Consider the following 72,089-nt stretch of genomic DNA (forward strand, 5'->3'; position numbering starts at 1 on the left):
TTTTAAAAATGTTTTCAAAAATCATATATTATATAGTTTTCAAAATGTTTTAAAATTATTATATAATTTTAAAAATGTTTTTAAAAATCATATATTATATATATTTCAAAAATGTTTTTTAAAACCATACTATATATATTTTAATTTTATTTTAAAATTATATAATATATATGTTTTTTTTAAATGTTTTTAAACTATATATTATACATTTTCAAAAATATTTCCAAAAGCTATATATTTTTAAAAAAAATTCAAAAAACCATATTATATATATTTTGTAAAAAACATTTTCTAAAGGAACGTAAAAAAAATCAAATATATAAAAAAAATAAAAATTCGAACGAAAAATGAGTGTCTACAGTTGCCCCTCTTTGTCCTTTTTCGTGGAACGAAAAATAGGACAAAGATAAAAAGACACAAATTTTCGCTCGGTAGAGTTGAAGAACGACTCCCTATCGAATTGAGTTGCGGATGGCTCCTCCGTCGCGAAGTCGAGTCCATCTTGAAATGATATGGAATTGAAGTCGTAGTCCGGAATCAGGATGTGGCTTTCAATTGCAGTCCATCTCGATCTTCATTTTAGTTCAAAGAATTCGACTGGAAAGTAGTTCTTTGACTCCACCATGTTGTTGATAGGCCCTCGAGATGAGTGAAATCAAACTCGAAGGGTCTTCGTTGACATATAGCTTTTCTTGACTTAAGCTATGCTGCCGGGAAACGGTTCCTGTTACTGAGGCACGGTTAACCCGGGTCTTCTTCTCGACTTGAAAACCTTGATTGCAACCGGACAGTAGTGTGATGTGTCATCGAGCTGAATGGAGTCTACCTCAAAAAATTTATTGACAGATAGCCCTTCTTGCTTTGAGCTATATTGTAAATTTGGCTTGCCTCTAAGCTGAATGCAATCAAACTCGGAGGTCTTCGGTTGACAGATAACCCTTCTCGACTTAAGCTATACTGCAAATGATGTGCCTTGGAGCTGAGCGTAGTCGAACTTGAAGGTCTTTGGTGACAGATAACCCTTCTTGACTGAAGCTATGTTACAAATGATGCCTTGGAGCTGAGCGTAGTCGAACTCGAAGATCTTTGGTTGGCAGATAACCCTTCTCGACTTAAGTTATGCTGCAAATGATATGCCTTGGAGCTGAGCGTAGTCGAACTTGAAGGTCTTTTGGTGACAGATAACCCTTCTAGCCTTGAGTTATGTTGTAGATGATGTGTCCTCGAAGCTGAGTGTAATCAAACTCGAGGGTCTTTGGTTGGAAGATAACCCTTCTCGACTTAAGTTATGCTGCAAATGATATGCCTTGGAGCTGAGCGTAGTCGAACTCGAAGGTCTTTTGGTGACAGATAACCCTTCTAGCCTTGAGTTATGTTGTAGATGATGTGTCCTCGAAGCTGAATGTAATCGAACTTGAGGGTCTTTGGCAGATAGCCCTTATCGACTTAAACTATGCTATAAATGATGTGCCTTGGAGCTGAGCGTAGTCGAACTCGAAGGTCTTTGGTTGGCAGATAACCCTTCTCGACTTAAGTTATGCTGCAAATGATATGCCTTGGAACTGAGCATAGTCGAACTCGAAGGTCTTTTGGTGACAAATAACCCTTCTAGATCCTCGAAGCTGAGTGTAATCAAACTCGAGGGTCTTTGGCAGATAGTCCTTCTCGACTTAAGCTATGCTGCAAATGATGTGCCTTGGAGCTGAGCGTAGTCGAACTCGAAGGTCTTTAGTTGGCAGATAACCCTTCTCGACTTAAGTTATGCTGCAAATGATGTGCTCTCGAAGCTGAGTGTAATCGAACTTAAGGGTCTTTGGCAAATAGCCCTTCTTGACTTAAGCTATGCTGCAAATGATGTGCCTTGGAGCTGAGCGTAGTCAAACTCAAAGGTCTTTGGTTGGCAGATAACCCTTCTTGACTTAATTTATGCTGCAAATAATATGCCTTGGAGCTGAGCGTGGTCGAACTCGAAGGTCTTTTGATGACAGATAACCCTTCTAGCCTTTAGTTATGCTATAAATGATGTGCCCTCGAAGCTGAGTGTAATGGAACTCGAGGGTCTTTGGCAGATAGCCCTTCTCGACTTAAGCTATACTGCAAATAGTTTGTATAAAAAATGGCTTCGCTTCATGGGTCTAAGCCGATCATAGTTCTTCAGGTGGTTCCTCTGAGCGGGTCTGAACCAAGTAATATGATTTTTGGGATGACTCCTCTTCACGAGAAGGTCCACTGATAAATTCTTTACGCCGGATATCTTCCATCGTGGAATTGAAATCTGGCTTGAAAGTGTTAACAGGAAACCTGCTACTCGTTATTGAGTTTAGCCGAAATGAATTGTTCTAAATAAGTTCTCGAACTCATCTGAAGTTGATTGTCAATCATGCAATCTGTCGAGTTGGTTGAGGTGTAGCTTCTCGCTGCTGAGTTAAGCAACCATCGATCTTTAAAGGTGCTTTTGAATAGAGTAACCTTCGTCTTGAAGTAGAAACCTGACTCTAAAAACTATAAAAAATCATGTATGTTAAAATGATGAATGTGATACACCTAAGTATGTCTAAGATGCATGCAACATGAATGACTTATGTGTTATTTCTTGGATGGAGTCTCGTGCTTTGTCTACCAATCTGGTCCATGGAATCGATCGTGCCCCATCCTTTTTTCAAGCTTGGGTTTTACAGACCCCTTCATATCTGAGACTGTTCTGTTCGAAAATGTTTTTCCCCTTTTTCTTGTTTTAAGAGGGAAAATGATAAAAATGTTGTAAAATATTGTTCGTAATTGAATCAAATTGTAAATGTGAGTTCAAAGAATATAAAAGGAATCAAGAGCTCTTTTAATGCTTTCAGAGTTACAGCTCTTTGACAAATGTTCAAATGGATGAGTTGGCTTTAGGTTGGCCTCTTTTCTAACGTTTTGGTAACCCAAAATGTCATTTGGTTTTTGAAATATCGCAACATGCTTTGGCATTTCAATTAGGTACGAACAAAGTGACGCAACTAACATGATCAATTACAAGACCTTTTATTTCAGTCCTCTGAAATCTTCCATTTGTTCAAGCTTTGTAGGCTCCTCTAATAAAGGCAGTGCAGAAAATATCGGTCTAAAAATGAAATTCTTGAGTGCTCGTGTGTAGTTGACTATAACAGGTGTTCCTTAACTCCCTTAGTCCATCATTACCGAAAATTTCTCGCTTAGATAAATTTGATTTAATTTGCTGTTATCTGGCTAGCTGAATCCATAAAGCCGGGGAGTTTAACCAATTGCTTTAGAGGGATAACTTAACATTATAATCAGTTTTATCAAGTTCACTGAAGGGTTCTTCTCATCACAAAGTCTTTGACCGGACAATAGCAGTGGAGCAAACACCGAGTTTCCAAGTGTCCGAGCAATGTCATGGTTTGAACACAATCTATTCATAAAGCCAGGGCTTTCGAGTTTTCTCTATAACCAATTACCTTAGCGGAATAGCTCAGTTTTTACGAATTTAATTTCTTAAGATTGTCAAGAAGAACCTGTTATAGCCTAGGTGTTGATAAAAGTCAAGGAATCTCATCTTTAGAGTTCAATTTCCAAGCAACTGGCCTAAACTAGATTTGCTTACTCGACTATTCCATCTGTGAAGATAATGATCATCATTGAACGCCTTAAACAAAAAATATAGTAATTATCATATGCAAATGATGCATCATGTTGTCCGCAACTTATGAAAGGAAAAAGGTTATATTTGTTAATTGCAAGAACATGGTACGGTGTTTGAGGGTATATTACGGGTAAGGTCAAAGTCCTTGTTACTTTGTCAAAGATCTGTAACTTTGAACCATTTACAGAGTTTCTTAACTCAGTTGATATTCAAAGAATTGCAAGTTTGCAAATGTGATTCATTGCTCGTCATCATTTAACATAAATGTTCTTACAAAAACTTGAAAAAGTGGAAAAAAACAAACTCAAACAGAATGCCTCAAATGATGAAATTATCTTCCTCACTTGGATGCCCCCAAGTTGTTGAAGTCGATCCAGTTCTGGTTACGCATCTTCTGTACGACTCTTTTGAATGCGTAACAGTTCTCAATAGTGTGCCCTAGAACACTGTCGTGATATTCACAATGAGCACTCTCATCATACCACTTGGGGTATGGGGGCTTCATGGGTTCGGTGTCAAGTAGTTGTTTGATAGAGTTCCTTGTATGTCATCAGAATAGGGTCGAAATGTTCCCTTTCCTTCCTGGGTTCTCTAGAATCTTGTTTAGAAGTACCTGACGGCACAACTGCAGTTGATTTTGGTTTAGAGATTGTAACACCTTTACTGACATGGTTGATGTTGTTAATCTCTCTATCCCGCTATCGCATAGGAGGTTTTCTACTGGCATCCCCATCCTTAATCTTGCCTTACTTTATGGCCGACTTGATCATTTCTCCGGCCATAACCAAGTCTGAAAAGCTCCCTGATGTGATCGCAACCAGGTGTCCGAAGTATGGAGCCTTCAGGGTCTGTACGAAAAGCTTTCGGGTTTCCTTTTCATCTAAAGGTGGATGAACTTGCACAGCTAAGTCCCTCCATTTTTGTGCGTACTGCATGAAAATCTCGTTATGCTTCTTTTCCATGCTTTGTAGTAAGACTCGATCTGGTCTTATGTCATTGACATGCTTGTATTGTTCCAAAAATAACTTAGCCAGTCCTTCCAGGTCTTGATATTTGACCAGCTTAGCTGGTTGTACCACCGGATGGCTGAGCCCGACAAACTCTCCTGAAAGCAGTGAATCAGGAGTTGATCGTTTCCTCCATATCCTGCCATCTTTGGTAGAACATGGTGATGTGAGCGGATGGAAAACTGTTCCCGTCAAACTTCTCAAATTCTGGGGACTTAAATTTCGGAGGAAGAATTAAGTCTGGGACTAGACTGAGTTCCGCAACATCAATTATAGGGTAGTCATGGTCTCCTTAACTACCTTCATTTGATCCTCTAATTTCTTGATTTTCTCCTCCATCTTCCTTGATTTGTCCTCTTCGTCTGAATCCGATATATAGTAATAACCTAGATTGTTCTCAGGGTTAAATACAGAGCCGAGGGCTTCTCTTTTGTAGTAGATGGGTCCCCTCGGAGTTCCGGTAAGATTTCAGGTGAGACAATTACTTGTGGGGTAGGTGATATAGTTACCCCTTCCGGTGAACTTGCCCCGGCGCACTAGTCTATTGTAAGCCAACTAACTTGGCAACGATCTGATCAACCAAAGACTCTTGGTTTTTCATGATTGCATTTAGAGTACTCATACTATTATGGTTTATCTTGTCTTCAAGTTCTTTCTGTAATTTTTCCATGTTCTCCTCAATTTTCTCCATTCTTGCTTCCATTTTCTTCTTTTTCAAGCGGGTGTTATGCGGATGGGGTGTGTCAAATGCTTGAGGTGGTGTATCCAGTATGTGTTCCTTTTGATGAGACATGCATATGTTAGTTAATGCGAATGCAAAGAAAATTAACAAAATGCAAAATATGTCTAGATGCATAATGCATGCAATGTTTGAGACATTAATCCAAAAAACGTGTATGTTATTTAGAAATAATCCTTATTGGGGACAAAAGTGTTTTATCTTTTAAGAGACAAAAATATTCTGACTGCTTCTGACATGTTGACTAGTCTTCCGCATTCGTCTGTCACCGGTTGAATAACCTGTCAAACTGTTCTGGCTTCTCTAGATGAACCGTGCAAATGTTGAGTTGTTTTTTGTACTGACTCAAGAAGTCTTGAATGAATGTATCTCTGACATTTATCTTTTGTTGAACTTGTTCCCAACGAATATGTCATTAGATCCCTCAATTGATAAGAACTATGTGAAGTTCATTTGTCTGTTTCTTGAATTCGTCAGCAATTGCCTCCAATTTCAGCTATCGTTTTGCAATTGTTGTCTTTGAAGGGACTCCCAAGATCAGTAACCTTCATCTTGCCCCTGCAACCTCTGCCAGTCAGTTCTTCAAAGATAGACTTTTATTGTGCTTGATGTAGACCCGATTCATTCTGAGTCCTTTACAATGCAGCAGAGTGATATACTCTTCAATTGTGGGCACCACGTCTTCTGGATTGAATGTGACAGATAGTCGCCTTGTAGACTGTCCTCTGTATTTTCATCTCTTGTATTACAACCCCTTTGTCCATTAATGCAGATTATTTATTTTTAACAAACACGTTTTTGATGGATCAATACCTCTTTTAAATGATGCGAATGATGAAAACAAAATGAAAGAGAACAAAAAATAAAAAGAGTTAGTGAGGAAAATAATAAAAAATAATAATAATAAAAATGAAAAATCCTACCCCACATGATATCTACCTCACATGCTAATTTCAAACAAATCCTAACATCATATTTGTCTAGCTCGCATGCTTTGAACAGAAAATAAAGCAGGAAACGAAACAACCTAGGGTTTGGAATGAGGTTTTGGGGTGGGCTCTAATTCCTTATACTCTCCCCGTTTAGGTTCTAAAAAAGGTACTCGGTTCTCCTTGTCGGTGCCCCCATGGGCTTGCCAGACCCTTAGTCCTAAGCCTATTACAAGCTTATGTGGACTAAGTTAAACTTGAGAGGAAACATTCCCTTATGCCCATACGGAGAATAAATTCACACGAAGACATAAGGTATATGAATCCCGAAGGTTACTTGCTAGGCCCATACGAAGAATAAATTCCCACGAAGGCGTCGCTTTCGCCCCCACTTAAAATGGTTCGGAGCTCGGGTATAGAGATAGAGTTGACAATTTTGAAAAATCTGAAATCATTAAAAAACGTCAGTACAACTATTTAATTGAAAAATAATCAAAGGTAAATAATTAGAATCGAATAAATAAATTTAAATTTATAACTTTCGCTAAAAAAGACAACCGAAAATTAATTTCGGCCTGACTCACTTACCTATCCTCAGTGGAGTCACCAAGCTGTCGGAACCGTCTTTCGATTGGGCCCCGAAATTGGGCTTCGACTTGGATTAAATGCTTTAGAGTCACCACCGACCATTTTAAAACGAATTTAGGTGGGTCGGACACCATCTTACCTGATCTGCATTGTACCAGAAACGTGTTGGGTTCGGGAGTCGGTTACGGTCAATGAAGGATTAGCACCCTTGAACCGCCTTTTCGGTACCAATTAATTTATCGGTTTTCTTTAATTACAAAAATTAGAATTTAAATTAAAATTTAAAATATTCAATCCGAATTACTTACCCTTTGATTAGTTGGAATTACGACTGAAACAAAATATGTTAGATAAAAAAACAAAATAAATACGAAAAAAATGTTAATATGATAATAATAAAAATAAAGAAAATAGATGAATAACGACATATATAAAAAAAGAGATAATAAAAAATAAAATAATAAAATATTAAAAATAATACAAACAAACGAAGTAAAGTAAAAAAATAACAAAAGGTTAAGATTTTTAGAAAAGAAAATATTAAAAGTAAAATGAAAATAAGTAAACAAATAAATAAGAATAGAACTTAGGATCAAATTGGAATAAATTGGACTTAATGGATTAGAAATAAACGGACTGTAAAAGAATAAGTAAAAAGTTAAGAGGCCAATTCACAAAGATATGAAAATATAAGCGGGGATTAAATTGACTAAATTCGAAATTCAGAGGCTAATTTACAACTGGTGACTGAGTTGTAAAGCGATCCAAACCTATGGGGACTGCGGAGAGGATTTAAATATCTTCTAATTGCAAAATAATCCCCCGTATATAAAAGGTCCAAAAGACCCATTTTTAGCTCATTCTCAACATTTCCTCAGAAACTCATCTCTCTCAAACGAGAGAACACTCTCGCCCAGCCCTCCTCGGCTAATGGCCGGTCGAGCCCCAACCACCGATCACCGCCGCTCCAACGACCGAAAAAATCCAAACCTCTCCAAAATAACCTCTTCTACCTCCTCAACACTAAGCCGTAAACAAAATCCCACAGGAAGGCACCCAAAAACGTAGATCTACGTTTTATTTTCAGTTTTTTTACCTCACCGACGATGACTCTTCGGCTCTCGGTGTATTTGGCTTCGAATGGTTTGTGGTTCACTGTCGTCATTTTGTTGTTGTTGTTTGTGATGTTGGCTTGAGGGTTTTTTCGTTGATGTTTTTGTGTGTATTCTCTCTCTGTGTTGTGATTCGATCTCTCGCTGATGATGGGTTTATTGTTTACTGTTGGTCATGTGTTTCGTTGAGGCCTTTGTTGTTTGCCGTTGTAGTATTTTTTGTGGCTCTCGATCTTGTTGTGTACTGTTGATCTGTTCGATGGTTCTCTCCGTATACTGTTGTTGGCTCGGCTCCCCCCTTGGCAGTGGCTTGGTGGGGGTCTTTATACTCCTACCGGTGGTCTGTCGGTTCCGAAATAAGGGTGTTCGTGGCCGTTGTGACCGGTCACCCCGGGATAGGTCAGTCCCAGGGATCTCGATCGGAAATCTCGCGTCGTTTGACTATTGGTGTGACTTCTGGAATATTCATTGATTTGATCTCGACCATTGGATTGGGTCAAATCCAATGGTCCAGATCTGGCTGCGCCTTTGATGAAACATTTAGAGCTTCAGAACCCTAGCTATCACGCGATTTGAGTCGTTTATCACTGCTTGATCTAACGGCTGTAAGCATGCGGTGCTGAGACTAAGTTAAGAAACCCTATCTTGGAATCTGGGATGGGTCAGGTCTGTTTGACTGGATTTGGACAGAAGGCTCATTATTGGACCTGAAATGAAATGAAAAAAATAAATGAATATACAATAAAAAATAATTAAAAATAAAATAAAAAAATGTTATTTTAAAAATATATACTATATATGTTTTAAAAAATTTAAAATCATATAATATACTTTCAAATAATATTTTAAAATTATATATTATATATTTTTTAAAAATGTTTTCAAATATCATATATTATATATTTTCAAAATTTTTTAAAACTATTATATAATTTTCAAAATGTTTTTTAAAAATCATATTTTATATATATTTCAAAAATGTTTTTTAAAACCATACTATATATATTTCAAAAAATTTTAAAAACTATATAATATATGTTTTTTTTAAATGTTTTTTTAAATTATATATTATACATTTTTAAAAATATTTCCAAAAGCTATATATTTTTAAAAATATTTTCAAAAAACTATATTATATATATTTTGTAAAAAAATATTTTCTAAAGGAACGGAAAAAAAATCAAATATATAAAAAAACTAAAAAATCGAACGAAAAATGAGTGTCTACACCTATAACAAATTGACACGTAACACTTAAAAAATATATTTTTAATTTTTTAGATAAATTACATAATTCATCATTCAACTACCTTATCACTCTTATTTTACTTAAAGTTTAATTTTTTTAGTCACTAAAGTGCAGTGCACCATGAAATCCATATATTTTTTAGTCACTCTTGTGTTTTCCCTTCAGCTGTCCACTAGCACCTAACCCCTTCAATTCAAAATCCCAATCTTACTCTCAAAAGAACCCAAAGTTCCGCCATCGCTCTACGTTCTCAGTCTTTTTGTTCAGTTCTTTAAATCCTTGCCATAGTATCTTTGACTCCCTCCATTTTCTCATAATCAAAACCCAACAGTCTTCACAAAAATCTCGCTTAATATAGTACTTTTGATTGTTTCTTGTTGCCTTAGCTCTGTTTTCAGTTTCAATGGCGGATATGAAGGAAGTTGATGACGCAGAAGAGATCATGGTTAACGGAATCATTGGAAGGTTAATCTCGGTTATAATCGTTTTTATTATTATTATTTATGTGTTTGAAACTGCTTGATTGATTTATTATTATTATTATTATTATTATTATTATTTTGATATTTTTTCAGTGCTCAGAATTGGAGATTTGCAGCAAAGCAGTTTTTGAAAAACTATCCTGAGGATGTTACTGTTCATTGTGAGTTCTTCGATACTCCGTTTCATTTTTTAGGTTTAACATGTGAATGATGTGATTATGTTAAAATCGTTTAATTATTATTTTTTATCTGTTTAACGATTCTTCTCCAATACAACTCACTCCAATGCAAATTGGAATTAATTTAACCTGAACTTAAACTTTAGATCTATCAGTAGTTATACGAAGATAAGTCTAACTGATGGCTGATCCACAATGTTCAAATTTTGATTGTTTATTCATTAAGTAGTGTTATTTTCATATTTAATATTTTACTGGATGATAGAGAAGTGAACGCAAGACCATTACCATTCACTAAATGAATGTTTTTGATAATCATATTGTTAATGGGTTTCACGATGAAATAATTACTGAATGATTAATGACTTAATTTGCAATGCAGGCAGTGAGCGCAATTCTTCAACATTAACATTTGATGGTGTCGATGTAATGGGTGACAGATTAGCATAGGAGGTATCTGTGATATGAAATCTTTTACTGTTGCGTAAAACAATTGCGTATATGTTAGCACTTGCATTTTACATTACAGGTTGGTAATATTTTTCCTTATGTGGCTTTGCATTATTCAGGTTCCATTGTTTGGTGGATCCTATGCACTTGAAAAACTTGCTGCTCGAATATCATGGTTGTTTGGCAGAACTGGAAAACATTTGTTTCTGAAGGATGGAAAGAATGGAAAACCACCGCTTCTTCTCCGGATGGTCAGTGATTGCAAAGATCTTAAATTTATGTGAGTTTTTGTAAGGTTCCTTTGTTAATTTAAAGCATGTGAGAGCGGATGCTAAATTACAGGCTTATAGTTGTATTTTGTTTTTGAATTGCAGCTCTGCTTTGCTGTCCTTCAGGCGTCGTGTTGCATATGCAAATGTAGGTTTCGACCGTATCCTTTTATCATATCAGTTGATTCTTCAAGGAATATTCCGTAAAGAACCCAATGTTCGATCATCGCTCTACTTTCCCTGCAAGATTTTTTGTTCATATCGATATGAATGCATTTTTCGAAAGTTTAGTTTGCGTACTGCTTGTGCTTAATAGTTCCGGAAACCATTATCGATGAGGTGAAAGGGAGAGGGATAACGAGAACGGGGACAATTGATGGGAACATAACCTGATCTATAGACTATGCTTTATTTGCATTAACATCTTAAACACAAATCTTCCATCATTGTTGGTTGCAATTTTAGATTTGTATGAAATTTATTTTGAATCAGAAGATTATCGTATGCCTTAATATTCTTGTATTTAATCTTGACAGATGGTCATAGAAGATTGGAGCAGCCTTCAATGGAATACCATCTGTGTTTTGCCAGTTCTCAGATGCATGCTGCTTCTCATGGTTGTATTTGCTTTTTGGAACACTAGAAAAACCATTAACCATTATAGTCAGACATGTTAAATACCTTATTAGAGGCATAACACATTTTATTTGAAATGTTTATCCATGGATGAACTAGAGTGATTTATTAGAAACCGTGGAGGGAATTGGAAATGTTTTTTGGGTTGATTTTGTAATTGTAGAAATGACATTTTTAATTATAGTGTTGAATTTTATAAATTTGAGTTATTAATAAAATATTAATAAAATAAATTTGAGTTATTAATAGATGTCATGTCATAATATTACTGATAAAATAAATTTGAATTTTTAAAATAAGAGTAACTCTATAATTTAATAATTAAATTAAAAATATGGTTAATTACGTCATTCATACAAATATATTAAAATAAAAAGTAATTTAAACTTTGAGTTATTAAAATATTAATAAAATAAATTTAAGTTATTAATAAAATAAATTTGAGTTATTAATAGATGTCATGTCATAAAAAAATAATAAAATAAATTTGAGTTATTAAAATAAGAGTAATTCTATAGTTTAATAATTAAATTAAAAAAATTTAAATTTTAATGACTAAAATAAGAGTTAAAAGATAATTAAGGGATGAATAATCACGTAAGTTAAGGAACTTAAACCGTATTAATCGGTTACATAAAAGATCAAACATAATAAATTTTTTAAATTGGTTAATAAAATGAATCACGCAAAACAAAATATACTATTTGTATAGGTTACCAAAATTAAAAGAGAAAATCGCCTCAGTGACCAAAAATGCCTTATAATATACGATTTTAACCAACTTTTTCCGGATTTGTCAAAATGACCAACAAAATCGCAATGCGATCGCTAATTCGCAACGCGATCTCCATTATTGCAAATTCGCGTTGCATTTCGCGATAGTTGGAAATCGCGTTGCGATGGTCTACAGTGTCGTTGCGATTTTTCCAATTCGCAATGCGAATAAGTAAATCGCAACGCGAATTGGAAAAATCGCAATGCGATACTGACTATCGCAATGCGATACTTACTATCGCAATGCGATAATACAAAATCGCAACGAGATACTGACTTTCGCAATGCGATTCTGACTTTCGCAACGCGATTTACATAGCGCCATTCGTATTAACGCGTATTTTTTTTTCAAATTCCAAACACGAATTTTTTCTTAATAAATCGGAAACTGAACCGTCCACAGTAATCGCAACTCATAACCTCAAACCCAAAATCACAACACTCAGTCCCATCTCCATCTCTCACTCTCTACGGCGAAATCTGTCCCCATCTCCGAAGATTTCTGTCCCCATCGCCGGCGAAATCCCTCACAACCATTCACAGTCAAAAATCCCTCACAATCATTCAGAAATGGAAAATCAACCTCCGAGGGTTAGTTTTTTTTATTTTTATTTTGAAATTTTTGCATTATTTTAGGTTTTTCATATTGAGATTGATGATAAGTTTACTGGTAATTTTAATAATAGATTAACCATTTCACTTAGATTTCTTATTAAATTCATTCGATTGCTGCCAATACTGCTAAACTGTTTAGCCTGTGAAGTTAGTATTTGTCTTTGTTTTGTCTTTTGGTTGAAGTAATGCAGAAGAAGAATAGTTTCGAGAATGAAAATCGCAACGCGGAAATAACTATCGCAACGAGAGAATCGCAACGCGAAATAAAAAACGTAACGCGAAACAAAAATCGCATTGCGATTTTCATTTCGCGTTGCGATTTTTATTTCGCGTTGCGATTTTCATTTCGCGTTGCGATTCTCTCGTCGCGATAGTCATTTCGCGTTGCGATTCTCTTGTTGCGATAGTCATTTTCGCGTTGCGATTCTCATTATCTCGTTGTGATTTTCATTTCAACCAAAAGACAAAACAGTGTTGCAAATTTTAGTTTCAAGAATAAACTACTATTTATGTTTATTGTTTTTGGTATATCTTGACAGTGTAGTTTTTGGTATATCTAACTTGGTATGTTTATTGTTTTTTTGTAGAAATTTTTTTCGGCTTCATTGACATTAAGGAATAAAGTTAGCCTAGCCACTACAATTGCTTCGAAGCTTTCACCTGCACAAAGAAAATTGTTTGGAGAAACCTGCTTCGGGCCATGGCTGAGAGTACAGCATCCGGGTGGAGATGCTAGTTTGACCCATTTGTGGCTTCAGACCATGACTAGCGATCTACCCGACAGTATACAACGTGGTGAGGAAGAGATATGGTTTCATTTTCCACCGGTGTATACTTGTTTTGGGCGGAAGGAGTTCTGCTTAATCACTGGTCTACGATTCGGACACGATGATGTAGGCCGGTACACTCGTCATATCACCCACCCATCATGGTTATCTAGGGTTTTTCCTGATGAGTCAATAGAGAAGCCGAATTTACACGTCGACGACATGAAGAAATTGTTTAATAAGAAAGATGGTTTTACTCGGATGAATGACGTCGATGTTGTCCCGAGTATGCCGGCTTTTTAGGCAGAGAGGCCAGACAACCTATTCCTCAGGAGCTAATATTATTGGTAGAGGACCTAAATGCATGGAATCTGTTTCCGTTGGGTTCGTATATATGGAAAGCTACCTGGACTAAGTTGTCGTCTGCCTTTGATGACCGCAAAAGTTTGCGGGGCGATGGGTCGAAATACACTTTGTCAGGCTTTGTTTGGGCCTTTAAGGTAAGAATTTCTATATAATGTTTTCAAAATTATAATTAATTATTTAACAATTACTAATGTTTGTTATTATACTGTTTGTAGATTTGGATATTCGAGGCCTTTCCCGCCATGAAGACATATGCAATAAAAACTTCAAATGATATTCCCAGGGCTATTTTCCTGGAAGAGGAAACGTCTGTTGGATTGGGAAGACTTAATACCATATGCGACAATAAATAATGTAAGTTAACACAAATACTATCATATATAAACAAGTTATTAATAGTAGACGTTTAACTTTGTTTGAGTTTTTATATTTTTAGGAGGCCAACATTCCATTAATGAGACTGACACCCACGGAGGCTGAGCTTGCCACTGATTGGTGGCAAGCTAGTCAGCGTTTTCTTGATGGCACGAATGATGAGCAACCTCCACTTCCTCCACTTCGAGAGCCATCACCTCACCCAGAGCCATCACCTGATCGACCCGACTATACACCTCTACAACGAGAGCCATCACCTATCCCGTCACATCATCGAGCCTCTTCTCCACCATCACCTCATGATAGGCGATCGGCAAAGATGCCACGACTTCTATCTCCCTATTCTCCACCTCCACGGGATGAGTCAAGGGAGTTACGTGATGAGGTCAATGCCTTGCGTGAGGAGATCGGTACTCTACTCGATAACGATGGTGCATGGCGTGTGGAGGTGTCTACTTTACGTGGTGAGGTTGCCGCTCTACGTGAGATGGTAGTATCGTTGCAGAATGAGGTTCATACTATACGCAACGAGGTAAGTTTAAGATTTTCCATATTTAACTTGATGATAAATTTACTCGTAATTTCACTTAAATTAACCATTTCACTTAGATTGCTTAGTAAATTTATTCGGTTGCTGCCAAAACTGCTAAACTTTTTACTTTAACACTGTGAAGTTAGTATTTGTCTTTGTTTTGTCTTTTGGTTGAAAGTTTGAAATATATTTATCTTTGTTTTCACTGTTTAAATATCATGTCTATTTATTTACTGATATTTGTATTTAATTATTTAGCGGACGATAAGGTGGATGCTTTACGTCGGGTTTTTCTTGTACGACAGAGTTCACGCATCAGACGACGTGCACGTGCTATTAAGTCTCCGCATACCCCAATAGTACGAAGACACCGCAAGAAGAAGCCCGACTCGCCTGTCATCCCTCAAGAGTCCACTCCTATCGTTGAAGAGGCCCCTATCATTCCTCGAGAGTCCCCTCTCACCGTTCAAGAGGCCACTGTCATCGTTGAAGAGGTCCCTCCCACCATTCAAGAGCCCGATTCACATGGCGTCATATGTAGGATTCTTGAGAAACCCTCTGACGTGCCGGACATGATGGATTCAAGTTGGCTCTCGTATGAGTTACCGGCCAGTACCATACCGGTATCTGAAGACGAGAGGAAACAACTACCAGACACAATTCTGGATAACACCCTTTGGGCTAAGACCGTAGTTGATTTTTATCTACATGAGCGAAGCCAGGGGTGTTTCACTGACATATGCAAGCTCAATGATGATATCTATTTGTTGCTTGATCGGTCTTGGTGGGCGTATTATTAGGGGTCGAAGACAATGGCTATTTCGATGGAGGGGTAAGTCTTATATTTTTCTTATATTTTAATTTGATTATTTTTTTGTAAATTTATATAAGTTACTAATATATGTCTTTTTTTTAAAACAGCATATCGATGCGTGGGTGTCACGTCTTCTAATAATTAGGAAACTTAAGGAAAATAAAAGAAATACACGATATACAATTATGCCGACGTCTTTTAACGCCGTTCACTTGAAGAATCAACGAGATGAATCATTTGCGTTGGGCAATGGACAAGCTAAACTTTATCCTGCATGGTGGGAGGTCGATAAGGTTAGTGTTTATTTTAGATTGAGTTTAAAGGTAATTATAAATAAGTGCGCAAATGAATGAATTATTACTTATGATTGCAGGTGTTTATCCCTGTTTTGGAACGTAACCATTGGCTTCTCGTCGAGCTTCAGATCCCATCCCTTAAGGCAATAGTATATGACAGCATGATAAATTACATATCATTGGCTGATTTAAGAGATATTATTAAGGGATGGAGCTCTTATTTGGCAAAATTTTTGGATGCGATAAATTATTGGACTCGTTCTGGAAACAAGAAGCCAAAGAAGCTCAATATTACAGTTAGCAGAGACGAGACTGCACCACAACAAACGAAAGGACCCAGAGGGGATTGTGGTCCTCTCGTATGCTTGGCGTTGGACCGTTTGATCACAGGAAGTATAAAGTATCTACCTCCCACCGATATAGATAGAGCTGCAGTAGGCTTGTGGTTTCGGCATTATATGGCTAGATCGATATATACGAGACGCTGCCTACCTGCATCCGCATTATAAAAATGTCCATAAACAATTGGTATGTTTATAGGCTTGTGGTTTGAAAATGTTTGGTTAAGTACCTAGAATTCAATAATTTGCTGTTTGTAGGTTTTAGATGTGTAGAAAGTGTTGTTTGAGCAAATGTTTGGTTTATGCAGGTTAATCTCAGAAGTGAGCTGCGTGAAAATGATGTATGGCTGCAAAAGTTGATTCAATAGTAGAAGTGTTATTTTCTCTAATAATTATTGCTTATTTTTTGATTGTTTAATTGATTTGTAAAAGGTGATTTGTAAAAGTTGATTTGTTTAATTGATGTTAACATAATTCTTATTTGTGCTTGTTTAATTGATTGAAATGTAATGGTTGATTTTGTTGATTTCAATCTGCATTATGTTGAAGGCAAAAAGTACTATCGCAATGCGAAATGAAAATCGCAACGAGAGAATCGCAACGCGAAATGAAAATCGCGTTGCGATTCTCTCGTTGCGTTTTTCATTTCACATTACGAAATTAGCGTTGCGATTTTCATTTCGCATTGCGATTCTCTCGTTGCGATTTTCATTTCGCATTGCGATAGTAATTTCCGCGTTGCGATAAACATTAAGATGATTGCCTATTAAGTGATAACAACTGAACAGATCATAGCAATTTTCAAACTCAAGTTACTAATACATGCCTAACTGAAAATGTTAAAAGTTCACACATAAAATCTACATAATACAACGTTTGCATTTAAAAATCACCTAAGTTAACACTCCCAAAAGGTGAAGCCAGTTGTGATTGGGATTTTAAAGATGATTGCGATTTTGATTGCCTTTTTCTTGACACCATATGAGCTTTGGATTTTGATGATGATCCATATTTTGGTAGAGGAAAATATATGATTGTGATGGCACTGGTGATCCACATGTCAACCTTGTATGACCACTTTCCTTGCACCGACTACATGTCGATCTCTTCTTCTCTTCACCCTTAGACGGTATACGATCGTGACTTTTTGGTCGGCCAGGTAGCCTTCTGTCCATGGCTGGTGGCAAAACTGTTTGTAAGTCATCTGGTATGTCCCACTCAGAAGGATGTGAAATAGGGTAGACAATCTCGGCATAAGTCTGTCGATATACTTCTGTAGTGTAGCAATCCATAGCGTATGTGCTTGAATCATCTTGGTTTAGATGAAAAGCAACTTTTATAACATGGCCACACGGATAACCAGATGTTTGCCATTTCATACAACTACACGTCCTTGCATTTAGATCGACAAGCCCATTTAAGTTATTATCCAGTACTTCAAACAAAGTGTTTAAACATGGTTCAACTCTCCATGACGTTGACTTCACAACACGTTTCATTATCTTTTTTTCAGTCCATGGTGTAACACGATGTTCTAATGTTCCTGTAAATTTAAATAAATAATACTTAGTAAAATATATGATAAGTTACGAATTCAAAGAAATAATACCAACATGGTTTCTTTTCTTGTAGTACCACTGTTGAATAGAGGCTCGAAAAAACTCCATTAACATAGTAATGGGTAATTTCCGGGAATGACGACTTAGAGCGTTAATTGATTCTGCACTATTAGACGTCATGAAACCTTATCTTGCTCCAAGTTGATGTACTCTTGACCATCTTTCAAACCCGACATCTTCTAGTGTTTGAGCACATTGAGGCAAAACACGTCTTAAACAGTTTATATGTTTTATTGAAATCCACTTCCCGATAAGCCTTTACAGCCTTCCAGTATGTCCATTTGTGCTTTTTTATACCAGCAGACCTTGATTTTAGATTTCTATACAAATGAACACCACAAAGTCCATGAAAAGCATCTGGGAAACACCTTCTAACAGCGTTGTCAATTGAGTTTGCCCTATCGGATATGATTGTCAGATTGCTAATAGGACCTATGCAATCCCTAAGATGCCCCATAAACTATGTCCATGAATCAGAGGTTTCAGATTTGCCAACCCCGTAAGCTATTGGCAATATCCCATTGTTAGCATCCATGTCTACTGCTAATAAGTTTACTCCAAGGTATCGACCTTTCAAATGTGCTCCGTCAACTATAATAACTGGGCGCATGCAAGTAATAAACGAACGAATCTACAAAATAATATACACAAGAAATATAATCATTTAAATGTGAAATGCATGTAACTAACAGAAATGAGTCAACAGAATTATATTGATTTACTAACCGCAGCACCAATGGCGATAAACAACAACTCAAAGCGTCCATCTCTATCTGTTTTGATATGAGTTACCGACCCAGGATTTTTCAGCTTTAAATTGTGACAATAAGCCGACAGTTGGGCAAACGATGCTTCTGGCGACCCCCTCAACAATTCCAAGGCATAACATTTGGCTCTCCAAGCTTGAGAATATGATATACTAATCTTGAACTGAGCATTCATGTCAGTCATAATTTCATGTCCCCGATATACCCTGCCATTCAAAAACATTAACTCAGCCAGAAAACCACCCAACACCTTTTGTTTGCCTGTCTATGGTGAGGAAAAACTTGGGTTCTTGAACATGTATGTTTATCAATAAAAGTCCTAACTTGAAACATTGCGCAATCTTTTATCCTCTTTGCAATCATACGCCACGTACAGTTTTTGTCAATCGTACACCTTGTTTCGAAACGATCTTTGCTTGATTTGTTAACTTTTAGTTGATAGCCATCTTCCACACATTTCGTATACAAAGCTATCTTCAAGTCTTCCTTTGTATCAAAACAATCATCTTTCTTGATACGAATAACTTTTGTGTAACAATCAACTGCTTTCTTTGCCAACTCTTCTTCCGGTAGCTGAAGTAATTCTGGCATATTCCAGTTATACTCCCGTGGCATTTTCTTTTCTTCGGGGACTTTTTCTTCTTCTTTTTCTTCTTCAGGATTATATGAATTACAGAATGGATGTTCAACATGTTCATTCACAGTCGTAACTTCCTCCTCATTATCATCAACAACATCTTCCTCGGCAACGGGTGTTTCATCATCAAAATTCGGGTATTGACCAATATCAAAATCATTACACGCAGGGTCTGTTTCTTCTTCTGAAACATCATCAAAATCCGTGTATTGACCAATATCAAAGTCCGGGTATTGACCAAGATCAAATTTCGAATACTGACTAGTACTCACAATTTTTTCTCTTGGCTCATCATCGTCTAATTGGTCAATAAGAAAACCAGAATTTGGTGCTGAAAGTTGATTTGGATTTGGATTAGAGAAAGGCTGTGGGTTTTGAGACCCACTTAGTTGATTACTACCCGCTACTGACCCAACAATACTACTTCTAGGTTCAACAACATACAATGTAATATCATCACTTGAAACATTAATGTAAGCAATGAATCGTTCAACATCTTCATTGTCGGTTAACAAATAAACTTTACCATTTCTCTGATAAGATAGCCTAAATCCACTTAGGGGCTCTAAATTCAATTTCTTTGAAACACGTAACATTAGGGTTTCATAAGTTAACTTCTTTAATGACAATTTTAGTTGAAGATTCATGGGTAAAGGCATATATTGTAAAACACCATGAACATTCTCCCATGACCCTCCAAAACACAAATCTATCCAAACATGATCAACATTAGATGATTTCATGGTTGTAACTAAACAAATGAGATGCGAAACTAAGACCTGTTGCCGGATGGGGAAGGATGTCGTTGGATATAGGAACGGATGTCGCCGGAGAGAGTGATAGATGGAGATGGAATGAGTTGCGATTTAGGGATTTAGGTTATGAGTTGTTGCTGCTGCGTAGATATATACACAAAAAATTTGTCTTGCGAAACTAAAACCTGTTGCGAACTTTGAAACTCGCATTGCGATTCTGTATTATCTCGTTGCGAAAGTCAGAATCGCGTTGCGAAAGGCAATCATTTGACCATCGCAATGCGAAATGCAAATCGCAACGATAGAATCGCAATGCGAAATGAAAAAGGCAACGAGGATTAACATGCATAAACTTTTAACAATTATTGAATTCTAGGTACTTAACCAAACATTTTCAAACCAAAAGGAGTATATATGTTAACAAAACTTGCATTTGACTTACCAATTAACAATGTACACTTTCATAACGCGGATGCAGGTAGGTAGCGTCTCGAATATATTGCTCTAGCCATATAATGCCGAAACCACAAGCCTACTGCAGCTCTATCTCTATCGGTGGGAGGTAAAAACTCTGTGCTTCCCGTCGTCAAACGCGCCAAGCAAAGGCATACGAGAGGACCACAATCCCCTCTGGCTCTCGGTGATTGCTTTGGCGCGGTCTCGTCTCTGACAACTGTGACATTGAACTTCTTTGGCTTCTTGTGTCCAGAATGACTCCAATACTTAATCCCATCCAAGAATTTAGCCAAATGAGAGCTCCATCCCTTGAAAATATCTCTCAAATCAGAAAGTGATATGTAATTGATCATGCTGTCATACACTATTATCTTCAGGGATGGGAGCTGAAGTTGGACGAGAAGCCAGTGACGATGTTCCAAAACAGGGATAAACACCTGCGATCATAAGTAATAATTCATTTATTTGCGCACTTATTTATGAACACCTTTAAAAAATTTAAAAAATTTAAAAAATAAACACTAACCTTATCGACCTCCCACCATGCAGGATAAAGTTTAGCTTGTCCATTGCCCAACAAAAATGATTCATCTCGTTGATTCTTCAAGTGAACTGCGTGAAAAGCCGTCGGCATTATTGTATATAGCGAATTTTTTTTATTTTTCCTAAGCTTCCTTATTATTAGTAGACGTGACACCCACACATCGATATGCTGTTTTACAAAAAAATACATATATTAGTGAATTACATTAATTTTTAAACAAATTAATCAAAATCATATATAAGACAAATATAAGACTTACCTCCCCATCCAAATAGCCACTGTCTTAAACCCCTAATAGCACACCCCACCAAGACCGATCAAGCAACAAAAACATTTCATCGTTGAGTTTGCTGATGTCAGTGTAACACCCTTGGCTCCGCTCATGTAGATAAAAATCAACTGCGGTCTTAGCCCAAAGGGTATTATCCACAATTGTTTCCGGTAGTTGTCTCCTCTCCACTTCAGATACCGGAAGGGTACTAGCCGGTAACTCATACGAGAGCCAACTCTCATCCATCATGTCCGGAACCGGTGGGGGTTTCTCAATACTTCGATATATTACCCCATGTGAATCGGGCTCTGGAATGGTGGGAGGGACCTCTTCAACGATGACAATGGCCTCTTGAACGGTGGGGGGAATCTTGAGAGAGAATAGGGGCCTCTTGAACGATTGGAGGTGACTCTTGAGGGATGACCGGTGAGTCGGGCTTCTTCTTGTGGAGTCTTCGCATAATTGGGGTGAACGGAGACGTAATATCACGTCCACGCCGTCTGATGCGTGAACTCCGTCGTGCAAGGAAAACCCGATGTAAAGCATCCACCTTATCGGGCCGCTAAAAAAAATTAATACATAAATCAGTAAATAAACAGACATGATATTAAACAAAGACAAATATGTTTCAAACTAGCATTGTATTCACCCAAGTCATTATTCTATCATAGTTCACAAAATGCTCAGATAACATTCCAGAAGTAAGCACTTATATAAACATTTAAAAGGACAACATATATAAATATTCCAGAAGAAGAATAGTTTACTTTCGCAACACGAAACTTAAAATCGCAACGCGAAAATGACTATCGCAACGCGGAAATGGCTATCGCAATGCGAAATGAAAATCGCAACGACAAAATCGCAACGCGAAATGAAATCGCAACGACAAAATCGCAACCGAAACAAAATCGCACGATTTTCATTTCGCGTTGCGATTTTGTCGTTGCGATTTCATTTCGCATTGTGATTTTGTCGTTGCGATTTTTATTTCGCATTGCGATAGCCATTTCCGCGTTACGATAGTCATTTTCGTGTTGCGAAAGTAAACTATTCTTCTTCTGCAAATTGAAACTTGAATGGATTGCATTACTTCAACCAAAAGACAAAAACAAAAACAAAAACAAATACTAACAAAAACAGTTTAGCAGTATTGGCAGCAACCGAATGAATTACGAGTATGAAAAATCTTAAACTTACCTCGTTGCGTAGAGTATGAACCTCATTCTGCAACGATGCTACCATCTCACGTAGAGCGGCTACCTCACCGCGTAATGTAGACACCTCAACACGCCATTCACCATCGTCTTTGCGTAAAGTACCGACCTCCTCACGCAAGGCATTGACCTCATCACGTAACTCCCCTAACTCATCCCGTTGAGGTGGAGGTAGAGAACAGAGAGATAAACGTCGTGGCATCTTTGCCGGTCGCCTATCTTGCGGTGATGGTGGAGAAGAGGCTCGATGATGTGACTGAATAGGTGATGGCTGTCGTTGTGGAGGTGTATAGCCGGGTCGATCAGATGATGGCTCTGGGTGAGGTGATAGCTCTAGGCGAGGTGATGGCTCCCGAAGTGGAGGCTGCTCATCAACCGTTCCATCAAAAAAACGCTTACTAGCTTGCCACCAATCAGTGGCAAGCTCAGCTTCCGTGGGTGTCAGCCTCTGTAGAGAGTGTTGGCCTCCTAACAATATAAAAGCTCAAACAAAGTTAAACGTGTACTAGTAATAACTTGTTTATAAACATATGGTAGTATTTATGTTAACTTACATTATTTATTGTCGTATACCATAGTTTGCAAGGTCCGTTTCCTCTTCCAGGAAATAGCCCTGGGAATATCATTTGAAGTTTTTATTGCATATGTCTTCATGGCGGGAAAGGCCTCAAATATCCAAATCTACAAAAAATATAATAACAAACATTATTAATTGTTAAATAATTACTTATAATTTTGGAAACATCATATAAAAAATCTTACCTTAAAGGCCCAAATAAAGCCTGTCAAAGTGTATTTGGAACCATCGCCATGCAAACTTTTTCGATCATCCAAGGCAGACGATAACTTATTCCATGTAGCTTTCCATAAATACGAGCCCCACGGAAAGAGGTTCCACGCATTTAGGTCTTCTACCAATTTGATTAGATCATTTGGAATAGGTTGTCTGGCCTCTCTGTAAAAAGCCGGCATGAAAAAAGAATTAGAAGGCATACTCGGACAACGTCGACGTCATCCATCCGAGTAAAACCGTCTTTATTATTCAACAATCTTGTCAGGTCTTCTACGTGTAGACTCGGCCTCTCCAACTCAGAAAAAACCCGGGATAGCCATGATGGGCGGGTAATGTGTCTAGTGTACCGACCTACATCATCGTGTCCGAAGCGTAGACCGGTGATTAAGCAAAACTCCTCCCGCCCAAAACACGTATACGCCGGTGGAAAATCAAACCATATCTCTTCATCACGACGTTGTATAGTCTCTGGTAGATCGCTAGTCATGGTTTGAAGAAACAGGTTTGTCAACATCGCATCTCCACCGGGATGTTGTACTTTCAGCCATGGCCCGAAGCATGTATCCTCAAACATTTTTCTTTGTGCAGGTGAAAGCTTCGACGCAATTGTTTTGGCCAGGTTGACTTTATTTCTCAAGGTCAATTGAGCCGAATAAAAGTTCTACAAAAACAATAAACATACTAAATTAGATATACCAAAAACTACACTGTGAAGATATACCAAAAACAATAATAAACATAAAGAGTAGTAGTTTATTCTTCAAACTTAAATTTGCAACACTGTGAATTTCGTATTTGTCTTTGTTTTTTGGTTGAAGTAATGCAATTCATTCAAGTTTCAATTTGCAGAAGAAGAATAGTTTCTGAAAATGAAAATCGCAACACGAAAATGACTATCGCAACGCGAAACTAAAATCGCGTTGCGATTTGCATTTCGCGTTGCGATTCTCGGTTGATTTAATAAGCAATCTAAGTGAAATGGTTAATCTATTATTGAAATTACCAGTAAACTTATCATCAATTTCAATATGAAAAACCTAATAATAATGCAAAAATTTCAAAAAGAAAATAATTAAAAAAACTAACCCTCGTTGGTTGATTTGATTGATTTTCCATTTCTGATTGTGAGGGTGGCTCTGAGAGATGGAGATAGACGGATTTCGCCGGAGATGGGGACGGATTTCGTCGGAGATGGGTGAGAGAGTGAGAGATGGAGATGGGACTGAGTTGTGATTTTATGTTTTAGGTTATGAGTTGCGATTACGGGATATACTGTGGACGGTTCAGTGTTCCAATATATTAATATTCGTGTTTGGAATTTAAAAATAAAATACTTGGCCAGGATACTAATGGCGCTTTGAAAATCGCATTGCGATTATGTATTATCGCGTTGCGAAAGTCAGAATCGCGTTGCGAAAGTCCGTATCGCGTTACGAAAGTAAGTATCTCGTTGCGATTTTGTATTATCGCATTGCGATAGTCAGTATCGCATTGCGATTTTCCCAATTCGCGTTGCGATTTACTTATTCGCATTGCGAATTGGGAAAATCGCAACGACACTGTAGACCATCGCAACGCGATTTTCAACTATCGCATTGCGAAAATGCAACACGAATTTGCGATAATGGAGATCGCGTTGCGAATTAGCGATCGCCTTGCGATTTTGTTGTTCATTTTGGTAAATCCGGAAAAAATTGGTTAAAATCGTATATTATATGAGATTTTTGGTCACTGAGGTTATTTTCTCAAATTAAAATACATTGGCTTGCCCACATAGTTTTTATTAAAAAATATTAAGTATTTGAAGAGAATACTGCTTCAGTGATTCTTTTTACACTATATGGGGATTCTATCATAGTCTCAAAAGGAATTCTGTTAAGCTCTTCTTGTATTTTTCATCTCACAGGTTCTCAAAGATGGAATCTTTGAGGCACATTAGCATCGGGCTGTGCACTCCTACTTTAACTACATTGCTCAACCCTCGAAAACCCTCCAAACTCCACCACCCTTCAACCACCGTCGTCTGCTCCGCCAGTAAATGGGCCGAGCGCCTCCTTGCCGACTTCCAATTTCTCCCTGCCACCGACAATTCTTCCTCTTCTTCCTCCTCAACAGCCACTGTTTCTCCCCCTTTCCCTCCCCTTCTCTCCCCGTCCCCTCCCGAACGCCACGTTTCCGTTCCCCTCGATTTCTACAAAGTCAGTTAGACACTTACTCGCAGTTCGCTTTAAATTTTGTTGATTTTGGGAATTACAGTTATCTAAAAACTATAATTTTCAAATGAAGGTTTTAGGAGCCGAGACTCATTTTCTAGGAGATGGAATTAAAAGAGCCTATGAAGCAAGGGTTTCCAAACCGGCTCAATATGGTTTCAGTCAAGACACCTTAATTAGCCGAAGACAGATTCTTCATGCCGCCTGTGAAACCCTATCTAATCCAGGTTATAGACGAAATTACAACCAAGGTCTTGTCGACGATGAGCGCGACACTATCATCACTCAAGTTCCCTGGGAAAAGGTGATTGCATTTTATCATTTTCTTTATTTAACAATTAGTGTTTGGTTATTGAGAAAATGTGAGGAAATAGGTTCCTGGAGCATTGTGCGTGTTGCAAGAGGCAGGGGAGACTGATGTGGTGCTTCAAATTGGGGAGACTTTGCTGAGAGAGAGGCTGCCCAAGGCATTTAAACAGGATGTCGTTCTGGCAATGGCCCTTGCTTATGTGGACTTGTCAAGGGATGCTATGGCTCTGAATCCACCAGATTTTATTGGTGGTTGTGAGGTGCTTGAGAGGGCTTTGAAGCTGTTGCAGGTCCTTGTGCATACCTTTCCACTTCCATTTCTAAATTATGTTCCACTTTTGATAAAATAGTCTTTGATTGTTTAGTTGTCTGGATTAATTGTCAATTTGTGGATTTACTATTTCTAAAGTGAGTCAAAAGTCTGCCTACTGCTAAATAATGAGTAAAAGATAGAAATATATAGATTTTTTTTCTAGTACTAATATTTTAATGAGGTAACTCATGCTTATTGGAATAAGAGTGGAATGATTCCACATACAGACAGAGGTTAGTGAAATGGAATGGTTATGCATTGATAACCAGTTCTTTTCTTACACTTGGATGATACTTGATAAATCCTTTGTAATGATAATATAGGAGGAAGGGGCCAGCAGTCTTGCTCCAGATTTGCAATCGCAAATTGATGAGACGTTAGAGGAAATTGCCCCACTTTGTGTTCTGGAACTTCTAGCCTTACCCCTTGATGATGAGCATCGGACAAAGAGAGAGGAGGGTCTTCATGGTGTACGCAACATATTATGGGCTGTTGGTGGAGGAGGAGCTGCTGCAATTGCAGGAGGTTTTACCCGTGAAGATTTTATGAATGAGGCCTTCTTTGGCATGACAGCAGCTGAACAGGTATTGTACATTTGTTATCATTCATTTTGCCCTATAGGCTTTCTGATTGGTTTCTTAGTTTCTCTTTAGTTTTAATTCCTTTCATATCGACAGGTTGATCTATTTGCAGCCACTCCAAGCAATATTCCTGCAGAAAGTTTTGAAGTTTATGGAGAAGCACTTGCACTTGTTGCTCAAGCATTTCTAAACAAGAAACCTCATCTCATTAGGGATGCTGATAACCTCTTCCAGCAGCTCCAGCAGACTAAGGTAACGACTCTAGAGAACAGTGTCTCTCCCTATACTCCCATTGGAAACCGCGAGATAGACTTTGCTTTGGAGAGGGGTCTCTGTTCATTACTTGTGGGGGAGCTTGATGAGTGCCGCTTGTGGTTGGGCTTAGACAATGATAGCTCCCCTTATAGAAATCCATCTATTGTAGATTTCGTCTTGGAAAATTCAAAGGATGATGATGACAGAGATCTTCCTGGGCTTTGCAAACTGTTGGAGGCATGGTTAATGGAGGTGGTTTTTCCCAGATTTAGAGACACCAGAGGCATACAATTGAAGCTCGGAGATTATTATGATGATCCTACTGTCCTGAGATATTTAGAAAGGATTGAGGGAGCTGGTGGTTCACCCTTAGCTGCAGCCGCAGCTATTGTTAGGATAGGCGCTGAGGCTACTGCAGTTCTTGATCATGTAAAGGCTAGTGCAATTCAGGCATTGCTGAAGGTGTTTCCTCTTCATCGCTCAGAAGAGAGTGTAAGACATCAATTAGATGGTGAGATGAATTTTTTTCCCATTGAAAATGAAGAGATTCTGAGAAAACCTGATCAAAAGGATGCGGCCATGCTAGCTGAGGTTCCTGGGATAAGTAGTTTGGAAGAAATGTATGAAGAAGAAACAATAACTGACAAAATTAAAAGGGCTAGTATCAAGATCATCTCTGCTGGTGTGGTAATTGGAGTTATGACGTTGGTTGGCTTAAAGTTTTACCTGGCAGATCTAGTTCATCAGTGAATGGTAAAGAAATCAGTCCAGCAGCAACTGATGTCATCAATGCAGGTATGACTTGATAATACATACGGCAAATAGTCAACCTAATGTAGCATTATTTCCAATGCTTGAAGTTTTTTCTAGAGTAGCTTAGGACTTTGTTGTTGTTAACTATGGATCCTTTAGTTTTAAACATGTTGTCTGCATGGCTACTGCTGCGCCTGTTTTCTATTTTACTGTTAAAAGTTGGTAGGTTACAGAGGATTGTTTTCCCCTCTAAACAAGTAAGTCATGGCAGAGTTTGTCAAATCCTCCAAAGTTGTCCTGTTGTCCATGTTCATTGGTGCCCAAAACTGATTTCAACTTTGCAGGGTTAATAGATAAAAATCTTTGCAAGAATTACCTAGAATGGATGCAAGAATTGCAGAAGGCATTGTTCGCAAGTGGCAAAACATTAAATCCGAGGCGTTTGGACCTGATCACCTTCTTGATAAATTGCCAGAGGTAATATGCTGTTGTTCTCTTTTTCTTTTCTGGTAGATCCGCAAGCATAAATCTTGAAAACTGCCCTACAAGTGGGACTTTCTTCATTTTGGGATAGCTGGTTATGTAAAGTTTTATGAGTGTTAATTTGTGTGATTCAGCCAAACGTAGTAGATAACTTTCGAGGACTTTTCAAGGCTTCATTAGGACTGCGTGCCTTCAAGTTTTTCCTAACACTGAGAAAACTGCCAGGTTCTGGATGGTCAAATGTTGAAGACATGGACAGATCGTGCAGCTGAAATTGCTCAACTGGGTTGGATATATGAATATAGTCTACTGAACATGTCCGTTGACAGTGTCACTCTTTCACTGGATGGGCTGCGAGCTGTGGTTGAAGCAACTCTGGAAGAGTCCACCTTATTGACTGATGTTCATCATCCGGAGCACAATGCCTCTAACCTACGATCCTACACCACGAGATATGAGATGTCTTGCTCCAAGTCAGGCTGGAAAATCACTGAAGGATCTGTCTACAAATCTTAGCTAATAATATAAAGCTCTTGTCGTGTAAGAAGTCCAACTTAAAAGAGTTGAGTCAAACCTCTCGTCGGTTTTTTGTTTAATTATTCAGGTTCGGTGAGCCATATCTTTCTCTGATTGGACATAAAAAATGGTGTAGGTTGGGAAATGGAAACCATGCTATTTGGAAAGATATTCCTTCATTCCATTATTATGTGCTTCTTACACAAAATTCAATGAGCAAAGAAAGAATCAAATTGAATCTGCGGCTAAAGTCTAATTAAACTTTATACACCTTTTGAATTTACAATATGGACTGGGGAGTTGGAAATGAGAATATTTCAGTCTAGATGAATTCACTCTATCTTCAACAACTTCTAAAAGAGGGAAGGAAGGCTGAGCCTCCAGCTGTGAGATCTTCGGGATAAAAAACGGGGCAACATGCAGAACGCGACTCCCTCATTGGGGGCTCGACTTGGTTCCACAAATCCTAGCACCTCAGCAACAAGAGCAGCACTCTCCTTCACATGGACAATGTCCTTGGGGTCTTTCCATACAAGGTGAGCCAACTGCACGCTCCTCTGCTTTGTGTTCAAATCAATTCCCCACTTCTTATAGACTTCCTCTCTCTGCTTTCTTGACCACTTATACCGTATTTGCTTGCTCAACGTCAACCTCTCTCGAGTCAGTTCCTTCTCACTGTCACCGGGAAGAGAGAAGACAATATCTCTAGCCGCAATTTGCATTGCGTTGAAGATGAATCGAATAAAAGTAATTCGTTTATGTTCAATTGGGTCCTGAAGTTATTTAATTCCAAGCGTATATGCCTATGCCTATGCCTGAATGTCCAATTATTCAGTATGGTGTTTAATTATGGAAATCTTAACTTTACCTGGAAGCTATATCTGACAACGTGTTCTTTAGAAGCGTGAATCGTCTGAGCTCCATCTCCAAATACAAGGAATCGGAAGGATCGCCTTTGAAAAGCTGGATGAAATAGCTTCTGTGGATTAATGATACACGGCATGCATCCCAAAGTTCAACTATCTTTCTCTGTTTCTCCTCGAATTCTGAGTCAGTCTTTATTATCTCATCGATAAACAATCCATGGAAAAGGAAATATGTTAGTTGCCAGTTATCATTAGCTCATTCTGACCCCAGTGAAGAGGATAGCAATCTTAGGAATAACCTTATCTACCAAGCAGGAAGAGTTATCAAAATTTTTATTCCAAAGTAATGCACTCATTCCTACAGAATATGAAACTATAAAATCTAATAAGAATGGTAGATTACATTTAAGAAACGATAAAACTAAAAAGAGGAAGGAGGTTGGTTCAGCTTCTTACCATCTTGTTCTCAATTTGCTTTTCTGACTGCTGTGTCATTTCACTGCCGCATGCCGCTAAATCAGTAGAGTTGGAAATTCTTCTCAAAGGATCCTCGCTAATTGACTTCCACTGTGGTGGAAGAAAATTAGTTGCACTCAAAGTGTTTTCCACATCTAAATCTTTAAGACTTAATGTATCCACGGAGCCGCTACTAACAGAAGAAGCCCGAGAATGTCTTCTGGATATATTTTCGCTTCTGTTGTCATATTTAACTTCAGAAAGCTTTTGGACAAAGTCATTTTCAACCCCACTGGAAGGGGGTCTGCTTTTTTATGTGCTGCCTTCTCAAAAGAAGGTGAAGATGGCGCAGTTCTGATAACCGCCCTGCAGCTTTTACTTCTGCTCAAGCTCCTAATAGGGCTACATATATCTGAGAAGCTAGGTGACTGATCTAGATGTTGAATACTGACAAGAAACTTGACTGTCCTTTGCAGTTCCTGAATTTTTTGTTTCAAATCCTTGTAAGTTTGATCACTATAAACATAACTTGGCTGCAAATCTTCCTTTTCTTGTGATGTTACGACACTATCATTCGTGGTAGTAATCATGTCTAATTTTCCTTGTTTTTTCTCAGTATCAGTGGAGAAGTCATCACCTTCGTCAGCTCCTGTTTCCTTGGGAAGAACCTCTGTCAGGGTCAGTTTTTCTTCCTGTTCATTCATTGTGTTTTTTGAGTCTTCAATTTCAACGCATTGAACTTCCTTGCTGCTATCTTTAAATTCTTGACCCATTTGTTCAGAAAACTCCCAACCTTTGCTTGGATCAGGTCCAATAAACTTCGGGGTCAAGCCATCGAGTAGAAAATCCTCTTCAGGATCCTCTGGAAGCCCAGGATATCCTTTGCTTGGATCAGGTCCAATAAACTTCGGGGTCATGCCATCGAGTAGAAAATTCTCTTCAGGATCTTCTGCAAGCGCAGGATATCCGTTGTTGTCACTAGGCACACTAGTTGCAACTGTATCCTTATGTTTGTTGGAATCAGCCATATAGGGAACCTTGGCCACTTCTGATGAATTTGATGATTGTTTTAACATTTGAACCTCTTTAACTGACAGTAGCAAATTCTCAACTCGCGACTGAGCCAGATCACGTTGCCAAGTCAATTCTTCTATCTCTTTGGCCATCTGTAGATACTCAAATTAGAAAGAATAAAAAAAATCCAGGTTAACGAGAGTAAGCCATTTAAGCAAAGGCAAGTGTGAAACAACTTTCTGAAGTTCATCTAATCACCTGGCCAATAAGTTGCTCTTCTCTCTCAGTACAGTAGCAGTATCGCCTTTAACTGAAGATGATCCCAAGTTCCTCATTTCTTTCTCCAGTCTAGCCAATTCTCTTTGTAGTTGTTTTACCAATGCCTTATCTGACATGACTAAATTCACCTGTGCATTAGTTCTTACCTGCTTGGCACAGTTCGCAAACACGAGTGTGTTTTTTGATTGCTCAACATGAACACGTTCAGGACTCATAGTACAAATGATGGCTGTTCTGGCATTTCCTCCTAAAGCATTCTGGAGTATGCGTGTCAACTTAGAGTCTCTATAAGGTATGTGACCAGTTCTTCCCTTGCTGCAAAGTGTCATGTCAATTAATTGGTCCGAAAATTTCATGCTCAAAAATGCTCAAAAATGAATTAAAGACCCACATATGTCCTACAAAATTTGTTCTCTTGAAAAATGAAGAGAATAGTTCAACCTTAATTTGCGAATCACGGTTCCAAGAGTTAGTAAACTCCGGTTTATATGGCAGCCTTCTTTCAATCTTGCACCAGCAGTTAAGGTCTGAGAAGCTCGCTCACTTCCTGCTAGATCAACAAAATTCTGTACAAGACTAACAAGTCAATTTTCCTGGTTAAGGTTTTCGTTACTAACTAATTCAGTCTTGAATAATGTTCTCCATGAATTCAAAATTCCAATGTAATATAACTGCATTCCCTTTCGGTAAGTTAATAGTATCATACCACGGAAGCTTCAAGGATGCTTGAATTTCTAGCTCCAGCATATTCACGAGCACAGCTTTCAATTGTCTGCAAGATTGCATCATTGAACATAGAAAAAAGACTAGGCCAAACTCTGATAAAGAAAAGTTCACTGAGTAATCATGCCTACCAGCCGCAAAATCTGATGTGATCTCGAGCTGGTTTCATTCAAAGATGTCTCTCCTATTTGCCTTTGAGCTGAAAATCCATACCAAACATAGATAATGTCATTTAGTGAAAAGAAGAAGAAGAAAACTTATACAAATGCAAGTCCATGAGCGTTTGAGAAATATTTCACCTTCACAGATTGAAAGGAGCTCGTGAAGATGTTCCCTGTTTCTTAGAGTCACCTCAGTAAGTTTCTCCACAACCGTTCCCCTCTGTCGAATGAAAACAATATCGTACATACAAAAAGATGAGCTGAAAGCATAAAGAAAGGAGAAATCGTTACCTCTGGATCATCTAGCACTCTTAGTGGGTAACTATCAGGGCTAAGGAGATCTCTCACGGCTTCATTGTATATTTCCATGGCACAGAATTTCACCAAAAACTCTCTTTCTTCGTTCTAACATATTGATCAAAACAAAATGTAATCTATATATCGATAGATAGATTCCAAATATAATATATATGAGAAGGAGTAATACGCAGTCTATCATTACATTCTCTATGTAGTCGTATATATCCGATACTGCATATTCAGTGATACCCCTCATTGTATATGTTTTTCCACTGCTTGTTTGCCCGTAAGCAAATATGCTCGCTGAAGAAAAGGAAAAGGAAAAAGAAAAAACACGAGTAGAAACATTTTCACCCGATTGTATAGTTATACATAGAATGGACAAGGAACAGAGATACTTACAATTGATACCATCGAGTACTGATAGGGCAATATGTTTGGCTCCTTCCTCGTACACTAGAGCTGTATCGCAGTCACTGTCGAATACTCTGTCTATTTTTGACAAAATTGACAAACAAAAAAATGGAAACACAATGGTTAGAAGACGGTCTCCATTCTCAATGGGAAATGAAAAATACAGGTAAATGATTATGGAAATGCTTGCCATATGTGTAGGCGGCAGGGAACATGGCGCGTTCGGGCAAATTATGCTTGAAAACAATGGTGTCATTGTTAATGCATTCCCAATCACATACACGATTCCTCGATTTATCATTCAATGGTCTTAATCTAATCGAAACAAAAATTTTCTCTCCTTGCTCATGGAATTGCAACTCTTCGCTCATTGTCATTTATCCTCTTTTTTTCCTCTGTTTCTCTTCACAATTTTCACCTTTTTTATTTCAAGGTAAAGGGTTGGAATCAGGCAATCGTCTAACCTTGGGGCTTCAAACCAAGCAAATTTCGAAGATCTTCCCTTTGTTATCAAACGGGGATCAATAAAGCAAACCGAAAACGTCGGGAAAGCAGCTAGACAAGATGCATCAGATTCGGTGATCGGGGAAAACGAAAACAAATGCAAAGCCTGTAACTGAAAACAGATATCTTTTTATCCTCCGCCTCCGTCTATCAGACTCCACACTGAATTTTGGGAAGAGAAAGATAGAGGAATGCAAAATGTGAAATTAATTCATACAGTTTCTCTCTCTGACTTGGAATGGTACCCGCCTTTCAAACATAACCGCCACCAAGCAACTAAATATTGTATGTCCATGGTGGACTTACTATTTTTGTCTTTTACCTTTAATTTACCGCCAAATGCATTCATTTTACATTGAAGGCTAGAGTAATGATTTGGTGCGAAACGGTATAAAATCGATTTCTTAGTTGTTAGGCAGAATGATTTATTACATTTCATTTCTTAATTATTTCAGGGCATAAACATGTTTTTTTTTTTGTTTCCCACCTGATCCAAGGCAACTAATACGGATCGACTCGCATCGCATACGTAATTTTAGTGAATGAGTCTTCTAGTAGGGTTTTTTTGCATATATAATGATACGAACTCGAGACCTTCAGTCATATCGAACTACTTATTACTTGAACCAACTTTTATTAGTAGGGCTTAAACATATATTTAATACTCCAATTAAACATTATTTAAGCTGGTACCTAAGTAAATTTTTTCTCCTAAATTGATATATGAACTAAGTATTTCTCTCAAGTTGGTACTTAAAGATTTTTTTCCTGAAGTTAATATTTGATTTTTAATTTCATTTAATGTTTTGAATTTTTTAATAAACTTTTATAAATTTTAATTTTTTAAAAAGATATATACAATAATATTATTATTAATATATGATATAATCTTATGTTGTTACGTTATTAAAATTTAATTCATTTTATAAAAATAATGTGTGAAATTAAAGTTGAGGTTTCAATTTGAAAACAAAATTTTTTAAATACTAATTTGAAAGGATGTAATTAACTCAAATATCAATTTAAAAGTAAAAATTTAGATTTTTATTTGAAAAAAACTACCAAATATATTTTAAAAAAAAATATATTTAAAATATACTCTTTAACTTTCTTGTTTATTGTCACCATTTGACCCGTGATAACAATATTCTAATAGTACTAAAATTCATACATCAATAAATTGAAAAGTCATCATGCTAGCTCAATTTTTTTATTAATTTACAAGGTAATATCTTTAAAAAATAACTTTCAATTTGTTGACATTAAACATTCATATCCTTGACATATATGATGTTTAAACTTACATCCTTAGGAAATAACAATAATTCTTTTATATTAGATTAGAAGTCATTTAATTCGTGCATGTTTCAATATTATTTGTTAAGAATTAACGAGTAGGTTTAATAATAATTATAGAATAAAAGAAGATGCTGGCACACTCAACGGTATTTGACGAGCACGGTAAACGATGAGCACTATAAAATTAAATTATAAAATCGTTAAATCATAAAGTACTCAAAGAATAATAATTTAATTAAAAATTGAAATATAATTTAATTATAAGAAAATAATTCTAAAAAATAACTTTTTATAAATTTATTTTAATCAAATTAATTCAAATATAAATTTGAGAAATTTATAAACCTTAGCTTATTTCAATATCTTTTAAGCTGCCACCGCCATCACTGTCACTGCTGCCGTCGTCGTCTCTAGTGCAATCAATCCCTAAAGTAAGTTTTATTAATGATCCTTAACTTGAATTCTTCAATTAATGTACTTAGAAACCTCTAATAATTGAATTAATTATCATATTTACTAAATTACAACTCAAATTAGAACAATCAAACCCTAATTATTACGTTTGAGTCGTATTTGGTAAATCCAATATTGATTTTTCGATTGTTGTTCTGTCATCCATACCGGTATACTAGTTCGTTCATATCAATATGCGGGTATGTTAGTATCGTTACCCTATGCGTACCGGTACAATATATGTACATTGTTCTAATATTGAATACTCGTACCGATACTCCATATAGGAGTATCGGTACAAGTGGCTATTTCGTGCTTTGTGCTATGTTATTTCAATTATAATGTCATTTACCATCTTATTAATGTTCCTTTTGCTTATGTTTTTGAAAATATAGATTTTTTCGAGATGGCTGCTAATTAAGATACCAAAATTCAAGTTACACAATTGGAAAGTGAATTCGATTGTAACACCCATAATGAAGAAGAACAAATTGATGATCATATTGATGATGACAAACATATAGCTAATGAGAAGACAATTAACAACTTTATTGATGAAAATATGGGATAAGATTGAGAAGGAATTAAAAGATTACGATGAGAATGATATGAATATGTTGAAGTGGAAGACTTTAGATGATTGCGTTGAATTTTATCATACCTATGCCAAGGTAAAAGGTTTTGGAGTTCGAGTCGCTCAGACAGTGAAAAGTCGAAATGGTGGTCACATAATTGCAAAGAAAATGGTTTACCGTAAGGAGTGATGTAGAGATGATAGGTGGAATAACAATCCAAATAGAAAACGTCAACAACGACCGGTCATTCGAGTTGGATGTGAAGCATTTATTAGATTCAAATTTGACGAACGATATCAATATTGGAAAGTTGATAAATTCCATGCAGAACATAACCACAAAATGGTTCAACCAACACAAGTTGCTTACATCATGTATGTTTTGCATCCAAAACTAAATGTTTAACATATATATATATATATATATATATATATATATATATAAAATGTTATTTAATGATTTATTTTGTAGGCCATTCGAAAAATTAGTATGTTAGACCAAGTTAAGATTAAGAACATGCACAACTCTAGAATTGGTCGAAATAAGAAGATGCGAAATTTTGTGACTGAAGCTGACTCAATTGAGAATGTTGGATTTCTTCTGAAGGATTTGTACAACTATCTATATAGAATCAAATGAGAAGAAGTGCAAGATGGTGATGCTGAAACGATGATGACGTATTTAAATAGGAAGCAAAAATCTGACCCTTTCTTTTTGTGAGCCACACGAGGTATGAATTCGGAAACTTAGAGAAGTTATTTGGGCTGATGGTATATCACGCGTAGATTATAAAGAATTCAGGCATGTTCTTGCATTTGATACGACTTATAAGTGCAACTCAAGCAACAAGCCGTTCGTTGTTTTGGTTGATGTTAATCATCATCAAAACACAGTGTCATTTGGATGTGCATTGGTTGTGAATGAGAAAGAGGATACTTATGTGTGGGTTTTACAACAATTGATTAAAGCTGGAGATGGCCACAAACCTCTTACTGTTATTACTGATAGAGATAAGAACATGACAAATGCAATTGCTGAAGTACTACCCGGGCTAAAACATAGATTGTGTTTATGACATATCATGAGGAATATACAGTATAGTGTTAATCAAAATTTTCTCGACAGGTTTTTGAGATACGCTGACATGTGTAGAACTAAATCCAATTTTTAAAGGGCTTAAAAAGAATTAGTAGAGAAACAAAAGGTTGAACGAAGGAGATGGGTTCGAAAATTGTATGAAGATAAAGAGAAATGGGCAGAAGCATATTTGCAAGGATAATTTTATACATGTAACATTAATTGTATTTAATATTATATTTATTTATTGTATTTAAGAAAATTATTATATATGTATAATTTGGTGTGCAGTAATGAGGACTACACAACGGTGCGAGTTAATGAATAGAACATTGAAAACTTGGTTGTACAGAAAGGTAATGTTGTATCGATTTGTTGAGAATTATCATTGACAACTATCTATATAGAATCAAATGAGAAGAAGTGCAAGATGGTGATGTTGAAACGATGATGACGTATTTAAATAGGAAGCAAAAATCTGACCCTTTCTTTTTGTGAGCCACACGAGGTATGAATTCGGAAACTTAGAGAAGTTATTTTGGGCTGATGGTATATCACGCGTAGATTATAAAGAATTCAGGCATGTTCTTGCATTTGATACGACTTATAAGTGCAACTCAAGCAACAAGCCGTTCGTTGTTTTGGTTGATGTTAATCATCATCAAAACTCAGTGTCATTTGGATGTGCATTGGTTGTGAATGAGAAAGAGGATACTTATGTGTGGGTTTTACAACAATTGATTAAAGCTGGAGATGGCCACAAACCTCTTACTGTTATTACTGATAGAGATAAGAACATGACAAATGCAATTGCTGAAGTACTACCCGGGCTAAAACATAGATTGTGTTTATGACATATCATGAGGAATATACAGTATAGTGTTAATCAAAATTTTCTCGACAGGTTTTTGAGATACGCTGACATGTGTAGAACTAAATCCAATTTTTAAAGGGCTTAAAAAGAATTAGTAGAGAAACAAAAGGTTGAACGAAGGAGATGGGTTCGAAAATTATATGAAGATAAAGAGAAATGGGCAGAAGCATATTTGCAAGGATAATTTATACATGTAACATTAATTGTATTTAATATTATATTTATTTATATTTAAGAAAATTATTATATATGTATAATTTGGTGTGCAGTAATGAGGACTACACAACGGTGCGAGTTAATGAATAGAACATTGAAAACTTGGTTGTACAGAAAGGTAATGTTGTATCGATTTGTTGAGAATTATCATTGACAACTACAATCTCTAAGATGAGAGGAAGGTCATCAGGACTACAAAACTATTTATGAACAATTGCATTGTGACAGTGTGTTGGTAAGTTTAAAACGTAATGCAACCCAATTATATACAAGAAATGCTTTGGTACACTTTGCAAAGAAATGTCTTACGAGGGTTATTATATGGTTAAAAAACATAAGTACATGATGATTGCATGTGTTATTGGTTAGATCATGTTGAAAATGAGAAGTTTTATCTTCTAGTTAAAGATACCACGCATGATACTATGTAATGTTGTTGTATAAAGTTGGAGTTCGTTGGTTTTCCATGTCGTCATATGTTTGTCGTATTGAAATATGAAAAGGCAAAACAAATACCTCAAGAATGTATAATGAAACGATGAATATTTATGTGAAGATAAATGTTGGATCAGACAATAAAAATGCAGATGTTGAAGATAATAATCCAACAATTGTACAAGTCAGGTATTCCTCTTTAGCCTCTTATTGTATGACTATATGTCAACGTGCATCAAAAACATTAAAAACTTTCAATGAGGTTAAAGATCAATTTGCAAAATTGAGTCTCAAATTGCAAAAGATGAAAGTTGGATGTAAATAGAGAACCAATAAAAGTGAAGAGATGCTTGGAATTGGTAATCATATAGTTCTTGAAACAATAAGAGGAATACCATGTTGAGTTAATTGATCGACGAAATAGCCAAGAGGGGAGTGAATTGGCAATAAAACGTTTGGTGGAAGCTTTTTCAGAAAATAGAAAATAATTGCACAGCGATTTAGAGTGGTTCGACTTTCTCATCCAAAGTCTACGTCCACTACCTTAGCTATCCACACTAAGGATTTTTCACAAATTCACTAACTTGTCTTTCTTTTGAGGAAAAAGAGTAACCTTATAAATCCCTCAAGAATTATACCCCAAATTCTTGAGAACACTCTCTACTAAAGAGAAAAATACAAATCTCGCAAACTTACAGAAAAACCTCACAAGGCAAGATGTTTGCACAATTTTAGAACAAAGAAAGAACACTCAAGAATGAATACAATTGAGCACAAAGGGTCTTCTTGAAAGCAAAATGAATATTGAATGAAAATAGGTTTGAAAATGCTCAAACGATAAGTTTAAGGCTTTCTCTTTGATTCTCTAGTTTCTCTTCTTAATTGTTATTGATCAATGGCTCCTAAGCTTGTTTAAATGCACCTTGAATCACTTCTGAACGTTGGGGATCATTGGTGAAGTCAATAGAGCCGTTATTGAGTAATTATCATTTACAAATCTGGTGGGAGCATGGGTGCATCGATACACTCTCAAGGTTGCATCGGTACACTATGTGTAAAATTCAAATATTTCGACCGTTAGTTAACCTAGTGCATCGGTACACTTGGGGTGCATCGGTACACTAATTACATTCGATGTTTCAAAAGAGCCAGGAGTATATCGATGCATTATCTGTGCATCGGTACATAAATGCTTTTGATGTTTCAATAAAATCAGGAGTGCATCGATGCATGGCTGTGCATCGGTACACAAAAAGCATTCGAATTAGGGTGTGCATCGATACATCAAGGAGTGCATCGATACATCCCTTTATAAACTTGATTTTTGGCTCGATTATGGTTCAAAATACTTTGTAAAAATTGTTTCAAAAATATTTGTGATGTTCGAATAATTTTTGGCTCTATTATGGTTCAAAATACTTTGTAAAAATTGTTTCAACAATTTTACACTTTAGTAAGGTTTGAAATTGACCTTTGAAAAACTTGGAGTAATATTTATGATGTTCGAATATACTTTAAAAATGATTATAAAATCTTAAAATTCAATAACACTTAATTGTTATATCAAAACATCAACATGTTTTCAATAATCTCCCCCTTTTTGATATAACAAAACATTTGAGTAATTTTAAGATTTTTTGGAAATCAGTTTTGAAATTAATTTTGAAAATTACTCCCCCTTACTATATTCTCCCCCTTTTGCTAAATCAAAAGAACTCTATAAAACGTTTTTAAACAAGATTGATACTCCATTTTTAGGAAAATAGCCAATTGATATAATTTAAAACTTAAGCTGCTAAGATCACAATCAAGAGAAAAGTTAGCTATTAGTTTCATAAATCAATATTAATAAACAAATGTGAGATGATAAATTGGTCATAATATGTCTAATTATGCAAAAACTAATTAAGGTCAAATTAAAAATTCAACCAAACCAAATATAACTATAAGTATTCTAGTTCAAACATCCATATCAAACAAATATTCAAACATCCAAAATATATCAATCCAAAAACATCCAAAATGTTTTAACAAGAAATCCTAAGTTCAATTCAAGAAAACTAAAGCAAGAAAAAGATCTAATCGTCCATCGGTGGATCAGGAGGTGATAAATGTGCCCATATATTGGCCATATCACGAGTAAGTGCATCGACCCTCTCGTCCATAGCATCGAAACAATGATTCATCGTTTCGTTGTTAGCAGTTAAATACGCCTCGATAGAAGCAAACTTCATGTCAAAATTCTCCATAAACGATCGGAAATATGGAGGCATCTGACTTTGTTGCTGTGCCGGCTCATCCTCGGGTACGTGTTCGTCAATATCGCGCATAAGAGCCTCAAGCTCTGGATCATCGTCCACCGCTAGTACCGAAGGAGCTCGTGAAGAACTAGCTCTCAGTGTTTTCTCAAAGGATCAAACCCATTGGTCCTTTTCCTTTTTCCATCCCAAATTTTTTAAATATGTCAAGTTGATTTGGTTCTGGAGAGGGATGGGGATATCAAGCGAAACCTTAAGACCGAGTTTGATAAACATATTACTAAGGAAACAACCGTAAACTAAAGTTTTGAAATTTTTGGATGGGATAATGTTTACGGTATCTACTTCACCGAAAATGATATATGGAAAATTTATTTTCTTTTTATGTGGATACAATGTATCCATCATAAATCTAAGACTCTAAGGGAGGAGTACCTATCAGCGGATGGTCTAAACCATCAAGATATGATCAAGTGAAGGAATCGCTCGTGATGAGTTCTTAAGGTACTTACATTATCCTTAGCTTTATAGGGAGTAGCCACAATCTCTCTTTCATTATCTAGACCCACGTTATATAAACCAAAGGCATTAGCGATTGTGTCGGAGTCGATATAAATGAATTCACCTAAGAGATAGGATCGAATCCCTATGGTTTCAGTTTGACGCTCATTTTGGACACAACCCACATTGGAGTAGAAAATGTAGACTAATTGGTGATAAACAATGGGCTGGGGCTAAAATAGTTTATCAAATTTCCAAGAACGGAGGATAGGAAGATATTCAAAGTTCATATCGACCATTGCTTGAATAGAGGGGATACATTCTTCCCAGATTTTGTATGATTGGAAAGAATTAACGAACCTATGGTAGAGATCCTCTCGACGATGACTAGGTTGGTTAAAGCAAGAATTAAGAATAGTCATTTCGGGTTCGTTTGGATTTGGATTTTGAGGTGGAGGAGGAACAGGAGGTCAGTTTTGGTTTGAACGACTAGATGATGACCTAGGGCATTTTGGATTAGACATGGTTAAAAACAATCGGAATGGGCTAGGTAACCTGGAAATTTGAATCACATGTATGTAATATAATCAATCCCAAAACTCAATATGAGTCCTCAATATTCAAGGTTCTCTAAACCGAATCCTAATGGGCAAAAGTTTGAAAACTATTTTTGAAATCAACGTTTGAAAAATCATATTATGTATAATTTTCATAAAAATAACTTATTTCAATAAAAAACAACACTTTTAGAATCAAAAACATTTTTTTTATTTCGAATTGTTTTGAAAGTTTTTGAAAAATCTTGTGTTTTTGATGAAATCAGTTGTAGAATCTAGTTTATAAACATCATATAATCAATGCCCGATATTTAGTTCAACCTAGAACTAATCAAAACTAGTCCTAAGTTCAAAAATCAATAAAATAGAGGTTTTTGAAATATTACCTTGAAAATTCGGATTGAGTGAGAATGTGATGTTGTTTGCACGAATTTAATGATTCCAACAGGTTTAGAAGTTGAAGAGCTATTAGATTCCGACTAGTATTCGTTGATTTGAAGCAAAATAGAGATTAGGGGTGATGTTTGTAGAGAACGGCGGGAGTGTTTGGATTTATGGGTTTGATAAAAATGAAATTTTAAGGATTATAAACCTAAAACCTGACGAGTGTATCGGTACACTGAATAGTGTATCGATGCATATTCAAGGGATGCATCGGTAAACTGTCATAGTGTATCGATGCACTGCACATAAAATGTTAAAATCTATTTTTTAATCATTCAAAATGCTAAATTAATCAACTCTAGTGATATTAGTAACTCATAGATAAAAATTAACTATGTTCAATCAATCAAATCTATCCTTAAATTTTATTTGAACACATAATTAATTTTCACTAAAGATTCATAAACTCCCCCTGACTATTAGCAAAGAATGCAATCACAAATATTATTTTTATAAGAATTTTTCATTTTTAATTAAAAGTGCTAAAAATATTTTAAACACTAAGTCAAGGTAGGTTTGTTAAACCTAATTATCTCCTAAGTGTCCAAAATCTTTCTTTATCTAAAGGTTTTGTAAAAATATCCGCTAATTGATGCATAGTATCAACATATTCTAGAGCTATATCTCCTTTAGTGACATGATCTCTAATGAAATGATGTCTAATTTCAATGTGCTTAGTTCTAGAGTGTTGGATGAGATTTTTAGTGAGACAAATAACACTAGTATTGTCACACTTGATAGGTATGGTATTAACTTCAATTTTATAATCTAAAAGTTATTGTTTCATTCATAAAACTTGTGCACAACAACTACCAGCTGAAATGTATTCTGCTTCAGTGGTAGATAATGCAACATAATTTTGTTTCTTTGAAAACCATGAAATCAACATATTTACTAGGAATTAGCAAGTACCGTAGGTGCTTTTCCTATCTATTTTGCATCCTCCATAATCCACATCAGAGAAGGCATGCAAGCTAAAACTAGAGTTTCTAGGATACCAAAGTCCTAAACTAGAGTATCCTTAAGATATCTAAAGATTCTCTTAACGACTAGTAGATGTGATTCCTTAGGGCACAATTGAAATCTAGCACATAAGCAAACACTAAACATAATGTCCGGTCTACTTGCGGTTAGATAAAGTAAAGAACCAATCATTGACCTATATAATTTAACATCCACAGATTTACCTCCTTAATCTTTGTCAAGCTTTGTGATGAGCTCATTGGAGTGGTATGAGGTTTCCCATTTTCCAATCCAAATTTCTTGAGCATATCCTTGACATATTTTGCTTGATTGATGAAGATGCCATATTTTCTTTGCTTGATTTGGAGTCCCAAGAAAAAGGAGAGCTCCCCATCATGCTCATCTCGAATTCACTCTGCATTAACTTAGAAAATTATTGGCAAAGAATATCATTAGTAGAACCAAATATTATATCATTAAATAAATTTGAACTACTAATAAATCTTTACCTTTATGCTTTAAAAACAATGTAGTGTCAACCTTCCCTTTTGAAAAACCTTTTCAATTAAAATGTTTTACAATCTTTCATACCAAGCTCTAGGAGCTTGTTTTAAACCATAAAGCGCTTTTGTTAATTTAAAAAAATGATATGGAAATTTGAATCTTCAAAACCAGGAGGCTGTTACACATACATTTATTCTTTATAAAACCATTTAAAAATGCACTTTTAACATCCATTTGATATAATTTGAATTCATGAAAACATGCTAATGCTGATAATATTCTTATTGTTTCCATCCTAGCTACGAGAGTGTATGTTCATCGTAGTCTACGCCCTCTTCTTGAGTATAGCCTTGAGCAACAAGTCTAGGCTTGTTCCTCACTATATTACCACTTTCATCAAGCTTATTCCTAAATACCATCTAGCACCTACAATAGATTTATTACTAGGCCTTTCAACTAATGTCCATACTTTACTTCTCTCAAATTGATTTAATTATTCTTGCATAGCCATTATCCAATTTTTATCATCTAATACTTCTTGAATATTCTTAGGCTCTATGCATGAGATAAATGTAACATAATTACATATATTTCTAAGAGATGATCGAGTTGTTATCCCTTTGGATGGATCACCTATAATCTCACCATCCTTGACATAGTTGTACTCTCTTGGGTAAGAGACTTCCCTTTCTTCAATGGTTGGATTCTCAAGAACATCGTGAGTTTCCTCATCTTTTGTTTATTTCTTTGATGATAGTTCTCCAATGTCATGTCTAACGTCATTTGTTTTTACAATACCTACGTTATCAACAACACAAGAATCCTTCCTCGGAAGGGGATTATCATCGAATACAACATGTATAGACTCTTCTACCACCAAAGTTCTTTTATTAAATACCTGATAAGCTTTAGAATTTAAGGAATAACCCAAAAAAATTCCTTCATCACTTTTAGAATCAAATTTGCCAAGATTTTCTTTACCGTTGTTTAAAACAAAACATTTACATCCAAAAGGATGAAAATAACTAATGTTAGGCTTTTTATTTTTGAAAAGTTCATATGGAGTTTTCTTTAAAATTGGCCTAATCATTACTCGGTTTATAACATAACAAGCGGTATTTGTGGCTTCCGCCCAAAAATATTTTAGCAAATTGTTTTCACAAAGCATGGTTCTAACCATTTCTTCTAAAGTTCGATTTTTCCTCTCAACAACTCCATTTTGTTGAGGGGTTAGTGGTGCTGAAAATTATGGCTAATACCATTAGAATTATAAAACTCAATAAATTCAAGATTTTCAAATACAGTACCATGATCACTCCTAATACTAGTTATGGAGTAACCTTTTTCGTTTTGGATTACTTTGAAAATGTGATGAATTTTTCTAATACTTCATCTTTAGTACTTAAAAATAGAACCCAAGTATGAATTTTTCTAATACTTCATCTTTAGTACTTAAAAATAGAACCCAAGTATATCTAGAATAGTCATCTACCAATACAAAGCAATATTGTTTTCCACCCAAGATAGTAGTCCTAATTGGCCCAAAAAGATCTACATGGATCAATTGTAATACTCTACTAGTTGATACACCATTAATGGATTTAAAGGAAGCTCTTCTCTATTTTCCTTTAGTACATGAATCACAGATTTGATCATTATCAAATTTTAGCTTTGGCAACCCTCTTACTAAATCACCTTGAATTAGTCTTTGTAAAACACTCATGCTAGCGTGTCCTAGTCTCCTATGCCATAACCAACTATCATGTTCATCCTTAGCAACTAGGCACAAGTTAGTCATATTTATTGCTTCTAAATGCACCATGTATATGTTTCCTATTCTATGGCCAACAAGCATAATCCGATTAGATGCAATGTCAATAATTTTACAACCATTTGTTTCAAATAAGACATTGTATCCTTTATCGCATAATTGACTAATACTCAATAGATTGCTTCAACCCATTCACATATAAAACATTTTTAATTTGTATGGAAGAGGTATTACCTATTGTACTTATACCTTCATTGTAACCTTTTGAATTATCACCAAAAGTCACCTCTCCTCCATTTTTGTCGTTAAGCTTGATGAACCGACTCTAGTCTCCGGTCATATGTCTTGAGCATCCACTATCAAGGTACCATGAGTTTGAACTTGTATTTTGCGCCTTGTAGCAATGCTCCTTTTCCTACAAACATATATTATTTTTTTGATTTTTGATACCCAATTTCTTTTGGGTCCATATTCATTAGTTTCTAAAATTCTAGTCCCCTTGGGTATCCATTTGTGCAGGATATCCTTATCTTTAGCAGTAATGAGTTCTTTAGGAACTCATAAACTTCTAACAATTTTTCCATTAGAGGTTCTTCGTGAACCTCTATGATTGTAGTTTTTAAAATTTTTCTAACAAAGTTGGATTTTGAACTTTCTCCATTTTCAAAACGTTTTGTTTCAACTTTATCAAAAGAAGCTTTAAGATCATCAATTTTCTTTTGATGATCATCATTTACTCTTGAAAGTAAATTATGCAAATCAGTATTTTTCTTTTCAAACTCATCTAGTTTGATTTGTAAATCCTTAATTTTACTTTTAAGATCAACGTTGGTCTGGATATGAGATTATTTTCGCTTTTCAATTTCGAAATATCATTTTGTATTTTAAAATAATTTCTCATAATCCGAAGCCAACCCAGTATTGTAACACCCTCAACCCGTATCCGACCCGGATACAAGTCTGAGGTGTCACATTGACTTTTCAAACTTTAAACTTTTAACGAAAACCAATGAAATTTAAAACTTTTATTAAAATAACATTGTCACTGTACACGAGTTAACCAAAACAAGACAAAACTAATCAGAGCATTTGTAACTAACACTTTTCTTACATGCCAACACACTACATACAACAAAATACCTACTGTGACTTTACTTCTAATATGATCGCTGAGTAGAGATATGTTGATCTGAAAATTCCTATTCTTGATTCTCCTGCTCTTCGAAACCTACGTGTAAAAACACTTACACGCTAAGTCATAGACTTAGTTAGGCATAATTACATAATAAAGAATTACTAAAAATATAAACATGTAGTCTACTATCCAAACGCATTATACTATCATACCATCATTTATTATACCACATATGAGCCAATATAAATCATAACAATACCATATTAAGATACAATTATATACATCCTCGTTATGTCTTATTTAAGCCCATATACACTATTGAGAACCCAAGGTATACGAGTATTATGAGGTTGTGCACACGTATGCTGTCACCACAGCTCAATGAATGTTCCGAAGGACCTATCCAGAGGTCATAAAGATCTTCGGTAACTATCCAGAGGTCATAGAGATCCTCGGTAACTATCCAGAGGTCATAAAGATCCTCGGTAACTATCCAGAGGTCATACAGATCCTCGGTAACTATCCAAAGGTCATAAAGATCCTCGGTAACTATCCAGAGGTCATAAAGATCCTCGGTAACTATCCAGAGGTCATAAAGATCCTCGGTAACTATCCAGAGGTCATAAAGATCCTCGGTAACTATCCAGAGGTCATAAAGATCCTCGGTAACTATCCAGAGTTCATAAAGATCCTCGGTAACTATCCAGAGGTCATAAAGATCCTCGGTAACTATCCAGAGGTCATAAAGATCCTCGGTAACTGTCCATAGGTCCCGAAAAACCTTGGTAAACTATCCATATGTTCCTTAGAACATAGGTATAATGTCCATATATCTCGAAAGACATAGGTAGTTCTTTGACTCTTGGCATGCCAACTATACCTACAGTTCTCATAAGTCATATCATGGGCATTTTCTTTGACCTTATTACATATTCACACATCATATCACATTTTTCTTTTTCTATAGCTCTTTATCACATGTTCATATGATCATCTTATCACCTATACCTTTTCATATAACCATTACATACGTACATACATACGTACGTACATACGTACGTACATACGTACGTACATACGTACGTACATACGTACGTACATACATACGTACATACACACATACATGTCATCATTTATGTTTTTATCATACTCCTATAGTATTATCCTTCATCTCTTTTCTCTCTTGTTCATTTTTCATCCAATAACTTATATAAATATATATATCACGTTATACTAGTTCCTTGGTCCCATCACACTAGCATATTTTTATATTTCACCCCTATATGATTTATTCATTGATATATTTCATATAAGTCCTTTCCATACTCTTATTCATATTCTTATGAAATCATATTGATCATTTAACTATTTCACATATTTAACAAATTTATCTACTATTTACACAACATATAATATATATATACTGTACATGTCAATACATATGTCATTCATACATATAAACCATAACAACACATCACACACACTTCATATACCTAATATAGATATCTCGTAACTCATTCAATCCCATATGACACATACATTCATATAAGCTCTAATCTGGAAAATAGACTTACCACAATCTGCATAGTATACCATAATGCATATGGTATGAATTCATCATATTTAATAATATTGAATGAATCATATATCAAAATATTAAATCTAGACTTATCGCAAGTCTAGAACTAAATATACTAACATAATCATGTTATGCATATGCACTCACCTTAGCCTTGTTTGAATTGAATTAATTCTAACCCTTCGATTACTTTGAAGCAAAGTCACGTTCAATATCTACATAATAATACATTGATACATATCAGTATCCAATTAATATACTCTAATGTATCATTTCTTATACCAAAAGTAAGGTTTATTTCTATTTCTCTTGAAGTGCATCGATGCATTCCTTATGCATCGATGCATAAATTGCATTCGATGTTTCCATTTTTAAGGGTGCATCGATGCACTTCCTATGCATCGATACACAATGAACAATTTCTGGAAATTTACCCTTGATGCATCGGTGCACCTTGAATGTGCATCGATGTACATAGCCCAGAAATCCAATTTATGCCCGAAAATCCCCTCTTTTCAACTTAATTACTTCATATATCATTCCATTTCGTATTCTTAACTTACTTACTCCTATTCAAACTCATTTATCTCGTCTTGAACCTTAATATCCTCTTCTCTTTATTAACTTCAAGAATTATACCAGATTTCCAACATGTTTCAAAACTCATTTTATCACTTCATATCTCTTAATTTAACCCTTGACAAGTCAAATTTATCTTCCAATTTGAGTAATGAACTCTATTTCAAGATTTTACCCAAGAACCCCAAATCTTTAATCCCTCCTAACTCCATCATACTTTGATTTTAAGATAACTTAAGCTTTCCTTAAGCTTAGCTATCATCTAATAATCAAAACCTAACCTTAAAATCAACAATTAATCCATAAACAAAGAAACTCACCTTTGAGCTTGGAGATACGAGAGGAGGAAGAAGAAGAAAGAAAACTCTGGATAATTCTTCTTTTCCACGTGGTTCCTTATCTTATAAAATAAATATAAAAATCTTATTAATTGACCATTTTACCCTTTAATCTATTCCATAATTACTAAATAACCTTTATCATATTTCTAATAAATCATTGAACTATTCAATTATCCTACTTTAATCACCAATTTCTAAAACTTTACAATTTGGTCACTAACCCGGTATTGAGGATGTTACAAGTATATTCCTCTACTAACTCATCAAAAGAATAATCCTCAAATTTGGATGAGTTAGAGGTTACCTGAGAGCTTTCCCCGATGGCCATCAAGCACAAGTTTTCTACTTCTTGTTCCTCTTCATTGGATTTTCATCATCGCTCCATGTAGTCACGTGAGCCTTGTGCTTTTTTTATTGACCATTTTTCTTCAATTGTGGGCAATCATATTTGACATACCCTGGCTTTTTCATTTTTAGCAAATGATCGGGTCTTTGTCATTCAATTCAGTTTTGAAGCCTTCTTTTCGTTTGAATTTCCTTCCTCGGTTGGGCTTCATTAATTTTCTGAATCGTTTGGCAAATAATGCCATTTCCTCATCATCGTCATCTTCATCAGAATCACTCTCATCTTTTATGGATTTGAGAGTAACTCCAACGTTTTTCTTCTTCTCCGTCTCCTTCTTTTTCTCATCCATTTTCTCGAGGTCTTCCTCATCTTGAAGCATCATTTCATGCGTGAGGAGAGAACCAATAAGCTCATCGAGGGTTAAAGATTTTAAAATTTTAGCCTCGATAATAGTCGTTTTCTTTGATTGCCAAACTTTTGGAAGAGAGTAAACTAACTTCCTTACAAGCTTATTGTTTGGAATGATCTTTCCATATGATTTGAGACCATTGACAATCACGAAAAATCTATCTGTCATAGCTTTGATGTCTTCATCCGGTTTCATCCTGAAATTTTCATAGATATAAGTTAGAAGACTGATTCTATATTCTTTTACCTCGTTAGTTTCTTCATGAGTGACTTGTAGTTTATCCCATATCTCTTTGGCTGTTGTACAAGATGAAACTCTCCCGTATTTATCTGGTCCAGGAGCACAAAATATAATATGGATAGCCTTTAAGTTGAGCTGGAACATTATTATCTCTCTTTCACTCCATAATCTTGAATGAATGGAAGGTATGATGTATCCATCTTCTATGATATTCCATGCTCCCATGTCACTTGCTTGAATGAAGTACCTCATTCTATTCTTCCAATAAGCATAATTTTCTCCATTGAAGAAAGGAGGCTTGTTGACAAGCATTGAATTAAGACCGAAGTTGACGTTCGAAGTGGAGGCCATTGATGACTTGAATATCAATATAACTTTTCTCGAATCGACTCAAAAGGCGATTAAACCTTCAAATGAGTGAGACTCTGATACCAATTATTGAGTTAATTGATCGACGAAATAGCCAAGAGGGGATGAATTGGCAATAAAAAGTTTGGTGGAAGCTTTTGCAGAAAATAGAAAATAATTCCACAGCGATTTAGAGTGGTTCGACTTTCTCAACCAAAGTCTACGTCCACTACCTCAACTATCCACACTACAGATTTTCCACAAATTCACTAATTTGTCTTTCTTTTGATGACATAAAGTAACCTTAAACATCCCTCAATAATTATACCCCAAATTATTGAGAACACTCTCTCCCAAAGAGAAAAATACAAATCTCACAAACTTACAGAAAAACCTCACAAGGCAAGATGTAACACCCCCAACCCGTATCCGACCCAAATATGAATCCGAGGTGTCACATTGACTTTTCAAAACTTGTCTCTAAAAAATCATGAAATTTTTAACTTTCATTAAATAAAATTCATTATTTTACATAAAAGAAACCGTTTGGTTCTACAAATCCTATCAAAACATATTCAACTATATCAATTAGTACATGCCAACTACATTCAACATAACAAAATACATAATCACATCTATTTCTTTTTTGATCTGAACTTTGTAAAGGAGAGCTGACATGTCTTGCTCCTCTTAACGTCTCTTCTTGCTTTCCGGAACCTACGTGTGAAACACTCACACGCTAAGTCGATGACTTAGTGAGGCATATAAAATATATAACGTAACCATGACTCCTAACAATGAATGCAAGTTTTCTGCTATCATATCAAACAAACTCATATACACTTCCACATAACGCATATACATACATATACATCATCATATCATCTATGCTTATATACTATTTCATGTCCATAAAGTCCTGTGTATTTATCCCACTCAGCTTATCATTTTCCTATTATCATTTAATCATTTTATATAATTCTCAATCATAGAATTTCTATCCCAAAATCACATATCTTATCCCTTATTCCATAAGTTCTATCTATCATATACCCATAGGTTTTGGTGACATGTTCTATATCATATTCTTGTATAACAACTCCTTATATTCTATTAATTCATTTTTCATATAAGTTATCACATAAACATATATATTTTAGTAACTTATCGTAAATTAACTCCTATGATATTTTCATTGAAATATATAATCTTTTCTATATAACTTATCTTATATATTCTTATTCTTATTCCTATATATATATTTTCTATTTGATATATTATTTACTTTGTCTCTATTCTAATATAACTTCCATTATACTAATTCATTCAAAAAGTATATTTCACACTACAATCCTAATTATTCTATTCATATAATCCTATAGTTCACTCCCCCATTACATATTCTTATACTTATGGAGTTCACAACATTTCTGAAGTAATTACTCATAACTTATCATATAAGCTCATTTTATTTCCTTATAATACTATATATCAAACAATCATAAATTATAACATTAAACCATGTAACATATGCAATACATTCAACCAATACACTCACTTCCAATTACACAATTATATAACAATCATATTACTTCTTATTTATTATATCTTACCCATGTACACTTTGGAGAACTAAAGATATTTAAGTCTATTGAGGTTCTGCACTAATGCTGTCACCACAGCTCGAATAATTCCCACTAGGGGCATTGAATATTTATCCCGAAGGACCACTATTTCACGAAGGACCACTATGTTCCGAAGGACCAGTATGTTCCGAAGGACCATTGAAAATCCCTCGACTCTTGGCATGCCAACTCTACCTCTAGCTCTCATTTCATAGAACATGGCATTATGATTTATATCATTTCACATATTTCATATATACACGTCGATCACTTACATGTAGAACATTTCATATGATTCACCTATCATATGTACTTTCTTTCATATATTCATCTCATATCACATAGTTTACTTCTATATAAATCACATATCACATATACATGTTAATTTATCATTCATGTAATTCATGTCACTTCTCATATGATTTCATATTCATATATCACATAGCTTATATTACTTTGTATGGATTATAAAAACATATATATTATCATGTTTATCATCAATGTTCATTCACTTAATCTCTTATACGCGTATATCACATATTCATATCATTCATTCAAATCATGTCACACACATACAATAACATATAGCTCAGACACTCATAGCAAATACATGCTCAGGTTCATGAATTCATGCATAACACTATAGGAAATAGACTTATCGCAAGTCTTATTTCCATTAAACATCATATGCTATCTAATATGCACTCACCTTGGCCTCACTTGCTATCAATTACTCCTATGACTTTCTTTCTCTTCTAGATCAATTCTAATCTATCAATCATTCCGGAACTTGCTCTCGATCGATACTAACATATATTTATACTATCAGTATCCAATCGATATACTATAATCTATCACTTCTTAGACTGAAAGAAAGATTTATTCCATTTCCCATTGAAGTGCATCGATACATTCTACAGTGTATCGATGCCCTTAACCTGTGTATCGATGCACTACCCGTGCATCGATACACTATTTACATTCGATGTTTCCATTTTAAGGGGTGTATCGATGCACTCCCTATGCATCGATACACTCACTGCATTCGATGTTCATTTATTTGATAGTGCATCGGTACACAGTGAATGTGCATCGATGCACACAACCCAGAAATTCTAGTTAGAGCACGAAATTCACTTTCTTTTTAGCTCAACTCTTCATATTTCATCCCCTTTTATATCCTTAACTCACATGCACATATTCAAACTCATTTCTATTCATTCATCACATCTTTAACATCAAAAATCCTATTCTCCATATGTAATTCAAGAATTACACTAAATTTTCAACATGTTCCAAATTCAATTATATTATTTCTAACTTCTTAATTAGACCCTTGACAAGTCAAATTTGGTCTGGAAATCCCATAAATGTCTTTCTACCAAGATTTCATTTATTCACTTCATTCCTTTAATCCTTTCTATAACTTTCCTCTTATTGTTTTATGACAAATTAAGTTTCCCTTAAGCTTAAGAGTCACTTGGTAATCAAAACCGAACTTAAAATTCAAAAACAAATCAATTAACTAGAAACTCACCTTTGCTCTTGGCTTCCACATGAAGAAAAAAAAAAAGAGAAGAAGAGAACTCTGGAGAAATCTCTCCCTTTCCACGTGGTTCCCTTATCTTATAAAGAAAAATAAAAATCTTACTTGTCAATTGACCATTTTACCCTTTAATTCATTCAATAATTACCAAACAACCTTCAACCATATTTCCAATAAGTCATTGAACTATTGAACTATTCTACTTTTAGCACCAAATTTAAAAAATTATCATTTTAGTCACTGACCCGGATTTCGGGATGTTACAAATCTCCCCTCCTTTTAAGAAAATTCATCCTCAAGTTTTCACTGAACATATCAATAAGAACATATCTTATAATGTTCTCATGTTACCTCCTTTACTTAATCTTTCATTCCTTTATTTCTTCAAAAATCAAAATCTCCTTATACACAGATCATATATTTTCTTTCATGTTCACATACTCTTTTCCTATCACTTATACTCATCTCTAATTACCGATATTTATCATATCTTTATAATTCTGATAGTCAACACTACTTACACAAATGTCATTCTTTGCATAATCCTTGCTCGAATCACACTACACATATCCCTTTTTATCATCTTAAACTTTCTATCGATCCTTAACTTCTTTATAACATAAGAATCCTTACCTTCTTCACTCTTCAATTATTCTTATCATATAAATCACATTTTTTCTTCCTGTTCAAAACTCTTTTATACTCATTTCTGGTTTCTTTATCACAACTTCATAACTTTAATATTTAATTTTCCTTTATGGAATCGCTTTCTTTATCAATTCTTGTACTTGTATTTCCTCCACTTAATTCATCAGATACCAAGTTTAAATAATTTCATATCGGTTAAAGTAGTTGTTCTTCTTCCTTAAAGCTCCCTTCAAACATATAAATTCTTATCTCATTGCCTACATCATATCCATTTGATGAGTATACACAACCATATCCAGATCCGTATCACACTTGATTAACTTAACTTTATCTTTCCTTCAAATCTTATAACTCTATCACCTTTACTCTGACAGCTAGTTAATAATATCTGTCCAATCTAGGGCACAAGCCCTACTCAACCAATCACATACATCCTTTCCAATCGAAATTATCTCAAAATTAGTTTACTTAACTTATCAAATTCACCTTTATTCTCATACATCCTGTAATTTTCGTTGTTCAAACTCAACATTCTGACTTCCTTTGTCTTATAAACTGATCATCGATATACCCATTCTTAAACTCTTCTTATAATTCTGGTACATTTTTATCACATACTTTGGTTAGCCAACGCTAACTCTTTCCATCTTAACTGTAAACCCTTATCATATACACACTATTGTTTATGCTCAATACTATCCCTTCGTTTCAAACTCATAAGCTCTGACTTTATACATCTATACGTTTTCACTAATACACTTATTCTTGAATTCTTTTACCAATTCTCAATGCATCATTTGATCTTTTAACGCTCTATGGTGAACTTGTTCAATATTCTATATTATCCACTAAATAACAAAACGAATCCATATCACCTTTCCGATTTAAAACAATGAAAACTTTCTATCATTATTTAGATATGATTTTAACTTTATGAAATCAACCTTTAATCCTATAAGACACTTTATGAGGTTTCCACTCTTCATCCTGCCTGGCCAGGGCAGATGAATTGCTATCACCATCATATATATCAGTTATCGATTCACTTCGACAATTTCTATAATCAATTTCTACTATATCATACAAATCTTATTCTATTATCAAGACAACATACTCCTTACATTATTAGATTAGAGATTTTCACTTTGAGTTGGCATGAAGACATTTTAAACCTCATTTGACTTCAGTTTAAGCCTAGAATAGGCTAAACCTTAGTTCTGATACCATTAAATGTAACACCCCAACCCGTATCCGACCCGAATATGAATTCAAGGTGTCATATTGACTTTTCAAAACTTGTCTCTAAAAAAATCATGAAATTTTTAACTTTCATTAAATAAAATTCGTTGTTTTACATAAAAGAAACCATCTGGTTCTACAAATCCTATCAAAGCATATTCAATTATATCAATTAGTACATGCCAACTACATTCAACATAACAAAATACATAATCACATCTATTTCTTTTCTGATCTGAACTTTGTAAAGGAGAGCTGACCTGTCTTGCTCCTCTTACGTCTCTTCTTGCTTTTCGGAACCTACATGTGAAACACTCACACGCTAAGTCGATGACTTAGTGAGGCATATAAAATATATAACGTAACAATGACACCTAACAATGAATGCAGGTTTTCTACTATCATATCAAACAATCTCATATACACTTCCACATAACGCATATACATATATATACATCATATCATCTGTGCTTATATACTATTTCATGTCCATAAAGTCCTGTGTATTTATCCCACTCAGCTTATCACATTTTCCTATTATCATTTAATCATTTCTTCTATATAATTCTTAATCATATAATTTCTATCCCAAAATCACATATCTTATCCCTTATTCCATAGGTTCTATATATCATATACCCATAGGTTTTGGATACATGTTCTATATCACATTCTTGTATAACAACTCCTTATATTCTATTAATTCATTTTTCGTATAAGTTATCACATAAACATATATTTTAGTAACTTATCGTAAATAACTCCTATGATATTTCATTGAAATATATAATCTTTCCTATATAACTTATCTCATATATTCTTATCTTATTCCTATATATATTTTCTATTTGATATATTATTTACTTTGTCTCTATTCTAATATAACTTCCATTATACTATTCATTCAAAAAGTATATTTCACATACAATCCTAATTATTCTATTCATATAATCCTATAGTTCATCCCCCATTACATATACTTATACTTATGGAGTTCACAACTTTTTTCAAGTAATTACTCATAACTTATCATATAAGCTTATTTTATTTCCTTATAGTCCTACATATTGTAGACACCTATTTTCTTAAAAGATATAACTAGTAAGAGTTTCTATCCTAAGGGAACTCTTCCACCACCATATCTTTTAAATCAACAACTACACCAACAAACGTGCAACAACCGGGCAAGGAGTCTAGTTACATTAAGATTCTATTGTTGATAGGATTCTAAGAATAGTTAGTTTTTTTCACTATAAATACATGTAATCCTCCCCATTTGGAAGACACGGGTTGTGATACGAAATACAAGCAGAAATTACAAGCAATCTTAGAGTGAAATTAGAGTTTTTTTTTCCTGCAAATTTTCGAAGAGAAATACAAGGTAAATATAGTATCTTTTTCGAGTTTATGCTTGCGTGCTTGTGTCTTGTTACATTTTGTATTCGAAAAACACAAAAGAAAATGATTTTTTTTGCCGATGAACAAGGGCATTTTTCGGGATATTTTTATAGATCTAGCCCCCGAGGCTTTTTCTTGAGAAAATACTTTGATTTTCGGAATGGGTGTGAAAAAGGGGTAATCTCACTCTTGGTCCCCAGTTTTTTAAAGTATTTAATTGCCCCCCAAAATCAATGTTTTCTCTTCAAAATTAGACCTTCACGTTTCGATTCTTTCGATTTAGTCACTTTTTGAAATCCAACTTTTTCCCCTCATTTTAATTATTGTATTTTTTATTATATTTATTTACTTTCAGTTATTATATATACACATTTTTTTATGTTTACTATTATTTTTTATTATTATTTTCTCATGTATATATATTCTTTTTTATTTATTTTTTCTTCCTAGTGTTTATTTACACATGTATATATTTTCTTTTCTTACCTTATTATTTTATTAATATTAATAGTATATATATATATATATATATATATATATATATATATATATATATATATATATTTAAGTACTTTTCTTTTCATTACAATATTTCTCTATTTTTTTTCGAATTATTTATATTATATTAAATTTTTTTATATATATATTATGTCATTATTATATGTATAAGTAGAGATGTATTTATTATTTAGTTACTACGTATATTTTTTGTTATTATATTTTGTTCTATATGTTTCTATATATTTCTTATTTTTCTATTATTATTTTATTTAATACTATGTACATCTTCATTTTGTTGTGTTTTATCTTTTTTTTATCTAACGTGTTTCTTGACTTTTCAAGGGTGTTTTTTAAAACAATCAGAGGTAAGTAATCAAGGCCAAATTTTACCTTTTAATTTAAACTTACAATTTTCTTAATTTAAAACAACTGGAAATTACGTAGTACCGAAAGGCAGTTCAAGGATGCTAACCCTTCCTTGACTGTAACCGACTCCCGAATCCGACATGTCTCTGGTAAAACGCAGATCATGTAAGAAATAAGGTATCTGATCTACCTATTTGTTTTAAATAAAAGATCGGTGGCGACTCCAATCCATTTAATCTAAGTCGAAGCCCAATTCTGGGGCCCAATCGAAAGACGGTTGCGACAGCTTGGCGACTCCGCTGGGGACCGGTAAGTGAGTCAGGCTAAGGTAATTTCCAGTTGTCTTTTTAACGAAAAGGGTAAGTTTAAATTTTAAGGTAACATATCGATCCTATTTACTTGCTTTATATTTCCGAGTAATAGTTGTACCAACCGTTTTCTCAATGATTTCAGCCTTTCAAGTCTTTTTCATCTAAGGCTCTATACCCGAGCTCCAAACCCTTTTAAGTGGGGGTGAAAGCGACGCATTCGTGTGAATTTATTCACCGCATATGCCTAGCAAGTAGCCTTCGGGATTCATATACCTTATGTCTTCGTGTGAATTTATTCACCGTGCGGGTATAAGGGAATGTTTCCTCTCGAGTTTAACTTAGTCCACATAAGCTTGTAATGGGCTTAGGACTAAGGGTCTGGCAAGCCCAAGGGGGCACCAGTAAGGAGAACTCGGGTACTTCTTTTAGAACCTAAACCCAGAGAGTACAAGGAGTTAGGGCCCACCCTAAAACCTCATTTCAAACCCTAGGATGCCAGAATTATTTCCTGCTTTACTTTCTGTTCAAAGCATGTGAACTAGAAATTTATGCGATTAGGACTTGTTCAAACCAACTTACGGGATAGAGATCATGTCCGGGTAGGAATAATAAGCATGAGGGGTAGATATCATGTGGGGTAGGATTTTTCATTTATTATTATTGATTTACCTCACTAACTCTTTTTGTTTTTGTTCTTTTTATTTTGTTTCATCACTTGCATCATTTAAAAGAGGTGTTGATCCACTAAAAGTGTGTTTGTTAAACATAAATAATCTGAATTAATGGACAAAGGGGTTGTAATACAAGAGATAAAAATGCAGAGGACAGTCTACAAGGCGACTATGTGTCATATTCAATCCTGAATGCGTGGTGCCCACAATTGAGGAATATATCACTTTGCTGCGTTATAAAGGACTCAGAATGAATCGGGTCTGCATCAAGCACAATGAAAGATTATCTTGGAAAAACTGACTTTCAGAGGTTGCAGGGGCAAGATGAAGGTTACTAATCTTAGGAGTCCCTTCAGAGACAACAATGGCAAAACGATAGCTGAAATTGGAAACCATAGCTGACGAATTCAATGAACAAACTAATGACTTCACATATTTCCTATAAATCGAGGGCTCTAATGACGCATTCATTGGGGACAAGCTCAACAAAAGATAGATGCTAGAGATGCAGTCATTTAAGACTTCTTGGGCCAGTACCCATCCAGAGAAGCCGAACTGGTTCGACATGTTATTCAACCAGTGACATACGAATACAGAAGACTAGTCAACATGTCAAAAGCTGTCAGAATATTTTTGTCTCTTAATAGATAAAACACTTTTGTCCCCAATGAGGATTATTCATAATAACAGACACATTTTTTGGATTAATGCCTCAGATATTTCATGCTCATGCATTTAGACATATTTTGCATTTCGTTATTTTTATTGCATTCACATCAAAACGGAAGAATGTCTCAATGAAGGAATAAATACTGGATACACGCCTCAAGCGTTGGACACACTCATCCGCAGAACACCGCTTGAAAAAGAAAAGACAAATGGAGGCCAGAATCGCTCAAATCGAGGAGAGCATGGCGAAATTGCAAAAAGAACTTGAAAATAAGATAAACCAGAGTAGTCTGAGTACTCTGAATACAATCATGAAGAACCAAGATCTCTGGTTGATCAGATCGTTGCCAAGTTAGTTGGCCTACAACGGACCAGTGCGCCTGGGGCAGGTTCACCGGAAGGGGTAACTATACCACCTATCCCACAAATGGTTCTCTCACCTGAAATCTTATCTGAATTACAATGGGACTCATATGCTATCAAAGGGAAAGCCATATCTGGTGCAAATATACAAGCTTCCGCGACCAACACTCATCCGGAAGACTATCACATCCCAGATTTTGACGAGGATGATAAGACAAAGAAGATGGAAAAGAAGATCAAGATGTTAGAAGATCAAATAAAGATGGTCCAAGGGGACCATGATTATTATGGAGTGGATGCAATGGAGCTGAGCCTGGTTCCAGATTTGGTACTTCCACCAAAGTTTAAAGTTCCTGAGTTTGAGAAGTTCGACGGGAATAGCTGCCCTTCAGCCCTATCACTATGTTCTGTCGGAAGATGACAGGATATGTAGGGAATTACCAACTCTTAATCCACTATTTCCAGGAGAGCCTGTCTGGTTTAGCCATCCGGTGGTACCCGAACTCATATCAAGACATGGAAAGACTTAGCCAAGTCTTTCTTAGAACAATACAAGCATATCAACGATATGAGACCAGACCGGGTTATGCTACAAAGCCTGGAGAAAAAGCACAATGAAAGTTTTCGACAATACACACAACGATGGAGGGATCTTGCTATGCAAGTTAATCCATCCTTGGATGAAAAGGAAACTAGGAAGCTATTCGTACAAACCCTGAAAGCGCCTTACTTCGGGCACCTGGTGGCAATCACATCGGGAAGTTTCTCAGATATAGTTATGGCTGGAGAGATGATCGAGCTAGCTATAAAACAAGGAAAAATTGAGGGAGATGACTCCAATAAGAAGCCTCCCATGAAGAATATCAACAATGTTAGCACCTACAACGCCAACAAAGGTGTTACGGTCTCCACTGCTGTTGTACCATCCGGTACTTCTAAACGAACTCAGAAGGAACCAAGGCAAGAAAAGATTTGCATCAGTCCAATCCCAATGACGTATGAGGAGTTACTCCCAACGCTAGTTGAGAAAAATCTTGTGACCCCGGTCCAATCCAAACCTAGAGAGGCCCCATATCCTGAAGGCCATGATATTAACGCCGTATGCAACTATCATATTGGGAGCTCAGGGCACACCATTGAGAATTGTGGGGCATTGAAACGTAAGGTCCAAGATCTGATCGATTCAGGGGCTTTCACTTTCAATATGTAATGGGGCATTCTGATCCAGAGTCATATGGGGCATCCATTAGGAATTTTGTTGCATTATCAAGCATATCATCTTGTTTGAACTTGTTTTTTTTTCGCACTTCTTATGCGTAAACATTTTTAAGTCACTTGACGTTTAAACAAAATGCTCCCTCTTAGGAAATAAGCAAATTTTAATCTTGAATTCCTTGAATATCACCTTAATTAAAAAACTGTTTAACAATTGAGGTTGTAAATCATTGAAAAATGACAAGATTGAACCCTGCAAAACAAAGACCCCTTGGACCTAATTTAAAAGATACATCAGATTACATGTTTTTCTCTTACCAAGCTAAGTTTTCTCTTCTCATGAAGAGTCCATCCAAGGTCTGGCATTCAGACATGTATTAAGAGTGAACAAAGGGGCAACTAACACATGATATTGCAAAACTATTGGTTATACCTTTGTTTTATGTTCAGTGATGATAATGATCTTCATAGATGTAATAGTCGAGTAAGCAAATCTAGTTTAGGTCAGTTGTTTGGAAATTAAGCTCTAAAGATGAGGTCCCTTGACTTTCAAAAAACACCTAGACTATAACAGGTTCTTCTTGACAATCTTAAGAAATTAAATCCGTAAAGCTGAGCTATTCCACTAAGGCAATTGGTTATAGAGGAAACTAGAAAGCCCTGGCTTTATGAATAGATTATGTTCAAACTATGACACTGCTCGGACACTTGGCAATTCGGTGTTTGCTCCACTGCTTTTGTCAGGCCAAAGACTTTGTGATGAGACGAACCCTTCAGTGATTTTTCCCTCTAAAGCTGAGCTATTCCACTAAGGCAATTGGTTATAGAGGAAACTCGAAAGCCCTGGCTTTATGAATAGATTACATTCAAACCATGACATTTCTCGGACACTTGGCAATTCGGCGTTTGCTCCACTGCTTTTGTCAGGCCAAAGACTTCGTGATGAGATGAACCCTTTAGTTAAACCTGATAAAAATGATTATAATAATAAGATGTCCCTCTAAAGCAATTGGTTGAATGCCCCAGCTTTATGGATTCGGCTAGCCAGACAATGGAAAAATAAATCAAATTTATCTAAAAAAGAAATTTTCGGTAATAATAGACTAAGGGAGTTGAGAAACACCTGTTATAGTCAAATTCACACGAGCACTCAAGAATTTCATTTTTAGACCGTATTTTGCTACCTTTGTTAGAAGAGCTTACGAAACTTGAACAAATGGAAGATTTCAGAGAACTGAAACAGAAGTGTTCTGAAAGGTCTAGTCATTGATTATGCTAGTTGTGTCATTTTGTTCGCCTCCGATCAAAATACCAAATCAAGAAAAAGGGGCATGCCATGATCTTCACGATAACCAAATCGAAACAAACCCACCTCTAAACCAACTTTTCGATCTTGATATTTGTCAAAGATTTGCAGCTATCAAAGATTAAAAGAGTGTTTGATTCTTTTGATATCCAATGAACTCATGTTTTATGATTTGCTTCAATTGTGAAACCTAGAAAGAGGTAACATTTTCAAAAAGTTCCTTTTGATATTTTCAAAATTTTGAAAATTCGAAGGAAGAAAAGCATTTTCAAACAAGATAAGCTCTCTGGAAGCATATCTTGGAATTCAACAAATAATCGCTCCGAAGCTCAAGATCGAAAATGAGGCAAAGGAAACCATTTTTGGGGCAAAATTTGATAGGGGAAGGAAAATTTGTCTGAGGTCTGCAAGAGTACACCCTGGTGGAAATGAAGACAAACTGAGTCAGAGATAGAATGAAGACTACACACGCAACCATTCCCTCACATCTCAACATATACATCAACATGTACATACATGATGTATGAAATTTGCATCTTGCATTCATCATCATGAGCAATAAAAACCTTGATTTTTTTCCTCTCTTGAGGGCAAATTCAACAGTAAATAAATTTCATCTTGGCATACATCAAACATCCATCATCATGATAGTTACATCCCGATACATTTTACAGATCTTTCAGGAGAAGATGGGATTGTCTTGCTTAAGACAGTCTCATTTAATGCAGATGATTATCTCACTTGAGATTATTTTTCTTAGAACAGACTTTGTCTCACTTAAGACTGTTTTACTCGAAAGAATATTTATTTCCCTCAAGACTGTTTTTCTTAAAACAAGATTTTATCTCGCTTGAGATAGTTTCCCTCGAAATAGAAAGTTTTGTCTCACTTGAGACAGTTTCTCTTTAAACATAAACATTGAAAACATTTCCCTTGAAATGAATTTTGTCTCTCTTGAGATAGTTTCCCTTGAAACAAAATTTGTCCCTTGAGACAGTTTCTCTTGAAACATAAACATTGAAAACATTTCCCTTGGAACAAAATTTTGTCTCCCTTGAGACAGTTTCTCTTGAAACATAAACATTGAAAGCATTTCCCTTGAAATAATGTCTCTCTTGAGATAGTTTCCCTTGAAACAAAATTTTGTCTCCCTTGAGACAATTTCTCTTGAAACATAAACATTGAAAACATTTCCCTTGAAATGAATTTTGTCTCTCTTGAGATAGTTTCCCTTAAACAAATTTTGTCTCCTTTGAGACAGTTTCTATTGAAACATAAACTTTGAAAACAGTTTCCCTTGAAACAAAATCTTTGAATATGTTTTACATTAAACAAATTTCGTCTCTCTTGAGACAGTTTCTCTTTAAACAAATTTTGTCTCTCTTAAGACATGTTTTTCTTAAAACAAAATTTTGTCTCCCTTGAGACAGTTTCTCTTGAAACATCAATCCTTGAATATGTTTTTTGTGTCACCCTTGATACAGTTTCTCTTGAAACACAAAAAGAAACCTTTGAAATTGTTTCTCTTGAAACACAAAAAAACCTTTGAAAATGTTTCTCTTGAAACATCATTTAAACCGTTACACTCAGCTCAGGCACATACTTGGGATGGTCGAGAAGCATTTCTCAAATCAAAAAATAGAATGTGCACATCAGATTTGAACATTTGAAGAATTCGAGATTTGGGATCAGAACTTGAAGATTCCAGAACTAAGATTCCAGAGAAGCAACCGGAGATCGAGATTTCTCTCATGAGCCCAAAAAATAACATATGTTGCATATGCATTTTAGGCATACCTAAGAGCATTGCATCCATCTCATCACATATATACATAACTTTTTCAGGTTTTAGCTAGAGCCAATTTCAACTTCACAGCGAAGGATATTGGACTCAAGACAACACAAGTTCAACTTCACAAAAAGGGACGGCTGGTTGTCAACAAATAATTTCCCAATTTCGGAGCCAATTTCAACTTCACATTGAAGGGCATTGGACTCGAGACAGCACAAGTTCAACTTCACAACGAAGGACGGCTGACTGTCAACAAAACAATTTCCCAGTTCCAGAACCAACTTCACTTCACGACAGAAGATATTGGACTCAGAACAGCAGGACCTGCATCGGATTTCAACTTCACGATGAAGGATATCCAATTCTTAGGCTCAACTTCACGACGAAGGGGCCCTATACGATTTCAAATTCACGAACATATGGACATAACTTCATCTGTAACACCACAACACCAAATTCTTCAAGACAAGTTTCAACTTCACAACGTAGTATCTTTGGCTAGAAGACAATCCATGAGCTACTTCCAGTACTCTGAGTTCGATTTCAACTTCACGACGAAGGATTTCAGGCTCAGAATTTTCCAGTTTTGACTCAATCGCACGACAAGGGGGTCATTTCATATTGAAAAATCATTTCAAGATGGATTCGACTTCGCGACGGAGGAGCCATCCGCAACTCAATTCGACATGGAGTTATTCTTCGACTCCACTGAACGAAAATTTGTGTTTTTTTATCTTTGTCCTATTTTTTGTTCCATGAAAAAGGACAAAGAGGGGCAGCTGTAGACACCTATTTTCTTAAAAGATATAACTAGCAAGAGTTTCTCTCCTAAGGGAACTCTTCCACCACCATATCTTTTAAATCAACAACTACACCAACAAACGTGCAACAACCGGGCAAGGAGTCTAGTTACATTAGGATTCTATTGTTGATAGGATTCTAAGAATAGTTAGTTTTTGTTTTCACTATAAATACATGTAATCCTCCCCATTTGGAAGACAAGGATTGTGATACGAAATACAAGCAGAAATTACGAGCAATCTTAGAGTGAAATTAGAGTTTTTTTTCCTGCAAATTTTCGAAGAGAAATACAAGGTAAATATAGTATCTTTTTCGAGTTTATGCTTGCATGCTTGTGTCTTGTTACATTTTGTATTCGAAAAACACCAAAGAAAATGATTTTTTTTGTTTTGTTTTTTGCCGATGAACAGGGGCATTTTTCGGGATCTATTTTTAAAGATCTAGCCCCCGAGGCTTCTTTTCTTGAGAAAATACTTTGATTTTCGGAATGGGTGTGAAAAAGGGGGTAATCTCACTCTTGGTCCCCTCTGTTTTTTAAAGTATTTAATTGCCCCCCAAAATCAATGTTTTCTCTTCAAAATTGGACCTTCACATTTCGATTCTTTCGATTTAGTCACTTTTTGAAATCCAACTTTTTTCCCTCATTTATTTATTGTATATTTTATTATATTATTTACTTTACGTTATTTATATACACATTTTTTTTATGTTTACTATTATTTTATTATTATTTTTCTCATGTATATATATATTCTTTTTTTATTTGTCTTCCTAGTGTTATTTACACATGTATATATATTTTCTTTTCTTACCTTTATTTATTTTATTAATTAATATTAGTATATATATATATATATATATAAATATACTTTTCTTTTCATTTACATATTTCTCTATTTTTGTTTCGAATTATTTATATTATATTAAATTTTTTATATATATATATTATGTCATTATATGTATAAGTAGAGATGTATTATTATTTAGTTACTAGTATTTTTATTATATTTTGTTCTATAGTTTCTATATATATTTCTTATTTTTCTATTATTATTTTATTTAATACTATGTACATCTTCATTTTTGTTGTGTTTTATCTTTTTTTTATCTAACATGTTTCTTGACTTTTCAAGGGTGTTTTTTAAAACAATCAGAGGTAAGTAATCAAGGCCAAATTTTACCTTTTAATTTAAACTTACAATTTTCTTAATTTAAAACAACTGGAAATTACGTAGTACCGAAAGGGTAGTTCAAGGATGCTAACCCTTCCTTGACTGTAACCGACTCCCGAATCCGACATGTCTCTGGTAAAACGCAGATCAGGTAAGAAATAAGGTATCTGGTCTACCTATTTGTTTTAAAATAAAAGATTGGCGGCGACTCCAATCCATTTAATCTAAGTCGAAGCCCAATTTCGGGGCCCAACCGAAAGACGGTTGCGACACATATCAAACAATCATAAATTATAACATTAAACCATGTAACATATGCAATACATTCAACCAATACACTCACTTCCAATTACACAATTATATAACAATCATTTTACTTCTTATTTATATTATATCTTTACTGACCCATGTACACTTTGGAGAACTAAAGATATGTGAGTCTATTGAGGTTGTGCACTAATGCTGTCACCACAGCTCGAATAATTCCCACTAGGGGCACTGAATATTTGTTCCGAAAGACCACTATGTCCCGAAGGACCACTGAAAATCCCTCGACTCTTGGCATGCCAACTATACCTCTAGCTCTCATTTCATAGAACATGGGCATTATGATTTATATCATTTCAGATATTTCATATAAACACGTTGACCACTTACATGTAGAACATTTCATATGTACTTTCTCTTTCATATATCCCATATCACATAGTTCACTTCCATATAAATCACATATACATGTAAACACTTAATTTATCATTCATGTAATTCATGTCACTTCTCATATGATTTCATATTCATATATATGTTTATCATCAAGGTTCATTCACTTAATCTATTATACGCATATATCACATATTCATATCATTCATTCAAATCATCTCACACACATACAATAACATATAGCTCAGACACTCATAGCAAATACATGCTCAGGTTCATGAATTCATGCATAATACTATAGGAAATAGACTTATCGCAAGTCTTATTTCCATTAAACATCATATGATATCTAATATGCACTCACCTTGGCCTCACTTGCTATCAGTTACTCCCATGACTTTCCTTCTCTTCTGGATCAATTCTAATCTTTTAATCATTCCGGAACTTGCTCTCAATCGATATCTACACAATCATATATTTATACTATCAATATCCAATCAATATACTATAATCTATCACTTCTTAGACTGAAAGAAGTATTTATTCCATTTCCCATTGAAGTGCATCGATACATTCTACAGTGTATCGATGCATCTCTTAACATGTGCATCGATGCATCCCTTAACATGTGCATCGATACACTACCCCATACATCGATACACAATTTACATTCGATTTTTTCATTTTAAGGGGTGTATCGATGCACTCCCTATGCATCGATACACTCACTGCATTCGATGTTCATTTATTTGAGAGTGCATCAGTACACAGTAAATGTGCATCGATGCACACAACCCAGAAATTCCAGTTAGAGTCACTTGATAATCAAAACCAAACTTACAATTCAATAAGAAATCAATTAACTAGAAACTCACCTTTGCTCTTGGCTTCCACGTGAAGAAGAAAAAAAAGAGAAGAAGAGAACTCTGGAGAAATCTCTCCCTTTCCACGTGGTTCCCTTATCTTATAAAGGAAAATAAAAATCTTACTGTCAATTGACCATTTTACCCTTTAATTCATTCAATAATTACCAAACAACCTTCAAATATATTTCCAATAAGTCATTGAACTATTTAACTATTATACTTTTATCACCAAATTTAAAACATTCTCATTTTAGTCACTGATCCGGATTTCAGGAGTTACACATGTTGCACAATAGAACAAAGAAAAAAAAACTCAAGAATGAATACAATTGAGCACAAAGGGTGTTCTTGAAAGAAAAATGAATATTGAATGAAAATAGGTTTGAAAATGCTCAAACGATAAGTTCAAGGCTTTCTCTTTGATTCTCTAGCTCTCTTCTTAATTGTTGTTGATCAATGGCTTCTAAGCTTGTTTAAATACACATTAATCACTTCTGAACGTTGGGGATCATTGGTGAAGTCAATAGAGCCGTATGAGTAATTATCATTTAAAAATCTGGTGGAGTGTGGGCACATCGGTACACTCTCAAGGGTGCATCGGTACACTATGTGTAAAATTTAAATATTTCGACCGTTAGTTGACCTAGTGCATCAGTACACTTGGGGTGCATCGCTACACTAATTACATTCGATGTTTCAAAAGATCCAGGAGTGTATCGATGCATTATCTGTGCATCAGTACATAAAATGCTTTTGATGTTTCAATAAAATCAAGAGTGCATCGATGCATGGCGGTGCATCGGTACACAAAAAACATTCGAATTAGGGTGTGCATCGATACATCAAGGAGGGCATCAGTACATCCCTTTATAAGCTTTATTTTTGGCTCGGATTATGGTTCAAAATACTTTGTAAAAATTATTTCAAAAATATTTTAAGTTTAAAACACAATTTAACACTTTAGTAACGTTTGAAATTGACCTTTGAAAAACTTGGAGTAATATTTTTGATATTCGAATAATTTAATCGAATATACTTTAAAAAATGATTATAAAATCTTAAAATTCAATAACACTTAATTTGTTATATCAAAACATCAAAATGTTTTCAACATACCCAAGAGAACAAAGCGTCAAGTTTCATCCTCCAACACGACACGTGTTTCATATGATGAAGATGTCACGAAGGACTTGCATAAAACCTCTAAACCTTCTCTAGACAAGCCTTTTAATTAAGATACGAGACATACTGATGTACTTCAAATATCAAAATTAGCTAGATACATGCCTGACACATTTATGAAAGAAGAGTAATTAAATTTTAAATAGAATAGTTTTAATAATTGTTGGTATGTATGTTGATAATAATTTTTTTGCAGGCTGCATATACTCATGAATTGGAAAATATGGGAAAAATCCAACAATTTTAGATTGGCAACCAAATAAGGATCGTCCAAAAACCTGAGGTAATTAAATATCAAATATAATTATTGTTATCTATATTGATATATTAATAATATTTAAGAATTAGTTATATTAAAATCTAATGTCATTTTATATAATTTTTTACTCTCATGATAAACAGACTATGTCTGAGCGTGCCTCGATAACGTATGACGGTTGTGGATGTTCTTTTCTGTCCAAGGGAGATTTAGTTGTTTATTATTCTAATATTTATATGCATGAAATATTGTTACATTTTAATCTTTCAGATTGGATGAAGTTGGTTAGAATTACTTTACTTTTATCTTATTTGTAATATGATATTACGGTGTTTTGTGATTTAATCCCCTTATAAACATTGATACTCTTATTTGAAATAGTCAAATTAATTCTCATTTTAAATATTTAAAGATAGTTTAGTTTAAATGACACAAATGCTATTTAACAATGTTTTCCCCTAATCTTATCATGTCCATACTAGTATTTGTATCGGTACCTATAGCATGTGTATCGGTACCCTGTTATAACCGTACTTGTACATGAGTCATTGTGGGAGCTATTACATGCTTCATACGCATTTTTAGTTTAAATGACACAAATGCTATTTAACAATGTTTTCCCCTAATCTTTATCATGTCCATACTAGTATTTGTATCGGTACCTATAGCATGTGTATCGGTACCCTGTTATAACCGTACTTGTACATGAGTCATTGTGGGAGCTATTTACATGCTTCATACGCATTTTTCCCTGTATTTATCAAGCCATACCCTTAAGAAGCTTAATTTTTAATTAAATGTACTAATACGCTAACTACAAGTATCGGTACGGTATTGGTTCGAATTTCCAGTGTCCCCAAATCGTTTCGAAACCTCATGTGTATTGGTACCTTATTAATATGTGTATTGGTACGCGTTCTTGGTGATACCGATCACATATATGAATTAGCCTTCGAATATGATTTTCACCCATTTTTATCAACCCCTAAGGTTTAAAAATCTACTTTGGGGTACGCGTATCGATACCATTGTAAAACATATCGTTACGTTGTCATTTAGCCTAAATTCCAAAATGCTCAAACTATACCAATACAGGGCGGTACCAGTATTTATAATACGCGTATCGGTACCTTGTTATAACCGTACCAATACATGCGATATTATGGTTGACATAAATAGTTTCTAATTCATCTTTCCCAAATGTTATCAAACCCTATCCCTAAAAATGCCCATTTCTCCTAAAAATTCCTCTTATTTCACTCAAACTATCAAAACACTTCACGGTTTTTACAAGGATTTCAAGGCATTCTATCTTTGAGCAAGCGTATCGATACAGTATTATTTTGAGGTATGATTCGAATTTTATTTTATTTATTTATTTTTTTGAATGTTATTTTTTTAAGTTTTTACATCTATATTGAAAGTTTTTGATTTTTTTCCTTTTGTTTAATTTATGCACATATTATATTGGATTTTACATATAGTTTAAATATTTAAAATAAATAGATTGATTTTTTTAGATATGTTTTATAAAATGTGCTTTGCTGGAGTTTGATATTTTGTTTTGTTTTAGAACCATACAACCATGTCATCAAGATCAAAACTTACAACCAAACGTCGTCGTTCAGATTTACCGTCTTTGAGTCAACCCTAACTCGAACCTCAACCTCAACCCATTGTATGAAGTTCTTTTGATAGTTGTTTTAATGAACTTGGGGGTGAGATATGGCCAAAGGGAAAGGTTTTTCTTGTTTAACAAATTTCCTACTCGGGATGAGCGTATCATAAATTTTGAAATTATGTCTTCTTCCAATTTTAATTTTCCATACCTTAGTCATATGAGGCATTGGAAATTCAATACATTTATTCAACTTAAGCCATAATATTATCCCACGTTGACCTGAATATTTTTCTCTAACGCTCGAAATATTGTTGACGAGCCTACTAATATTGTTATTGCCATAGAGTCTTATCTTAATAGGGGTATTGATACTGAGGATAAATTTATTCATGGTTCTCCAAACCCCAACTTTGTTACTACCCTAAATGCATATGACCGCTTTCTCTATTTTATAATCACTTGGTGGTTTTGACCATCCGAAGGTAAGTATTAGACTGTTAGAAATGTCGACTCTTGGTGGATTTAGTGTTTTCTCACTAATAAACACATCAATCTTTCTCATATTATTTTTGCTAATCTAGTTTACATCATCAACAACCGTCGTACCTCTATGGTCACCTCATTTTACTACAGTTGCATCCTAAGTCATATTTTCCTTAGGGAGGGTTTAGATTACTCCATAGATGTTCCTTTACCTCGAAAACATAGGATTGATGGTTCATCCCTTCGAAAGGCTCACTTCAAGCTCATCAACAATGAGTGGATTCCTCACAATCTATAGCCAGAGTCAGCACCTCGAGCAGTTCGTCGGCCAATTGATCCAGTACCTGAAGGAGATGTCACTTTGGCATCACTTTCAAAGTTGATCTCTCATATGGAGGGCCACATTATGCGCTTTTTTGATATTATTGATGAGCGTATTGACATGTTGGAGTATTCGGTTCAACAGTTTCAAGATGATGACGAGTATAATGTTGATGGTGATGACGATGCAGTGAAGGCTTAGCTTTATTTTAGGAAATAGTTGAATTATATTGGATATTATTATCTAGTTGTGGCTATGCCACTTTGGATATCATTTATACTTTCTTTTTTTAAAATATACTACTATTTTAGATTTGTTAGATATTTTGGTAGATATTGGCTTAGTTATGGATTAGGTTGAATTACATTTGATATTGGATAATTTTGTTGAATAATTTGTCGCTATTTGACAAAGTACAAACGTGAAAAAATTTAAAATTTAAAGTATAGAGTAAGAAACTATCTAAATACATAATTTTGAAAAAAATCATAATTTACAAAGTTGAGAGGAACCACAATGCCCATTTTGGACTATATGTATCGATACGCACTTGTACATGTATTGATACGCTTACATTATTCGAAATTCCATTATGTGTCCAAGGTACCGAGACATGCACAATATCGATACCATTTGTACCGGTACGGGGTTATGTATGTATCGGTATGGGCAAATGTTATGAATTTCAAAATGTGTCGGCGGTACCGATACAATCAGTGTACCAATACAGATGTAACGATACGAGGTTATGCATGTACCGGTACGGATACATAATACAACATTCTAGTTTGTGAAATCGGTACCGCTACA

The 72,089-nt window shown here is 35.1% G+C and overlaps 1 protein-coding gene, 1 long non-coding RNA gene and 2 pseudogenes across 2 annotated transcripts; 3 read left to right on the forward strand and 1 right to left on the reverse strand.

The window, feature by feature from the left end:
* The first annotated feature begins 570 nt into the window (after positions 1-570).
* On the forward strand, positions 571-11,394 carry LOC120114716. The gene is made up of 8 exons (XR_005515419.1): positions 571-582; positions 4,501-4,507; positions 9,519-9,729; positions 9,840-9,907; positions 10,308-10,378; positions 10,495-10,655; positions 10,750-10,792; positions 11,181-11,394. It is a non-coding gene; the product is annotated as an uncharacterized LOC120114716 (long non-coding RNA).
* A 13,673-nt stretch (positions 11,395-25,067) lies between these two features.
* On the forward strand, positions 25,068-28,099 carry LOC120114699 (protein ACCUMULATION AND REPLICATION OF CHLOROPLASTS 6, chloroplastic-like). The gene is made up of 6 exons (XM_039135521.1): positions 25,068-25,417; positions 25,506-25,736; positions 25,807-26,031; positions 26,378-26,638; positions 26,732-27,685; positions 27,988-28,099. Exons 1-5 carry the CDS (start codon positions 25,136-25,138, stop codon positions 27,638-27,640), a joined length of 1,908 nt encoding a protein of 635 aa, XP_038991452.1. The 5' UTR covers positions 25,068-25,135; the 3' UTR covers positions 27,641-27,685; positions 27,988-28,099.
* LOC120114661 lies at positions 27,822-28,657 on the forward strand (annotated as a pseudogene).
* A 197-nt stretch (positions 28,658-28,854) lies between these two features.
* On the reverse strand, positions 28,855-33,255 carry LOC120114662 (annotated as a pseudogene).
* Between the last annotated feature and the right edge of the window lie 38,834 nt (positions 33,256-72,089).

Source organism: Hibiscus syriacus, unplaced genomic scaffold (assembly GCF_006381635.1).
Source record: "Hibiscus syriacus cultivar Baekdansim isolate YM2019G1 unplaced genomic scaffold, ASM638163v2 tig00110239_pilon, whole genome shotgun sequence".
NCBI classification, from domain to species: Eukaryota; Viridiplantae; Streptophyta; class Magnoliopsida; order Malvales; family Malvaceae; genus Hibiscus; species Hibiscus syriacus.

Bases quoted from the DNA above. Each gene is read 5' to 3' on its own strand.
- LOC120114699 (XM_039135521.1), top strand. From the start codon at position 25,136: ATGGAATCTTTGAGGCACATTAGCATCGGGCTGTGCACTCCTACTTTA. The intron at 26,032-26,377 runs GTCCTTGTGCAT...ATGATAATATAG, and splicing joins GGGCTTTGAAGCTGTTGCAG to GAGGAAGGGGCCAGCAGTCT. The intron at 26,639-26,731 runs GTATTGTACATT...TCATATCGACAG, and splicing joins GCATGACAGCAGCTGAACAG to GTTGATCTATTTGCAGCCAC.